Here is a 70553-nt window from a genome sequence, read left to right as displayed (position 1 = left end):
GGGAACCCTGGCGAGGTTCTGTCGGAGTCACTCAGTCTGTGCTGGGGCTGGGCCCAAGGCTCCCTACTGCCTGGGAGAGAAGACGCATCCTCTGCCATTGAGCATGGAGTGTCACTTTTCCTACTGCGACAGCAGGAAATGTCCCAGTTGCTGCAACCCTGCTCTTAACCCCCACGGATGGCCAGGAATAGGCGTTCTTGGAACGATCATGGTGAGACCAGGGTGAGAAAGTGCTCTGTGACCAACAAAACTCTGTGTGAGCAATTACTGAATCCAAAAGGTCCCCTGGGCACCCCTGGTCCTCCCCCAGGGGCAGGCCCTCCCCTGGACTTGGTCTCTCCTTAGTAACATCTGCACAGGTGCGTCATGTCAGCAAGTGTATTGTACCTGGGGTCAGAAGTGTTGAGTTCAGGTGCTCCCTGGAGAGACACAGAGAGAGAGAGACAGAGACAGAGACAGAGACAGAGAGAAAGCTTGTGGACTCCTGACTTGGCTGTGCCCCTCACTGTATGACCCTGGGCAAGTTCTCCTCCCCTCTGGACTCAGTTTCCTGTAAGTCGAGAAGTTTCCTTTCGATGCCATAGACACCCACACATCCTTAGTGTGGGTGAGATTCTGTGAACTCAAGGATCTTCTCTGCCTACCTGGGACTCCTGGTCCACACTGCCCTGGAGTTGTGGCTGAGGCTGAGGCAGCAGGGAGACTAGGGTGGTCTGAGCAGTGAGTGGATGAGCGGCCAGAAGGGCCATGGACACCCCTGCTTGAGCTGCCCCCGAGCCTCCCTTCCCGAGGTGCCTGTGAGGAAAGTGGGGCTGTTCCACATGCCCGTGAAATGTCACATCTTCCCGAGAATGTCATCCTCCTGACAGGCTTGCAATGCTGGACTCTTTTTATTTTTTTAATTTTTAAAATGTTTTTATTTATTTTTGAAAGAGAGAGACACACAAGCAGAACACAAGCAGGGGAGGGGCAAAGAGAGAAGAAGACACAGAATCCGAAGCAGAACCCAGGCTCTGAGCTGTCAGCACAGAGCCCGATGCGGGGCTCGAACTCACGAACCGTGAGATCATGACCTGAGTTGAAGTCGCTTAACTGAGCCACCCAGGTGCCCTGGCAGTGTCAGCCTCTTAAACTGCCCAGCCCTTTGGACTTGGTTTATAGGTTGAGTTTTGGGATATCACTGAAATGCCCAGTTGAAAACCAATTCCTGCATCTTCCTTTCTTTTGGAGGAATTCTTGTTTTTGCTCAGGTTAACCAGATGGTTTCTTTGTTGGGCACTTCTTTTTAGGCAACTTGATTTCATAAAAGGTCAACTCCAGTAAGGGTGGGTCTGTATTTTCTGGAGAGAAGCCCCGCACCTCGATAGTGGCCATCCGATGAGGGGAACGATACTTAGGGAGAGTTGGTGGAAGGAGACATGTGCTGTGGCTCACCGCTCCTCCTGACAGCCTAAACTCTGTCCCCCAAACACACCAGAGTTGCAGAGGGCTGGGGTCTGGACCGCACATACCGGGCCCTCTGTAGAATTTGCTTCCTATTTTACGGCAATTCCCATTGGCTCATGGAGGAATGTGCTGAGAAACAACGGGCTGAATCTGAAGCGAGCTCCAGGCTCTGAGCTGTCAGCACAGACCCCGACGCGATGCTCGAGTCCACAAGCAGTGAGATCATGACCTGAACCAAAGTCAGATGCTTAACTGAGCCACCCAGGCGCCCCTTTTTTGCTATGTTTTATTTGAGTTATCTCAAATCTTTTTTGGAGCCAGGCAGGATAAGAAAGAATACGCAAATAGATGGATGGGTGGGTGGGTGGACATACAGTTCTCTGGCATGACCAGGCAATGGATCTACCCAGAGTCACCAGTCTGAGAACCATGATTCTGCCCTAAATGTGAGGAAATGCCCCCCCCCCGGGAAAGAGGGGGTGGGTGGATCAGAGCAGGGGGAGAGCCCAGGGCACATCCTTATTCAGCCCAGATGCCAGCTCTCTCCTTCTTGTCACTTGTCATCTGGACCTCCCCTCCATCCTGTTAACCATTCTCTGCCTCATTGTAGGTTCCCAGCTATAATAAGCACCATCATGGCACTCCTGTCTTCACACTCCTCTCCTGTCAGAAACGAAGCCCAATCATTTCCCTTAATTTGCCAGCATGGAAATGGCCAATGCCAGAGAAGACAGTCTGTCATTCCAAGGATCTAGGTTGTAGCTCTCACATGGGACCTAGACTCATTACAATCAAGTGGCAGTGTTTTCCCCTTTGGAGCAATAACATAGCTTCATTTATTAGGAGCAACAGCTATTTTATCTGTCTTATTTCTTATGCTAAGGTTGACCAGAAGGCAGTCTTAAAAAGTAACATGTTGTTCTTCTGAAGAACAGAGAGTAATAGTAAGAAAGTGTGGGGTAAGACAGGGAATACTGGATTCTAATCCCAACCACTGTCTGACACTTTTCTGGAATCAGTTGCCTTTTCTAGAAAAGTACATAGTTAAACTAGATGACATCTAGGGTCCTTTCAATCCCCATCCTCTTTCTCCCCTCTCAAAAAAAACCTGTGGTTTGGGGTCAGTAATGGTGTGAGAATCTTGACCACTCTAAGGTGGCAAAAATGTTTCTGGATGACACAGTTTTAAGCAATTGTTTGAACCAAGGAAGAACTCTGTTCCTCTGATACCAATTTTATTTGGAAAACTCTACTGGATTTATTCCTTTTCTTGACAAGCCCTTCAGAAAAGGGGATGTTGAGGGGTGGGGAGAGGCAAAGGCCTGAGACGAAAATGTCTATGAGGGAGTCTGACTTTCTGAACTGTAGCTACTGTGACCTTTCAAAGTATGGGATCGGATAAATGGCCTGGAATCCAACCCAGGTTGGACTTAGAGATTTTCAAAGCAAGAGAGGAGACAGAATTATATAGATGCCTCAGCTTGCGCAAGCCATCCAAAGGGGCTCCAGTTTAAAAGGCTGTCTTCAGGACTTACTATGGAACTGAGTTCCAGAAGGCTGTGAGGCTCGGAACAAGAGCCAGCGATTGGCCATAGCCTTACCTGGATCCAGGCAAACCACCTCCTACTCTGCAAGAACTTCTGGCTCCCACCCAGCTTGAGGAGACCAAGGCCAACCCCAGGACTCTGTGCAAACATTCTCCAGGCCCCTGGAGACTATTTCCATCCCCAGGACTCAGACCTCACTGGAAATTCTTGTCCACAGTCCCCTAAACCTCCTAAGGGAAACCTCTCCCTTGCTCAAGACCTGCTTTCACCTTCTTCAACTCCAGATCCACCATCTTGGTTCTCTCTCTGTACCGGCGCCATGGGAGAAGGATGGAAAGAGGGTCTCAATGAGCATTTATTAAACAGCTGTTTGGTCTGGGCACCGTGTGTGGTAGGCAGTGCAAGGAGTTAGGAAAGCTTGCGGTTAGTCAAGGTGGATGCAAATAGGAACTCTGGACAATTTCTGCCTCCCTCCCTCCCTTCCCTTCTCCTTTATCAGATGAGATGAGCCGAAAAGATAGGATTTTTTTTTCCATAGAATAACAGGCTGCCATAAGTGATTATCTAGTGTAATGCCCGGTCCCACTTTACGGATGTGAAAACTGGCACCCAAAGGGGGAAAGGACTTGCTGAAGTCCGTGTTCTGAGCTCCTAGCCTTCCATGTCTTTCTTGAACCTTGAATCTGGCCAAGTGACCTTCTCCTGTTCCTTTTTGGATTGTACACTGAGAAGAATTTGTAGGGAGATGAGCAAGGCAGGTTTCTCAAAGTGGGGGAGCAGGGGGAGGCTAGGGCTCCCTGGATTGAGCCCACGTGCCCCTGTGTTTCTGTGCAAACTTCAGTCATGTATGTCCTTCAAAACAGACCTGTTCGTTCATGTAATAATTAAGGAAAACACAACAGCTCCTCCAGCACCCGTCTCTGACCTTTAATTAGGTGTGGTGACGCTCCAGCCGTGAGGACTACGAAGTTGCTAGTTTAATCATTTCAAAGGCTGCTCTGTTTTACTGTGGCATAAAATTTGGAAGTCTCATATTAAAATGTGCCAGTAAATGTAACTGGAATTGCTTTAGGCCAAAGAGAACTTTTCCCTTCCTCCTGCAGCCAGCCCCGACTCTTTCCTACCCCCATCTGTCAGCTGTCTGGCCTCAAACTCTCTGAATCCCTTTGAAGGAAAGGGATGGATGGGCTCTTTGAAAAACAGTGTTTAAGAAGACACTTGGCAAACTTAACCTGAGTCCATCTGTTCGTTCCGGGACGTGGCTGGGCTCAGGCTGTTCTGGAGGCTGATGGGATGAGAAGGCAGACCCTGGGGCTTCTTGGACCGGGCAGGCTGGGTCTTGATAAAACAAATGAAACAATAATGACCGCCACCCTTCCCGGTTCGCTGTCACCTATGGAGAAAAGTTCAAGTTTCTCAGCCCAGCTTAGAAGGGCTTCATAATCCAGCTCTCTGTCAAAACTCACTCCCCACAAACACAGCATCTATTCTTTGGGCCCTCGCCTAAAATGCCCACCTACCCCCTTCCAACACTTTCATTCACCCTCAAAGGCCTGTGTCCACCCCGCCATGCCTTCCTTGCCCTATCCTGGCTGAGCAAACCTTTCCGTCCTCTGTCCTTCGTGACTCACCTGGGAGAAGAGAGCATTGCACGCCGGGGGCTAATGCTGGGCAGCGGAGGTCCCTTCTGAGAAACACTGCGCCCTTGCTCACAAGGGCTGGCATGGAGGGCGGGGTCTTTAAAATATGGAGCATTTAAGGAATGTTCACTTCATTATAAAAACTGTCAAGTCATATACGGAAAATGTGGAAAAAAATATAAAAGACAAAATTATAGGGGAGGGAATGATGGCTCACATGCACATCATCCAAAGGCAGGCCAGCCTTCCTCAAAGGCTGGGGACACAGCCGCTGGGCCAGGGGAGCTGAGTTCAGGCCGGAGCAGAGGGGTGCGTTCGGCGACCTGTCCACATGCAGGTCAACCAGGAACCAGCTTAGATTGGCTTTGCGTGTTCTCTATTTTTGATAACGTTTGCACGAAGGCCTAATTTTTCATTTCCCAGAAAAACGTTTCACGAGTTCAACAATGGTCTTCGACTCTGTCCAGCATAATTCAATCTGAGGATCGTTTCGTGTGTGTGCACGCGCGCGTGTGTGATAAAATCTACGGAACATAAAATTTACCACTGTGACCATTTTTTTGCGTGGTTTGGTGGCACGCTGGAGTGCCACCACCCGCTTTTCAGTCTTTTGGGTGCACCCCTAGAAGAATCGCCGGGCCTAGGGTAGTTCTGTGTTTCAACTCTTGAGGAACAGCCATCCCATTTCCCATAGCAGCGACATCGTTTACATTCCCAGCAGTGATGTACCAGGGCTCCAGTTCCTCCACATCCTTTCCAACCCTTTATTATTTTCCATTTTTTGGATAGCAGCCATCCTTGTGGGTGTGAGGTGGTACCTCACTGTGGTTTTGGGTTTGCGTTTCCCTGATGACTAGTGATGCTGAGCATCTCCTCATGTGCTTGTTGGCCATCGGTGTATCTTCCTTGTTGAAATGTCTGCTCAGGTCCTTTGCCGGTGTTTTAATTGAGTTGTTTGTTTGAAGGTTGCTCTTTCACGTGTGAAATCCTCTCTCCTCCACCCACTGCTTCCAGGCCTGACAGCCTCCGACCAAATAGCCTCCTTGGAACACTCATGACTCTGAACACATCATCATCATCATCATCGGGAACAGAATGCGGGGGACCGAGGACAATCTCATGACACTTGTCTTTGCAGAAACATCACTAATAACCAGCTATGGATGGAGATGAGTCTGGCAGCTGTCACTGGGGATTTTAAGAAGGTGACTGTCTGCTTGTTGGCCCCGTTGGTATTATTCTATATATGGTCAGTGTTTCTAGCTTCATTCTTCCACAAGAGGATGGCGTGCAGTACTTGAAATAGACTGAATTCTGCCCCTTTGGGACAAGTAGGAAGATTATAAGGTCCTTTCCTCAAAGACTGCCCTTTTGATGTGAGCTAAAAAGCAACGATCCTATCAGAAGGGAAGGACTGGGAAGGGAGAAAGGCCCTCCCACTTACTGGGCATCTGCTGCGACCAGGACCTGAGTTGGACATTTCCACACATGATTTTTCTTCTAGTCCTTTCATTATTCACATCAGGCAGGTGGTTATCTGAGTTCACACACGGGGACAAAGAGGCTCAGAGAGGTGGATTAAGTCGCCAAGGTCCCCGATCAGTGCCAGGCAGAGGTGGAAAGCACCCTACAAGTCTGAACCCTTTCTGTGACAGCGAGCACTTCTGTTTCTGCTGCTGGGACCACACCCGAGTGCTAAAGTTGGTGCTAGGAGCCTGTTTCCAGAAGATATCGTTTGCTCTACCTCTGCACTTCTCATTACCTCCTTCTCTGCTGGACATTTCCATTCAACCTCTGCCATGTTTAATCTGCTGCCATCGTAAAAGCCGGGCCTGGCCTTCCCACCAATCTTTCCCTCTGGGATGTGTCTCCTCCACCTGCTCCTTCCGCTCCCTCGAAACCACTGACTGTCCTTGTCACAGGCTTCCCAACATCCATGGGCCTCACTGATTTACCACCCATTCTTCTTAAACCCTGCTCCATGTTGCCCATCCAAACCCTCTGTCTTGCTGCTCCTAAGACCACCTTCATTGCTCTTTCCTGGTCCCTTTGGTTCGCTCTTCTTCCTCTACCTGCCTCAGTAATAAGACGGGGGAAATACCCAGGCTGCCATTCTGAACCCTCTTCTTCTGCATCCAGATCCTTGAGAATCTGATGAAAGTCATGAGCTGCCTTCCTGGAAAAGCGTACAGCACATTTCCACGTAACCTACAGACAATTTCAGGGAATTCATAGGCTGCAACTTCCTGTCAGTACTTTAGGTGTAGGGAGGCTGCTTTAATGGCTGGGGCTTATGGACTCCAGATTAAGTACCATTGCTAGACTATCTCCCCTTTATGGTTCTGTGGTTTCTTAGAGTTCTGTTCCCACCCAGACCCTTGCCCTGAGCTCAGACCCTGATTTCAGGCTCCGTGGGACAGTCCACATTGTGGTCCCGCAGGGCTCAAAGGCAGCCTGTTCAAAATGAGTCTGCCCCCTTGCTTCTTACCACTTCCATGTTCACGAGTCCTCTTAATGTTACCCACCATCTACTGGGTCTCTCAGGCCAAAAACCTGGCTGTTCCTTTCATGGCTTTTTCTTTTATCACCCATGGCATGGACTGCTAATAGCCTACCAAAGGCTGCTTCCCTCCTCTTCTACTGTTATAAAAGTTTTAATTAATTAATTAAGTTTTATTTTATTTTGAGAGAGAGATAGAGAGAGCAGGGGAGGGTCAGAGAGAGAGGCTAAGAGAGACTCTTAAGCAGCCCACACTCAGTGTGGAGCCTGATATGGGACTCCATCCCACAACCCTGGGATCATGACCTGTGCTGAAATCAAGAGTCAGATGCTCAATCGACTGAGCCACCAGGCGCCCCTAAAAGTGTTCATTTCTATATGGTGCCCAACTCAAGACTACTTTTCCCTTGCAGATAGGGGCAGCCACATGACTAGGTTCTGGCCAATGGAATATGAGTGGAAGTGATGTGTGTAGCTTTTAGGTCATGCCTTTAAAGAGAAGGACTGAGATGCTTCCTCTCTCCTGCCTGGCTAGAATATGAACATGAAAGCAGGAGCTAGAGCAACCATGGTGGGCATGGGTTGAAGATGGCTGAGCAATTGGATGGATGGGGTCTTGGTCCCTGATATAGTCAAGCCACCATTCCAGGCTTGATGGGAAATAAACATCCGTCTTGCTTAAGCTCTTGCTATGTTTGGCTCACTTTGTTATGGTGGCCTAACCTGTATTGTAACAGCCCCACTGTATCACCTCACTTCCCACTATAACCAATCCATCACCGTGTTGTACCAGTTCACTCCTTATTATCACCTCCTGATTCAGTTTCTTCTCCATTCTCACTGCCCTGTCTTCATTCAGGTTTTCATTGCCTCGCATCCGAGCTGTTGCTATAATTTTTTATCAGGTCTTCTTACCCTCTCCAACCCACACCCCCTCAGTGATCCATCCTCTATGCTGCTGCTAAAACTATCCACCTTCCATATCTGTGTTTCTCAACCTCAGCACCATTGACATCTCAGTCCAAATAATACTTGGCTGCAGGAGACTGTCCTGTCCACTGGAGGATGTCTAGCCTCATCTCTTGGCTGTACTCACTAGACGCCACTTGCATTCTCAAGTTGTGACAAACCCAAATGTCTCCAGATACTGCCAAATGTTCTGCGGGATGGGGAAGAATCACCCCTGTTGCAACCACTGCCCTACACCCATCTGACTACATCTGTCCCTGGCCAAACCCTTCTGTGGCCCTCCATGGCCACCTACAGACTGAGTCCCATTTGGTGAGGCCCCTCATACGTTGGGTCTTGCCTTCTTCCCAGGATGGTGTTTCTCCTAAGCCCTCACGTGCACCCTGCTCTCCACTTACCCTGAACTGTTTGCCACATGCTGGATGTGCCATGGTCTTCAGCGCCTTTGAGACTTTGCAAATGCTATTTGTTCTCAGAGGCCCAAATGCCCACTCATCCTACTGGGTTTAGTCCAAGGGCCTCCTCCTTGGGGAAGCCTTCCTCCCATGGTCCAGGAAGGCTCAGCGGCTCCCTTGTTGGCCCCAACCCATGTATACCTTCCATCTGAATAGGACTGTTCCTGTATTTGAGTGCCTCCCAGAACAAATTCACCCCGTATACTGGCACTCAGCCAGGGCCTGCCACTTACTGAATGCTCCGTTTGCTGAGTGAATGCAAAGCCCCGTGGTGAGCAACCAGGACAGTTGAGGGAAGGGACTACGTGTGTTGTGTCCAAAGGGGCAGATGGCACGGAGGCTTTGGAAGGGGATGAGCCTGTTCATGGGTCTCAAACATCTGAGGTGATGGCCCCCAGGCCAGGGCAGGCACTATGGGGCCTGAAGAGGGGAAGGGAATCCACCGGTGGAGGTTCCAGGAGGTGGGTTTCGGTGTAATAAAATGTTTAAAAGCATAGAACTTTAGGGGCGCCTCGGTGGCGCAGTCGGTTCAGCGTCAACTCTTGATTTTGGCTCAGGCATGACCTCACAGTTTGTGAGTTCAAGCCCTGCGTTGGGCTCTGTGCTGACAGAGTGGGATTCTCTCTCTCCCTTTCTCTGTTCCTCCCCTGCTTGTGCTGTCTCTTTCTTTCTCTCTCTCTTTCAAAATAAATAACTAAACTTCAGAAAAACAAAAGAATAAAATTTTTAATTGTCATTTCAAATAGTTGTTCTAATTGTCCATGAGATGCAATTCAGGAATGTGTTTCTATTTAAATGTAACATAAGACAACACACAGTTATAAAAAAATCCTTATCCATCACTCCCTCTGCTACTGCAGCAGTTCTGTGTGTCCTTCCACGTCCTTGTCCTTTCCTAAGCATTTATACATAGCTATAGACAGAGATCACACATGTGCACACGTGTGCACACATATATGTGCACACACACATGCACGTGTGCACACACATGCACACACGTGTGCATACACAGATGTGCGCGTTTACATGCACTGAACACACGCACGCACACGCATACATGTGTGTGCACGCACATGTGTGTACATGTGCACATGTGTACATACGTGTGTGTATGTGTGCACGCACATGTGCGAATACACACACACACATACATATAGATATAAAACTGGCTGAAACTTTATCTCACCTGCACTGTTCTTTCTGGTTCCTCCTCATCTGTGTTATGAAAGCTGTTTTATAAAACTGAGAAAATCGACAGAGACTTGGCTGGTAACGTAGTTTTTCAGTCCTGTTGTGAGAAGCTGTCCACACGAGCGAGAGAGATGGCTGTTGGTCTTTGAGAGTCACTGCTCTGAGAAGCGACCTAAAATTCTTCCTTCAAAGGTCAGGGCTTTGGGAATGAGCTGGAAACCAGGTGGCGCCCCGTGGCCTTCTCTGATTCCAGCATGGCTGGGCGCCACCCCCTGCCCCTGGGGACCAGCAGGTGGGAGCAGAGCAGAGTGACCTGGGGAAGAAGAGGGGTGGGGGACAGGCAAAGACAAGAGCCTTGGGTGCTCATTTGAGGCCGATTCCATGAGCCATTCGGTAGGAAAACTGATTTCTGTACCATCTTCTGGCATCTTGTGTGATCATGATGGGCAAATAGTGACATTGTTTTCCTCACTATGTTTCCCATATATTGAAATATAACTGAGGAGTTATACATGTATGTGTTTCCCCCTAAAACCAGTAAGTGCAATATATAAAAATATATATATAATATTAACTATAATATATGAGTAATATAATGTATATTAATTATAATAATTTTAATAATGTATATATATTAATCTCTTTTTTTAATGCTTTTTTAACTTATTTTTGAGACAGGGAGAGACAGAGCATGAACAGGGGAGGGTCAGAGAGAGGGAGACACAGAATCCGAAATGGGCTCCAGGCTCTGAGCTGTCAGCACAGAGCCCGACACGGAGCTCGAACTCACGGACCGAGAGATCATGACCTGAGCCGAAGTCGGCCGCTCAACCAACTGAGCCACCCAGGCGCCCCTATATATTAATCTCTTAATACATGAAGTATATTTTTCTTCTTTGGCAAATGAAGATGTATGCAATCTTTTTAAATTGGGTACTTGGTATGGGTTTTTATGATACACGGAATCATTGTCTTGTGGAAGGACATTCACATTGTTAACACAACCTATTGTTGCAAACAATTCTGCGCTGAGTGTTCTTGGGCATGTAGCTCTGTGCACACATACGATCGTGTGTGGTGTTGCACTGACCGTGGTGAATGGGTTTACACATTTTGAATTTTGATAGCTGCTGCTCTACCAATTTATATTCCCATCAACAGTACCCACATCCTTAGGAGCCCTGAGCGTTCTCCACCTTTTTTATCTTGCCAATTCCCCCCCCCCCCACCCCAGGGACTTCATTGTGCAGTCCTGACTCCCCTCTCCCGGAGGTGGACCAAGCAGAGCTATAACTCTGTCTCTTGAGGTTGCTGTGAAGGGCTTTCATGACCTCAGCTCCCTGGGTTCTATGCATATTAACTAGACTTGGGAAACATGCATGGGTGGGAGGGATAGACTTCTTTGAAGCCCTAAGGCAACCCCGGCCCTTCTGGTTCTAGGGGAGGGGAGGGGGGCCTGGAAAGTGAACCCTGAGGTTTATAGGGCCTGTGGGTGGTGAATCAGGCTCTTACTTTCACCAGGAGATCTCACTTCTGGGGGCTGACTGGGGCCATTTTGCTTTCTCAGTAGCAAAGAACGTGCTGCTCCATGAAAGAGGGGTTCTCGGTGAGCTAAAGCTCACAGGTCCCGTAGCTGGATCCCCAGTCTGGAAAACTGGTCCTTCCTGCATGGGCTGCTTACTGTCTTGAAATCCATGTCCTGTCATGAAGACCAGAGAGGATGGTAGGAGTGCTTTGGAAACTGGATGCCCTGTGGACAGCCAAGGGTCCTCCATTAAACCTGAAACTCCTGCCATACTATGCTTCCTGCAGTGTGGCTCTGACTGTGCCTCTACTCTCCTCCCAAACCCTCGGTGTCTCCCTACTGCCTGTAAGGGACCTCATGTTCCTCAGGGAGGAGTCCCAGCCCTCTCCAGGAAGACCTGCCACAAAGCCTAGGCTCAGAGTTTTTGGAAAGCCCCCTCTCCTTGCTCTGATTCAATGGTTTTCCTTAACTCGCTGCTCTCATATTTCCAGATCCTGCTCATCTTTGAAGGCCACCTTCTTCACGAAACTCAAATGCATCCACATTTATCCAACTTATGCTGAGGACTTCACGTCCCTCGACTTCTTGAAATCCTTACTCTAATTTAAACATGGCCACACTCCTATCTGCAAGAGTTAAGTGAGTGTAAGCACACAGTGGGAGGGAAAGCATACAACGCACGTCCAGGGTTTGAATTTTGGTTCTGTCACTTAGAGTGTGATCTCAGGGAAATTAGTTAACTGCCCTGAGCCTTAGTTTTCTTATTTGTAAAACAGGAACAGTTACTCCCACTCACAGGATTATTGGTAGATCAGTGGCTCTCAGCTCTGTGCGTGTGTGGGTGGGTGGGTGGGTGTGCATGCTCTGGCAACAAGCATTTTTGGTTGTCTCAACTTGGGAGGGACACTAATGGTATCTAGTGGGTTGAGCCCAGGGATACTTTAAGCATCCTATGATACAGGCATATCTCACCTTTTTGCATTTTTTTTTTTTTTTTACAAATTCAAGATTTGTGGCAACCCTGCATCAAACAAGTCTATGGGTGCCATTTTTCCAATAACATTTGCTCACTTCATGTCTCTGTGTCATGTTTTGGTAATTTTTGCAATATTATAACTTTTTCATCATTATTATATTTGTTGTGGTGATCTCTGATCCATCATCTTTAATCTACTATAGTAATTGTTTTGGGGATCCACAAACCACACCCACATAGCATGGTGGACTTAATCCATAAATGTATGTGTTCTGACTGCTTCACTGACTAGCTGCTCCCCCCATCTGTCTTCCTCCTTTTGAGCCTCCTAATTCCCTGACCCATAGCAATATTGAAATTAGGACAATTAATTGCCCTCACATTGGCCTCTAGGTGTTCAAGTGAAAGGAAGAACCACACGTCTCTTGCTTTAAATCAAAAGCTAGAAATGATTAAGCTTCATGAGGAAGGCAGGCCGAAAGCTGAGACAGGCTGAAAGCTTGGCCTCTAGTGCCAAAGAGTTAGCCAAGTTGTGAATGCAAAGGAAAGTTCTTGAAGGAAAATTAAAAGTGCTACTCCAGTGAGCACATGAATGATAAACAAACAAACAAACAAACAAAAACAAAACAAAACAAAACAACCTTATTGCTGATATGGCGAATGTCTGAGTGGTCTGGAGAGAAGATCAAACCAGCCACAATATTCCCTTAAGCCAAAGCCTAATCCAGAGCACGGCCCTAACTCTCTTCAATCCTATGAAGCTGAGAGGAGAGAGGAAGCTGCACAATTAAAGATTGAAGCTAGCAGAGGTTGGCTCATGAGGTTTAAAGAAAGAAGCCGTCTCCATGATATAAACGTGCAAGGTGAAGCAGGAAGTTTTCCCGAAGATCTAGCTTGGATAATTAATGAAAGTGGCTGCACTAAGCAACAGATGCTCAATGTAGACGAAATAACCGTCTCTTGAAAGAAGATGCCATCTAGGACTTTCACAGCTAGAGAGGAGAAGTCAATGCCTGGCCTCAGAACTTGAAAGCACAAGCTGACTCTTTGGTGACTTGAAGTTGAAGCCAGTGCTCAGTTACCATGCTGAAAATCCTAAGGCCTTTAAGAATTATGCTAAATCTGCTCTCCCTGAGCTCTGTAAAGGTAATAACAGCACCTGGATGACAGCACATCTGTTTACAACGTGTTTACTGAATAATTTAAGCCCACTGTTGAGACCTACTGCTCAGGAAAAAAAAGATTCTTTTAAGAATATGACTGCTCATGGACAAAGCACCTGGTCACCCAAGAGCTCTGTTGGAGAGGGGAAATGAGGTTTTCACGTTTGCTAGCCCGACATCCATTCTGCAGCTCACGGGTCAAGGAGTCATTTCTACTTTGAGGTCTTAGTCCTAAAGAAATACATCTCAGAAAGCTCTAGCCGTCATAGATAGTGATTCCTCTGATGGATCTGGGCAAAGTACACTGAAAACCTTCTGGCAAGGCTTCACCGTTCTAGATGCCATGAAGAACATTCATGATTCATAGGAGGAAGTCAAAATATCAACATAAACGGGAGTTTGGAAGAAGTTGATTCCAACCCTCATGGATGACTTTGAGGGCTCAAGACTCCCGTGCAGGAAGGAACTGCCGATGTGGTAGAAATAGCCAGAGAACCAGAATCAGAAGTGGAGCCTGAATATGGGACTGATTGCTGCAACCTCTTGATAAAATTTGAATGGATGAGAAGTGGCTTCTTAGGGATGAGCAAAGAGGGTGGTTCCTTGAGATGGAAGAGACTTCTGGTGAAGATGCTGTGAAGATGGTTGAAATGATAACAGAGGATTGAGAATATTACATAAACTTAGTTGATAAAGCAGTGGCAGGGTTTGAGAGGTCTGACTCCGATTTTAAAGGAAGTTCTGTGGGTAAACTGCTATCAAACAGCACCACGTGTTCCAGAGAAATTTTTCGTGATAGGAAGTGGCAAACTCCGTTGTTGCTTTGTCTTAAGAAGTCACCAGTGGCCACAGTTTTCAGCAGCCACCACCCTGACAAATCAGCAGCCTCCCACACTGAGGCATAAGTTCCTATCAGCAAAAACATTATGACTTGCTGAAAGCTCGGATGATAGTTAGCATTTTGAAAAAAAATCTTTTCTACATTTATTTATTTTTGAGAGACAGAGCACAGTGGGGGAGGGGCAGAGAGAGAATGAGACACAGAATCCGAAGCAGGCTCCAGGCGCTGAGCTGTCAGCACAGAGCCTGACGCGGGGCTTGAACTCACAGACCGCAAGATCATGACCTGAGCTGAAGTTAACCGACTGAGCCACCCAGACGCCCCGATGGTTAGCATTTTTTAGCAATGAAGTATTTTGAAATTAAGGTATGTACTTTGTTTTAGACATGATGCTATTCTTTACTTAATAGACTACAGTAGAGTGTAAAGGCAACTTTATACGTTCTAGGAAACTAAAAAATTCATTTGACTCGCTTTACTGTGATACTGGCTTTATTGTGGTGGTCTGAAACTGAACCCACAATATCTTTGAGGAATGCATGTACCTGGGACAGCTCCCCACAGTAAAGAATCCTCTGGCCCCAAATCTCAGTAGTGGCAACATTTAGAAACCCGGTATAGATAAAATACTGTAGAGATGTAATAAGGTGCCTGTGGGCTCTATGGTTCACAGTAGGTGCTTCATAAATGTCCGTCCTTCTCTCAGCTCTTCACGGGCAAGAAAAGTATCTGATTCATTCCTGTGCGGACCTCGGCAGCCAGTGCAGAGTGGCTGAATGTTAGAATCAGGAAGGAAAGAAAGAAGGTAAAGAGGGGATATTTTTATTCTTCCAGGTTCTACAAAAAGGCGGTTGACGGCTTCAGTTTGGGGAGGTGAAGGTGCCTGGTTAGTAAGAGGGAGGGGGTTCTCCACACAGAATGTTATTTGGAAGGGAGGTTGGTCATTGAAGAACCAGGGCTTGGTGATCCCTCCAAGTGGTGCCTGCCCCTCTTGGGCTCATGTCACTTAATGGACAGGGTGCTTTTTGTTTCTGGCTCTGAATCATGGTGCCACCAGTGAGGAGGAATGTGACATGATTCAGGCTGTAGGGCTTGACCATCGCAAGCCACCCAAGTGACTATTTCGGTAATAACACTATGCAGTTTTATATCTTCCTTTCATCACCCATCTCAAAGCACAGTGCAAACATTAATTAAGGCTCCTGGCATTCCATGAGGCATTGTATGTAAATATCACTCTCCCCACTGGGCTGAAAAGGTAAACTGAGCCAGGGAAGGGCACGTGGCTCAGCCCAGCGCAGTTCCTGCCTTATTGAGGCTGCATCTTGGAGAAGATGCTAGGGTTTGGCTGCCTCCTCACCCCATAAACTATGACTTCTTTCTCTTCTTCCCCAGGTCCTCTTGGTGATACCAAGAACAGAAATGGTTTCTTGTCCCCCACTAGGGCAGCCGGGAGTGGGCTCCAATGCAGAGGTGAAGGTCACAGGGAGCCTCTCATTCTTAAATATGCCCCTTGACTGCAAGCCCCTATCTCTGCTGGGCGGCAGCCAGGGAGCAGAGGATGATATCAGAAGGGAAACGAAACTTTGTTTTTAGGGGGGGGCACGGTTGGGGGGTACTTTATCTCTCTTTGGAACTTAAATGCTTTTCCCACCATGTTAACAAATAAGCAAATTGGATTAGGCACAGAAGAGTGTTCCTTGTATTATTCTTGCAAATTATCCGTAAATTTGAAATTACTTCTGAATTTCAAAGAAAAAGGGAAAAAAAAATCAATGCTTTTCTACAGCCACGGAGCTTTCCCAGAGCCGAAATGGCCAAGGCAGTGACTCCCAATGGAGCATTGGAGGCAGGAGGAGAACGTGTTCTGTAAAAAAAAAAAAAAAGAAAAGAAAAAAAAAAAAAAAAAACACAACTAAATCATGCAGGAGAAGCCCCCGCACCCTGCATCTCCGAGGAGGCTGTGCCCACGGCTGGGCCGCCCGCCGGCCCCGGCCCCTCCCCGCCACCGCGCCGACACTGCCCCCGGCGGTGACTCACGCCAGGACCGTTTAAATACGGGGAGTGCCGGGCTCGCCGCACTCATGCTGCCGCCTTGAGCCGGCCGCGTCCTGCTCTCGGGCTCCCTCTGGTCGACGGCGGGCAGGCGCCGAGCTGCTGGTAAGTGGGCAGGCCGGCCGCCGCGCCCTCCCTCCCTCCCTCCCTCCCTCCCTCCCTCCCTCCTGCCGGCCAGCGACCCGGCTCTGTCCCCCACCTCGCGTCTGGCAGGCCGGCGTCCCGGGGAGAGGCTGGCGGGGTGCCTGGGGATGCTCTCCGGAGGGGGCCAACCGCCCCCCCCCCAGCCTGGGGCCACCCGCCCCCTGCCCCACTTACCCTTACCGCCCCATGAGGTCAGTCTGCGGTGCTGCCCAGGTAGTTTTCAGATGCCCCGAAAGTTAACTAAATTATCACTGGGACTGTGCTATTAGGGGAAGAAGTTCCCTTTTTCCAAGGTTCGGGTTATTTCGAACCCACGTCCTTTCCCCCAGCACTTACTGTGGTGGCCGCCAGTGGCCTGCCCAGCATGTGGGTCTGTCCAGGACCAGTGGAGGGTTTCCCAGAAGACAGATCTGTCCTCTTTTCCGGGCCTTATCATTGCTACAAAAGTGGCTTCAGCAGAAGTGCCCGCCCAGTTCGGATCTCCAATTTGGATTTCGGCTGTGGACTGAGCATCGTTTCGGGGTCTAAGTTTGTGTGTGGCTTAGGCGGCCGGCAGCCTTGCCCTCTCGCCAGCCAGATGTGTCTGGGGGTGGCTGGGGCTGCTGGCTCTGAGCTGGGAGTCGGGGCTGGGTGTGCATGTAAAATCCTGTGACTGAGGCACCCTTACCCGCATCTCTGCTCAAATGTAGAGGCAGGAGTGGGGCCACGGGACCAACTGTGGAAAAGCAGAACTTTTCTAGAGCTTCCCCCCTGTGCTGAAGTGTGAGAGAGCCAGTCTACCTCCAGGGCCAGATGTATTACCTCAGGGCAGGCCTCGATGCTCTTGGATTAAGGTGTCACTCAGACTGAAGGTGCCAGCACCTTCTGGGATTATAGCACTGGATCTCCAGCGACTCCCAGATATGCTGGTGCCACCGTCTCCATAATTTAGAAATTCTCTAACGGCTGTCACTTCTTTCACTGCACTGATGGGACATCGGGGGTACAGTCAGGACCGGACAGTCCCATTTGCCTGTGGTCTTGAGTCAGTGGGTGGGCTCGGCAGTGATGAGACAGGCCTGGGAGAGAGGTCAGGTTGTAAACAGACCCTGCAGAAAGTCAGGGCACTGGAGGCTACCTGGGCTTGCTCCGTAAATGCCGGGCGTGGTGGGCTGCGGATGGGAGTAGTTCCAGATGCCGAGACATAAGGAGAGATGGGGGAGAAGCTGTCCCCACTCGGTCCTGCCAGCACATGCTCCCGAGGCTGTGATTACACATGGCAAATTGCTTCCCTAAATCCCGACCACGAACGAATGACTATAACTTCTGGTTTCACTGCCTCTCTGGGGCTTTTGGGACATAGGATTTAGAAACTTTTTCCAAGATGCTTTGTTGAGAGGTTCATCCATTTCTGTCTGTTTTGGGTCCCCTGGGGGTCACCCCGAGCAGGGGGCTGTAGCCGGTGGCTTCTTTCATAAAAGCGTCGGTCGAGTGGGAGCTTCTCCCCTGCTCCGCTGGCAACTTTGTTAGTATCTCCTGCCCCTTCCTGCGAGCTAATTACAGGCCTGCTTTGGCCTCTGCAGGAAGCCCTACCTCCCCTAACCCTGGGGCTGGAAAGGACTTGCTTTTTCTTACTCATGTTCATTTTTAAACAAGTGAAGAATGTTTTGGCTTTGAAGGACCAGGAGAGATGGGGTCAACAATCGAGTCAGGTGGGGGATGAGCCTTGGGGCTCCAGCATGCTTTGTGTTTGGGGTAGAGCATTCCTAATTTGGGTAAAACCCTGAGGGGGCTGTGTGTTCAGATTATGGGATTAATCCCTTCTGGCAACCCCTTCTGTCCCTGCCCTCTGCTCTTCCAGGCCACTCAGGTGAACTTGAGCCAACATAGCATCAGAGCAGCCTTAAGGAAGGACATCCCTCAAACAATGCAGGCTGGGAGTAGGGAGGGGTACTTGATCTTGGTTAATAATGCTGGGCAGCTGGAGGGTGGATTGCATGTGAGCCTGAGATCATTTTAGGACAGAGGGAGTAAAGCCACCTCTTCCCCCCTTTCAGGCGCTGCCAGACACGTGGCGGATAAGGTCCTGAAGCCTCGTGATAAGGTTCAGGGGCTCACCAAGCTCTACAGTTAGGCAGAGTCCTGATCTGGATGTCAGGAATCTTCAACTGACTGTGACCTTGAACGAGTCCGTTCCTCCTCTGGGCCCCTTAGTTTTCCCTTCTACAAAATGACCAGATGGTTTGACAGGATAGTCAAAAGGTCCTTGCACCTCCGATGCCCTGGGCTCTAAGTGCTGCTTTTGGAAATAGCCTCTACTGCTACGTTCAAATTAGCACAAATCTCAGATTTCTGACAGTGGTGACGAAAGGGCGAGGGAAGGGAATATTGGTAGAGGTCTCTGGGCGAGGTCTGTGATTTGGCCTTCAGCCTCCTTGATCCTGAGATCAGTCTCTCTGTTCTTGGCAGGAAATGACACAGGTCAGGAGTATGTATCTGAGCTGGGCTAGACCCCAATGAGTGCTTCTGAGTATAGACCATGGACACCTACATCAGTGTCCCTTGGGGAATTTGTTAAACGCTGCAGAGTCTGGGGCCCACCCAGGCCTAGGAATCAGGATCTCTGTGGGTGGAGTCTCAAGAGATCCTGGTTTTACTCAACAGAACGAACAGTAACTATCAGTGACATTTATTGGGTACTCATTCTGTGCCAAGAACGACTCTCAGTGCTTTGTGGGTAGGATTCATTTAATCCCCACAGCTGCAATGCTACTTCTATTCAACAAGCATCCCAGGATCTTCCAGGTGATTTTTATCTACTGATTTGGGGTGTAGGGTGGTTACCCCCCGTTTAGTGCGATGGGGACGTCTGGATGCACTGAGCCTCTCAATCAGTGGCTTTAAGCCCGTTGACCAAGCACTGATGAGCAACTTGATAGAGGCTGATACTGGCTGAAGGGGGTGGCAGAGTTGCTGGGGGTGGGGGAAGACAACCCCTCAACAGCTCCAAGCCTGACATCTCCCTCGGCTGGATGGGGCAACATGTCACTGCAGGTGAGGCCATGCTTAGGGGAAGACCTCTGTGGGGAGAGGGCACAGGCCAGGGAAGGAGATCTTCTCTCGGGTCCTCAGTTTCCCCGGGTGCACCGGAGGGGGTCAGGACCAGAGGCTCCCCAATCCCATGAAATGGCTCTTGGCTATTTGAAGATGCACTGATTAAGAAGCGGGGTTGCCCTGCCTGGGAAACTTCTGCAACAAGGTAGACCTGAAAAGATGGGAATGAGTTCCTCAGTCTTGGCATGAAGGGGCCAGGCCAGGTAGCGTTGCCGGCCGTTCAGGGTAACCTGCGTGGTCTATGGGAGGGAGGGTAGGTGAATGGTGGGGCTTCAGGCCAGATTTCCCTGCTGTCTCCAGTCAAGGGCCCTTGGAAGTCTTTACAGGAGGCCTGGAGAATGTACCCAAACTCACACTCCAGTTTAACATCAAGACCGGCGTCGTACATCTGTCTCCCAGGCTTTTTCCAGAAGTTTGCTCCGTGGCATTGCAATAAGAAGGCATCTCCTCCCAGGGAACCTCATGTTTAGGGGATGTGAATGATGGTAATAAACCAAAAAAGTGCCAACCCACCAACCAACAAAGCCCAGGGCTTCAACGCTAATTATGTGTTCACTCATGAGTCACAGGCAGTTCTTGCTGAAGAGACTCACAAAGTGCCTGGGCCAAGCGCTTCTACTCCTGGGGAGGGACCGCGTCGGGGTGTCCGGGTGAGCTGCCTGTCCGTCTGCTTGGCTTACTGAATTCCTGGGCCGGCGACAGACCCCGGGCTGTCCCTCCTCCTAGGACAGGGGCTGGGCTGGGTCGCTGCGGTGACTGAGGACGCCTTTGGCCGCCTGGAGGAGGAGGGTATAATTAGGGTAGCTTTGTGGGTCTTTAACTGGCATTTGTCACGGCTGCCAAGCGGCACCGGGCAGCGTGTGCTATTAGGCTGCTGTGTGCCGGGCTCCTGAGCACGCCCGCAGCACTCGCTGGCTGGCCAGCCCCGCGCCTGTGGCCCCTCCGTCCCTTGAGGGCTCTGTAGCTGGGTTGGAGGTGGGCCCTCTGGAGGTCCTCTGGAGCAGTCGGTGCCTTGTGGCGGGAACAAGTGCTGGAAAACAGGAAGCTGCTGCGTGTGGCGCTGGGGCGGACTCCGCAGACATAAGGATTTATAAGAAGGAAAATCTGCAAATTCTTGCAATGTTTGTCAAGCTGAGTGTGGTCCATTTTGAACAACAGTGGCTCTGTTCCCATAAGGGAATTATCTTTTCTCTCTTCTTCTCAAGCCATGAGGCACCCTCCCCTGGCCCTGGGCCCTCCCTGAGACTGGCATGACGCCCTCCCCACCTCCCCCCGCCCCAGCTGGGGAATGCAGACTCAGGGAAGGTCTGAGATGGCTTCCTCAGAGGGCATCTCATCCCGCACCCTCACTTACAGATGGGGAAATCTGACAGGGACTGCCTTGGACTTGCCAGGTTGTGGGCACTTAAGTTAGTCCCCGACATTGGGACCACGGCACCATTTTGAAGCATGGTGAGCATAGAAGTAGACATTAAAAATAAATGAAGCACATCGCATTACCAGGAACATTTAGAGCTTCTCCTTTTTTTTTTTTTAATTTTTTAATGTTTATTTATTTTTGAGAGAGAGACAGAGGCAGAGCATGAGGGGGGGGAGGGGCAGAAAGAGAGGAAGACACAGAATCCGTAGCAGGCTCCAGGCCCTGAGCTGTTGGCACAGAGGCCGACGTGGGGCTCGAACCCACAGACTATGAGTACCTGACCTGAGCTGAAGTCGGACGCTTAACCAACTGAGCCACCCAGGCGCCCCATTTTGTTAAGCCAGTCCAGGGGGTAAGTCTTTCACACACACATGTACCAAGGAGATGGGCAAACACCCACACCTGTCCACACAGACCCTTGGGAGCACAGGCACAACCAGCTGGGTATATGGATCTCACATCCTTGCTCTGGACTCAGCCTTAGAATCCCAAAATCTTGGGGGATAGACAGGACATCAGCTGTCATCCAGTTCAATACCCTCCCAGCTGTAGGAATCTCCCCTCCAGCCTCCTTTCCAGAGAGTTGGTCTGCCTCTGCTTGAACACTTCCAGTGATGGGGAGCTTACTAACTCCATGGGTTGTCCATTCTGATTCAGACAGTGGTGAGCTGAAATGTGCTCCCCTAAAGTTTCTGCACACCACTTTTGACCTCTGGAGCCACAGTAAGGCTGCCTTCTGTATCCCAGGGTAGTCCTTCATGTATTCTTGGCAAGTGCTTATAGCCTCCTCCTATCTTCTTCCAGTTTCCTTCAACGGGTGCTCGGAGGTTCTCATTTCTAGGTCCCCTCACCGTCCTCTTACCCCTCTCTTCAGGGCCTTCCAGGGACCAGTTTGTTATTGGCCTTCTTGAAGCTGGGGCACAGAAGCACAGGTGTGGCCTGATGAGGGCCATGTAGAAGAAGACCATCACTTTCTTTGTGCCACACTTAATACTTCTGTTAATGCAGGCTAAGATCAACATTAGTTTTTCTGGTCAGTCTTCTTTCTCTGCTACTATCAATAAAAAGTCTTAAGTCTTTCCCCTGGGGTGGATGTTGAGTCACTTTTTCTGTGCCCCCTGTTTAGGCTGTTCATTTTCTACTCTTAAGTTCTGGACCTCTTTTGTCTATACAAATTTGTGCTTCTGGATGTGTCTATAGCTTCATCGGACCCCATTCCTCTGCATCTAGACTCTGGTGGCCAAGTTTTTCTTTCTTTCTTTCTTTTCTCCAACACGTTACATAGTTACTCAAGTCCTTAATGCAAAAATACAACAGGTCGGGGCTTGGATGGGCTGTGAATAAATGAAAAATCAAGGTCTGGGTGGGTAGAGATAAACTTGGGTTCTGTCCTCAGAGTAGGCTTGTTGAGAGGGCAGGAAAAGGTGCACTGAGTTAAGGCCAGGTTGGGAAGCCTGGATTATTCTGAGTTATGGGCCAGACTTTGGACTCCATGAGTTCAGGAAGAGAGGCTAGAGAAATACCTTCCCCACCCAGCCAGTTTATGCCTCACATGCCATCATTTCAGATTCCTTGCTCTGACCTGTACTGCATTGCAATAACACTCAGAGCACTCACCCAAGAATCTGGAGGTCCCGGATTTAAGCTCTGAGCCTCAGTTTCCCTGCTTCCTTCATCCCCAGAAAATAGTGGGGATGTATGATCAGCCGTTCTTCACCCTTTGGAAGTTAGAGACCCCTTTGAACCTCAGTTGGAAGTTACAGATACTGCTTTACACATACTCAGGAATCTCTAATCCCCTTAGGTAAGATTTCCAAGATTAAAAACACTTTGAGGCCTTCTTGCCTCCATGAGTCTATAGAGTCCAAGTCGTGGATGACCTTGAACAACTGCACACATTTGCACAACACTGTGCAGGACACCCCCACATCCATTCTTCTGTTTGCTCCTCCCAGCGGCCTCAAGAAGGGGCAGAGGCTATCCTCCCAATTTAACACACGAGAAAGCTGAGCTTGAAGGTTTCAAGTTTCCTTTCAGGTCAAACAGCTAGTTAGTGGTTCTTAACTCTACGTAGGGCTCAGTGCCCACAGCTCATGGCTCCACCACATTGTATACGTTATATATCTATATCTATATCTATATCTATCTATATATATATATATGTACACATATCTGTATATGTATCACTTCTGACCTCTGATCTTAAATATCACCTCTGACCTCAAATATCGAACCTTTCATGGGTTTGGGCTCCATTCCCAGATCAGCACCATGCCCTGTGGGAGCATATGGCCCTACCACCTTTTAGCTCAAAGTGCATCCCAAGTTTTCTGGGACTTACTCAAGGCCACTCAATGTTTCTTTGTGGAAACTGGAACTATACCCAGAAGGTAGACCTCAGGCATTGGCTCCTTCCAGAGAGACAGGAAGTGGCATAGATAATTTCCTTTCACTGGGAAGGGTTTGAATTAAAGCCGGGAAGGGGTACCGAAGGGCCAGGTTGTCAGTGGTGGTGATGGGGCAGGGCAGTGCCGAGAAGTGCCAGGCAGAGGAAAAGCTGAACTTGCCCTCTCGTCCTTTCTGCCAGATCAGCAGCGCATCCCACCTTTGTTGGCTGCTGCTGCTTTCCCAGAAGAGGTCCATGTTTGTGGTCTTAGCATCTTCTGCCAGGTCTCATTTCCTATCTGCTCCTCCCCAGGAGGTCATGTTCAACCAGCAAGTTAGTTGCGCTGTGAGGGATACAAGGATGCGTCTGATCCAAGGGGCTGGATCCAGGGTACAACCCAGACAAGATACTGTTCCTGCCTTAAGGAATCTCTGGGGATGAATGATGAACATCCCTGCCCTTGAAAAACTTATTGACTAGAGAAGGACAGAGACGGGGACGCAACGAATTCCAAACGAGGCCAGCTGTGGCATGGCCATAATGGACACTGGGAAGACCACCTGCATGGGAGGGTAACTAATGCTGACTCACAGAATCTGGGGAAAGCTTCCTAGAGGCTACTGCATTTGAGCTAGACTTGGAAGTATAGGGAAGATTTAGATGAGGACAAAGAGCACTCCGGGTGGGGGAATTGCTTGGCATGTGGGAAAGGTGAAGGGGCTTGCTGACCGGACCGTAAGTAGCATATGGCAGGGCATGTGGTTGTGGGGTTCAAAGGCAAGCTGGTGTTTGGCACCAAAGGTTGACGTGGGCTTAAAAATAACAGCAGTGTTGGTGAGATGACCCTGACTCACGTGTGCTCTCTCCCCTTGCAGAGGCCATGTCGCTGAAACATTACCTTCTTTTGCTGGTGGGCTGCCAAGCCTGGAGTGCAGGGCTGGCCTACTATGGCTGCCCAACTGAGTGTACCTGCTCCAGGGCCTCCCAGGTGGAGTGCACTGGGGCACGCATCGTGGCAGTGCCCACTCCCCTGCCCTGGAACGCCATGAGCCTGCAGATCCTCAACACGCACATCACTGAACTCAACGAGTCCCCATTCCTCAACATCTCAGCCCTCATTGCCCTGAGGATTGAGAAGAACGAGCTGTCCCACATCGTGCCTGGTGCCTTCCGTAGCCTGGGCTCGCTGCGTTACCTCAGCCTTGCCAACAACAAGCTTCAGGTGCTGCCTATCGGCCTCTTCCAGGGCCTGGACAACCTCGAGTCGCTCCTCCTGTCCAGCAACCAGCTGGTGCAGATCCAGCCGGCACACTTCTCCCAGTTCAGCAACCTCAAGGAGCTGCAGTTGCACGGCAACCACCTGGAATATATCCCTGATGGTGTCTTCGACCACCTGGTGGGCCTCACCAAGCTCAATCTCGGCAAGAATAGCCTCACCCATCTCTCGCCCAGGGTCTTCCAGCGCCTGGGCAACCTACAGGTCCTCCGGCTGTATGAGAACAGGCTCTCAGAAATCCCCATGGGCACTTTTGATGGGTGTGGAAACCTCCAGGAGCTGGCCCTGCAGCAGAACCAGATTGGTATGCTCTCCCCTGGCCTCTTCCACAACAACCGTAACCTCCAGAAGCTCTATCTGTCCAACAACCACATCTCCCAGTTGCCCCCTGGCATCTTCATGCAGCTGCCCCAGCTCAACCGTCTCACGCTTTTTGGGAATTCCCTGAAGGAGCTCTCTCCGGGGATCTTTGGGCCCATGCACAACCTGCGTGAGCTTTGGCTCTACGACAACCACATCACTTCTCTGCCTGACAATGTCTTCAGCAACCTCCGCCAGCTGCAGGTCCTGATTCTCAGCCGTAACCAGATCAACTACATCTCCCCAGATGCCTTCAATGGGCTGGTGGAGCTGCGGGAGCTGTCCCTCCACACCAATGCGCTTCAAGAGCTGGATGGGAATGTCTTCCGCATGTTGGTCAATCTACAGAACATCTCCTTGCAGAACAACCGCCTCAGACAGCTCCCAGGGAATATCTTTGCCAATGTCAATGGCCTCATGACCATCCAGCTGCAGAACAACCAGCTGGAGAACCTGCCCATGGGCATCTTCGATCACCTGGGGCACCTGTGTGAGCTGAGGCTCTATGACAACCCCTGGAGATGCGACTCAGACATCCTACCACTCCGCAGTTGGCTTCTGCTCAACAAGCCCAGGTTGGGGACAGATACTCTCCCGGTATGTTTCAGCCCACCCAGTGTCCGAGGCCAGTCCCTCATCATCGTCAGCGTCAGCGCCGCTGTCCCCAGTGTCCAGGTCCCAGTGATCCCCGAGGTGCCCAGCTACCCGGAAACACCACAGTACCCGGACACACCCAGCTACCCCGACACCACCCCCATCTCCTCCACTACTGAGTTCACCAGCTCCGTGGAGGACTACACCGACCTGACCACCGTTGAGGTCACCGATGACCGTGGCACGTGGGGCATGACCCAGGCCCAGAGCGGGCTGGCCATTGCCGCCATTGTCATTGGCATCATTGCCCTGGCCTGTTCCCTGGCTGCCTGCATCTGCTGTTGCTGCTGCAGGAAGAGGAGCCATGCGGTCCTGATGCAGATGAAGGCACCCAACGAGTGTTGAAGAGGCGGGCTGGAGGCGGAGCTGGGGGACAGTGGGACCACTGGAAGATCTGGGAATTTCATTGTTCCACCTCCACCCCTGGGTCCACAGAGCCATCCCCTGCTTCCTCTCTGCTCCCCAAGAGAAAGGCTCCCCCCCCCCCACTTTTTCCTGACCTGCCTGGTTCTCCTATAGAGAACTACAGGAGAATCAGCTCTTTCAGGGCCTTCGTAACCACCAGGGAGATCGAACTGGCCATGGCAAAACCCCCCTGGGGTTTCTAATTCATGTCTAATTCACTCGAGAAGGCCCCTCTCCACAGCCTCACCAGCTCTCCTCCAAGAACAAGCTTCCCTGTGTCCACGGCCCTGCTGGCCTCTGTAGACTCCGTTCCCATGTCTGCTCACTTTGTGGGAATGGTTCTCCCCGGGGGGGGGGGGGAGCTCCTCTCCCAAGTATGATGTAAGTTGATTCCCCTTCCTTCGCTTCCCCCCCCCCCCCCCTGTGGCATGGCTGTCCCCTGTCCCCTGAAATGAAAGTTTTCCCTCAATGTTCTGCTCCTGAAGGCAGGGTGAGTTCTGTCCTCAAAGAAGGCTTCCACCCACTCAACTGGCTTCCTGAGAGTGGCCAAGCACCCTGGCTTTCGGATGCTGTGAAAAAGACAAGGAGGGACCATGTCGCTCAGTTCCTGTGGAGAGGGCCGCTGTCAACATCTCTCACGGGATCGTTATCTGGAAAAGGAAGAAGGGCACCAGTGCAATAAGTCAGCCTCGTGGAGAATATTTCTGAACTGCAGACTTTGCTTTGAAAATTTTGGTCCCTTGGGGAATAAGATCATGTAGAATGTCTGCCCCCTAAAAACATTTAAAATCAGCTTATTGGTACTGGATGGAGAAAGCACCCAGGTACCAGGGGGCCCTTATGTTCACCCCTAGGGTTTTTCTCTTTTAACTTTTTACTGAAGTGTAGCATACGTACAGAAACGTGGGAGTGTGATCATGTAGAGTTGGATGGATCCTCACAAACAGTTCATACCCATGTAATCAGCATCCACATCAAGAAACAGAGTATCACTGTATCGATCCTGGGCTTTAACTAGAGAATACAGGCTTTTGGAGATGGGTCTCCATGAGCCAAGCCAGCCCCTCACTGTCCCTGCCAGCCAGCCCTTGCAAAGGCCCAGCTGCCAGGGGTGGCGGAGAGGATGTGGGTACATTCCGGCCTAGACAGCAGATGTTATTAGATCCCCACGCCCCAAGGCACCCAGGATGGCCAGGTTAGAGGCATCTCGACTGCAGAAGACCTTTCTCTGCCCGCAAGCTGTCTGCTGCTGATCGGAGGCCCCTCTGCCTGGTCCTTTTATGGGCATGCTATGCCTTATATCTGTTTTTAATTTTCACTCCCCATTTGAGGGAAGTGAAATAGTTCAGAGATGAGATCCTTTAATTGAAAAGCCAAGTGTAATGGAACCCGGTAATCCTGTTAGTGTGGTAAAATCCCCCATCAGTCAGCCAGACACAGACATTCATCACATACAGCAGGCAACATCAGGGCATACAGAGAGGTCACGCTGGGTCAGGGGGCTCTCTGGGACTCCTTGTGCCTGTGGCCTGGTTATGAGAGTGGAGTTGTTTGGTCCGGGGTTATAATAGTCACATAAATGCCTGCCTTTGTCACCCTTCCTGCTCCACACACATTCACACTGGTAAAGAAATTTTGCTCAGGGCAACTCACATCTTCGTCTGGACAACTGGTCTATCAGTTGAGAGGTAAAAACAGTGAAATGGAGAATTTCGGGTGCCTATGTCTGCCCAGGAAAGAGCTGCAGCCAATGCTATCACGATTGGGAAACCCTGACTGGCTCTTACTAGTTTCCTCTGTAGCACAAGACGAATGGGAAATCCCGCGAGGTCTTAGCAGCACGGTGCTACGAGGTTCCCAACACAAAGGGTCCATGAAGGGATGTGCTAACTAGTACACTTAGTAGCGTTATACTCTCTGTCCCAGAGAATCTGGGAGAGACAGGGCTTGTCAAAGGCAAAAGACATCTTCTCTCCAAGGTAAATCTGGGCCTCCAAAATGTTTTCAAAATATTTATAGCAACTAGTGGACAGGTACTGACACTTGCCAGAGCATGAAAGGAAGTGAGCCCAGAGCTTGGGGCATGGGCATCATTCCACTGATGGTGCTGCCCTATTCGATCCTGGGGCCATCAGGGGAAGCGGCCTGCTTTCCTCCAGACAGGAAGCATGGTGTGGCACCGCCTCTGGTGTCTCGTTGTACAAGGGTGCAAGTGGGCCCGAGATGGCAGGGAGGTGAGGAAGGAGTCATCTTCACCCAGTGTGTCCCCTTTACCTGACCCTCTGGCTTGCCTGTCCCTTTCTTTCATCAGAGTGGCTTGGATGGAGCCACTGGGCCTCCAATTCTTCGGCAGGCGTCTTGGCCTCTCTGCACCATGGTGTCTGGTCAGGAAGCTACCAGAAAAGCTGGGTGGAGTTTCCTTTCCCACAAGACATTGCATTTGCTCACTTCTCAGCGCTGGAGCGAGCTGCTTTGTCCCCCAAGGCTGAGGTAGGGCACAGAGTTCACTTTAATTTTTCACCTTGCCGGTACTAGCAGCTTCCATTAATGTTAATGTTGCAGGAAAGATAATAAAAGCCAGTTAGAACCACTGTTTAGCGACGATGCTTACTTAAGTGCGTAGATACCCTTTAAAGCACTTAATGAGCATTTTCTTTTTAAACTTCACAACACCCTTGTGCATAGGTACTACCTTTATCCCTTTGAAATGGGTCTAAAATCACTTTCTTCCGCAACGTTATTCAGTGGGCTGTGGGTTTCCTTTCTGTCTTCAAACTTTGTACGAGACCTTGTGGCCTGTCCTGCACTTTCATCAGTCGAGAAAATGGGAGTCACTTTCCTGTTGCTTCTTATAGTCCCAGGCATGGGAACCTCATGTGGTAGTGTGTGGACCAGAAGCCTGGTCAATACAGGAAAACATGAAGTTCACCCGTCCCTTACAGAAAAAAGGCCCCTCTCATGGAAACTGTTGGGGCTGTGTGTGTGTGTGCTCTCTTCCTCTTTAGGAGTTAAGGGCGCAGCTCAGCTCTCAGGACTCTTCATGGGCAACAACACAAGTTCACGACCCTTCAGATGTCAGTGCAGAGCAGTTTCAGGAATCTGTTTTGCAAACTCAGGAAGCTTCCGGAGAGCAGACAGCTAGAGATAACTAGGTAACTAGAGCCGGTAACCAGATGTCGGCTGTATCCCAGCCTTTAGCTACAAACCACTCCGAGCTCAGCCCACAGATCCTACAGTCAGAACCGAATCCAGGGTGCTGGGGAGGTGGTGGAGGGCTCGAGGAAGAAGCCATCACTGGGGTTCGGAGAGGGGGGCCGGGCGGGTGCTTCTCCAGGCCAGACTCCTCCCAGCCTGGATCTCTCCTTCACCTACGGAGAGCTCCTTCTCACCAACCTGTTGCCTTCATGCTGCATTCAAAAGTAGATCATATTCGCCTCGCTTAGAGATTCACTGCAAATAATCCCAGGTGCTTGGTGATGCGTTTAGAGATTTCCAGGCCCCCAGGGTTTTATAGAGTGTGAGCCCTGGTGGGCAGGGTTGGGGGTCCAACTTCGCTGGACGCTGCCCGTAACAACCGTGGTGTACAGAATCAACAATAAATGGTATACACAGGACGCCTGTGCTCTCTATGGACGTCTTGGCTAAGGAATCTCACACCTGTTGATTCTACTCCTGTCACATGCGTGCAAGGCTGACCCAGACAGCCCCTGACAGAGAGTAGATTCCGAGCAGGGAAAAGGCCTTTCGAAAGTGAGGGGGAGCAAAAATGGAGTAACAAATGCTATCTATAGGCCACTGTGGCTGGAAGGAGTCTTAAGAATAGGTTCAACCTGAAGAAAGTGAGATCCAAGGGGGAAATGAGTTTCCCATAGTCACCTAGTGAACTCAGCTGAGCTTGGACTGCCGCGGGTCCCCAGACCCCCAGACTGGAGGTTCTTCTATGTCACCAGAAAGGCCACGAAGTCCACTCAGCCTTCATTGACCGTGCACGTGCACACACACACACGCACACGCACACACTCAGACTCAGGCGGACAGGGCTCTCCTGCACACCTCAGGACTCCTATCAGTGCTGAGCACCAGGCTCGGTGACAGCCTGTGAGCTGTCAGAAGACACTAGCTCCCTCCATCGTGTCCAGGTGTCCCCAGGACTCGTTCAGGTCTCCAGATTACAGGGGCTGCCATAGTGGCTGGCATAGTGCTTCAGAGAGGAATGACTCTGCTGTTCCTTTATCCCACTGCTATGCCCAATAAAGGAGCTTGAAACTGTATTTTCCCGGGCCCTTTTTAGCTCTTAGATCCCTTCTGCCAGGTGTAAGCTTGTCCCAGGAAGCTGGACCTGAATGGGGGTCAATAGTGTGCTTGTTGTGCTTCAATGACTTGGGGCAACGTTTGTTGTCCTTCCTTCACCACTGGACCTGGCCTCTTAGACAAGTTTCTGGAGTTCTGGGTAATGGAAAAAGGGGTTAGAGTCTTTATCCCATTTCCCAGAAGGTCCCTAGAGTTCCTAATGCAAATCTCCCCTTCACACACACACATCAGCCCTCTATCACACCCATTCCACAGATGGGAACGCAAAGACTTGTAGAGATAAAATAACTTGTGTGAAGTCTGGTTAATTAGGTGAAGAGCCAGGATTCCAACCCGGATCCACTGATACCCAATTTCTCTTGTTCACCATGATATTGACAGACAAACTCTCTTTCTGCAGATGAGTGTCAACGTGATAAGAACCTATTCAGAGCACAGGGCAGATTGGACTGTTCCCCTAGCCTGGCTGTGAGTCTTCTCCAGCGGTGTGCCCCCTTCATTCACCCCTTGGCCTCTGGCCATTCTTCCAATGTGCCATCTTGCCTCTGTCAGCCTGGGTGCTATGAAGGTGGGTGCTATGAAGGGCGGGTGCTTTGGAGGGTGGGAGCTATGGAGAGCGGGTGCTTTGGAGGGCAGGTGCTATGAAGGGTAGGAGCTATGGAGGTCCACAGGTTTTCTCCCCTCTGACATGCTCCCATTTTCCTCCGCCAAAGTGTGGATTTGTAATATGTCTCTATTGAAAAATGTTTTCTTGCTACATTTTATCAGACCTTTGTGGTTTGGCTGATGAAATATTAGTTAATATTTGAAAAGGAGTGAGATAAATATTAATACCATGCAACGAATTTTAAAGTCAACAGTCTGCTTTGAATGGTAGACTGGACATTGAAAATCATCTGAGATTGCTTATCTGGGTCATGCCTTCACCCTGCATCCCTTAAAACATATACATGCTTGGGGCGCCTGGGTGGCTCAGTCGGTTAAGCGTCCGACTTCGGCTCAGGTCGTGATCTCACAGTTCATGAGTTCGAGCCCCGCATCGGGCTCTGTGCTGACAGCTCAGAGCCTGGAGTCTGTTTTGGATTCTGTGTCTCCCTCTCTCTCTGCCCCTCCCCTGCTCATGTTCCATCTCTCTCCTTTAAAAATAAATAAACATTAAAAAAATAAAAAAACAGATATATGCTCATATACACCCCTCCCCCCCTCCTCCCCTCCCCCCCTCCCCCCCTCCTCCCCCTCCTCCCACACACAGTTTGCCTCATTCTGTAGCCCCTGGATGAACCTTTCCAAACAGGAAAACCACTGCCTCCCAAGGCAATGTCTTTCATCCTTGGCTAGCCCTGTGGTGAAAGCATGCCTCTCCATATTGGGCCCAAATCCACCGCCTTCTATCTTCTCCCTTTTTAACCCAGAAAGGCTTTAGAAAGTTGGTTTATGAAACAGACAGACAAACCAAGGAACCAGCCCACAGCCCTCTTAGAATGTCTCCTGTCATTGATAGCGCAGCAGATGTCTGTGGCTGGCTGTTTGGCCGAGGTCAGGCTCCCAGCACTGGCCTGGCCCTTCACCAGGAGAGGATGTAGGCGTGGCCCCCCGGTCCTAGTCCTCACCTCGGGATAGGCCTATTGGAAACTTTCTAGGGCCTAGTGGATGCCCCGGGGTCCTCCTGCAGGTGCCAGGCCTGGGATCTTAGCCAGATTTTGGCCTCAGTGTGGATCTGTCCATGGAAACAGTTCAGGGTTATTTTGTAATCTTTAGAGGCCTTGTGCCAGATTCTGTTCTCCTGTCCTGTGACCCTGGTGACATTCCGGGAACACTTAGGCCACGTGAGGGGAGGAACCACTGCCTGGAACTTTGTTCCGTGCTGGCACTGTTGGGTTCATACTGATCACAGACCACACCAGACCCTTCCACTCCACTGGAAGAGCCAGGGCGGCCGGTGTGCACCTGCTCAGCCCCTCACGGTAGGTCTCCTGGGGTCTGTGGGGACGTGGGAGGAATCTGGCCTCAGTCCCGGCTGTGGGGCACGAGAGGGGAAGGCCACTCTCCCAGGTTTCAGAGCCTGTCCCCAACTCCAGGCAGGCTGCACTATCCGCGTCCTCTGCCATGGGAGGAGAAGCCCCTGAAGTGCTCAGCCGGGTGCTCAGGTGCTGGCCTGAGGCAAGGCTTTCCTGAGATCAAGGTGACCCGGTCCCTGTGCTCTGGGGGCACATAGTGAACCGTGGGGATAAGCAGACAACCACATGCCCAGGTTTGTCTGGTTCCAGCCTCGCTTATGCCTTGTTAATGTCACCCTGGCATAATTATCCATAGCTCCTGTTTTAGTCCTGGCTTAGTTGATAAAGTCTACAGTCCCTCTAGGAATAAAATACGTATGTAGCTACCTTTTACTGAACATTTACTGTTGCCCAGGTACTGTGTTAAATGCTTTATATTTACTATCTGACTTACGCATTGAATACTAATTTTAACCCCGAGGGACGGGGTTATAATCATGCAGGGGAAAACGGAGGCTGGATGACCTGGCCAAGCCCACACAGCTTGTAGATAGCAGTGTCAGAATTTGAACCCAGGTCACAGCCCCGGCAGAGCTCAGGTGCCCCCCGGCTCCACTAAGCAGAAGGAACATAAGGCGTGATGTACAGGGTGCCACGAGCCACAGACACTTGTGGTTCAATTCAGCACACAGCACCTCGCCCGGGCTCAGCTCGGTGCTGGGGGCGCTCCGTCAGGTTGGACCCGCTGCAGAGGACAGAAGCCCAGCCCCCTGAGGCTCACAGTCAGATGGCTGCAAGTGATCAGAATTTAGAGCAGAGGAACCCAAGCGTTCCACTGAGGACGGGAATGGCCTGTGGGATCCCCAGGAGATGCAGTCAAGGAGGGCTTCCTGGAGGAGGTGTGACTTGCACGGGCTGGGGGTGCAGGCAGGATGGGGAGTCATGGGGGCATTCTAAAATGAAAAGGGCTGTAGAAGCAGGAGTTAGAGGTGGCACCCTGTGGAAAGCGTTCGAGGAAACACCGTGCTCAGTTCACAACTTGTCTGATTTCACAAGGCTGGCTATCTTTAAGAACACCATGGCAGCTGGGAGACGGGCTCTTCCAGGCTTTTGCAGTGTAATTGCAAGGAGGGAGAGAAATCAAGGGAGCCCATTATGTGTTTGGAACTGTGCTGTGTGTTTTACAGGATGACCTGAATTTTTATAACTTTTGACCTTATTACAAAAGCCACTGGTTTGTTATATTTTTAGAATGTAAAACATATATGATAAAAGCAAAAGGAAAAAAGTAAAATCCCACAGTTCTATTTTTCAAAGATTACCCCAGGAAATACTTGGTGTACAATCTGAACTTTATCTAGGGGCCCACGGAGAGTCACTTCATTGACATAAAGATGTGGGTTGAAAGGCGCTGATTCTGAATAACAAAAGAAGCCCCCTATTATCTCTCAGGAAGCTTCAAGGGTTTTTGGAGCTGTGTCAAGAACCAGGATAAAGAGAGCAAATGTATATTTCTTTTTTGTTTTTTAATTTTTATTTATTTTTGAGAGAGAGAGAGAGAGAGAGACAGAGTGAGAGTAGGGCAGGGGCAGAGAGAGAGAGAGAGGGAGACACGGAATCCAAAGCAGGCTCCCGGCTCTGAGTTGTTAGCACAGAGCCTGACACAGGGCTTGAACTCACAAACCCATGAGATCATGACCTGAGCTGAAGTCAGACAGACGCTCAACTGACTGAGCCACCCAGGTGCCCCCAATTTTTTTAAGTGTATTTTTTTTTTTTTTTTGAGAGAGAGAAAGAGAAAGAAACACAAGTGGGGAAGGGGCAGAGAGAGACAGAGACACGGCATCTGAAGCAGGCTCCAGGTTCAGAGCTGTCAGCACAGAGGCCGACCCAGGGCTCGAACCACAAATGTATATTTCTTATATCACCATGTCACTTATCTTACGTCATTACCAGTTCTCTTACGTGATTACCGCACTAACTGTAACAAAGCCTTAATTTAGGGAGTAGTGTTACTATCGTGACTGTTCTCAATTTACGAGTGCAGAAACTGTCCCCGAGGGGCCACTCCCCTGCCTGGGACACAGTGGGCAGCAGGGTGGGGAGGGCCGGCTGGCTGGGGTGGAGGCAGGAGCCCAGGAAAGGAGGCTGGGATCCAGGCAGTGGCAGGCGTTCCCCGGGGACCGGGATGAAGCAGTCGGTGGCTCCAACCTCTGAAGCCCCTCTTGCTGCTCTCGGATGCCCTGGGGTCCAAGAGGCAGAAGGCAGCCCTGTTGGCCGTGCAGACGCCAGTGTCGACATCTCTGAGTATAGCAGCAGTCCGCTGGGGGTTTAGGGCTGGGGCTCTGGGCTCCCGTCGCCCTCTGGAAGGAGTGAGCGTTGGCTTTGTGGTGGATGAGAGACTGGCTTGTGGCACACACAGAAATGTATCAACCCAAAAGCAACTTGAGAAGAGGAAAAAGTTCATCTGCAAGCAGTGAACCGCCCTCCCTGCCCCCGCCAAAGCCAGACTTCCTTGGCTTGCTAAAGGCATGGAACAGTTTTTGCGGGCATTGGCTGGTCTCTGCATCAATGCAGAGGTGGTTTCTCGGATGAGAAGCAGGAATCTTCTGGCTGCCGCCCCACAGTCCCTTCTGGTACCAGGCTCCATGGTGCCTAGGCAGGGGCACTTCCCATCTCCAGAGCCCCCGGTGACCTGCTCTTAAGGGCGGTTGAGGAAGGGGCCCAAGTCCAGGGCATCCTAGCCAGAGCCATCAAAATCTGTGCTCTTCTAAACCAAGGGCAAAGCAATGACATGTTTCCCTTGGCTGGGAGGAAAGAGCCAGAAAAAGTGCTACAGAGAGGTATCTCGCTGGTCCATAAATGGGGTGGTTGGACGATCTCATCAGGTTTTCCATAGCTAACTTCTGTGATGACTTCAGAACAAAGCTGGGACTGGCCTGAACTCAGAATAATCAGGGTCATTAACCCTCTGTTGCTGAACACTCACTGTGGGCAGGGCTCTGGGTTTGTGGCTTTCAACACATTTTCTCATTCAATCCTCAGAACAACTCCATGAGGAAGGTAGTATTGAAGCTTGCTGTTTTGAAGATTAGGACCTTGAAGCACAGAGAGGTTAAGTAATTCAGCCAAGGCCACACAGCTAATGAGGGATGGAGACAGGATTTGAACCCATACTGTCTGACTCCAGAGCACAAACTCTTAGCCATTCTAGAGTGGTGACAATGAGTCTCGGGCTGAGAGTAGATCGTTTGGAAGTGGTCAGTGTTCCACACCTTCACTGTGAGTGCTGTCCCCTGCTTCCTCCAACCCCCCCAGACCGGGGCTCTTTCTTTCCTGAACTTCAGAGGCCCTGTTCTGGCCCTCTTCCTACCACGACACCTCCAAGGGGTGAGAAGTTTGCAAAACCATAGGGACATAGCCATCCGGAGGCTATGCCCCTATTTTATTTTATTTTATTTTATTTTATATTTTATTATTATTTTTTATTTTTTAGAAAGGGAGGGGAGAGAGTGTGCGTGAAAGCAGATGAAGGGCAGAGGGAGAGAGAATCTCAGACAGGCTCCATGCCCAGCATAGAGCCTGATGCTGGGCTCGATCTCATGACCACGAGATCGTGACCTGAGCCAAAATCAACAGTTGGATACGTAACTGACTGAGCCCCCCAGGCCCCCCAGTGCCCACATTTGAAATCATGCTTCAGGTACCCAGGGGCCACGGCTCATGTGGGCTGCCTTCCCAGGTCCATTTTCACTACGCTGATTATGTCACGGAAGTGCATGCCCTTAGGGATCTGGGGACAGACAGCACGTGAAGTCCCTTGTATATATTCACTCCAGGGCCTTCATGTCCATACTAGTGGAAGTCTTTCTGGAAACTGCCTTTGAGAACCAAAGACTAAAGGGGTTTGCAAGGAAGGATACTGGCGCAGTATGCGTTTTTATGCATTATGGCACGTTTAACATAAAAATTGTTCTCCTCTCCTACTCTGGAGGAGAAGCATTCGAGTCTGCTCTCACGGCCTGGCTGATGGTCATTCACTTGGGCTCGAACCATGCTAGGGAAGGGCAAATCTACCTCCCACGCTGCTCATACCAGCGATGAAGTGTTTGGGGCCACAAACCCTAACCAAGTCCACGGTAAGTCAGCACCGTGCTGGACGCTGAGCACAGAGATGAGCAGCCTCATCTCACAAAAAAGGACAGCCATGAAAGGCCACCGTTCTGGAGGGCCCAGCTAGCTGTCAAGGTGGAGAAGCAACCACCAGGCACCTCATTTCTGGGCTCAAGGAAGTCTTCTGTCAGGATCCCTAGGGGCAGCCTGGGTGGGGGTGGGGCAGTGGCTGCCTCATCCTTCTCCAGAACCTCTGCTTCTTATCTGTATCCTATACGTACGACCTCAAGAGAATAAAGTCTTGTGCTCAAGCTGAACTCTGTAACCGCTGGTCTAAGCCTTGTAGCACCAGGGGGCACACGCTTGTCTGACGCTTGTTACTTTCCCGCCTGTGCCTGAGTGGCAGGCAGGCTCAGTTACTATGTGTCCTTCCCGGCCACCTCCTGTGGCTGACTCAGTGTCTCTGCAAGCATCAAGGGAGGTATGCACTTTCTGTGGGACAAACGGTCCCTTCTCTATTGATTCGGCAGAAAAGTTCCTGGAAAAACTGAGTTATTGAGTGTCTGAATGGGGGGAGGGTACAGGGGGCTTTTGTAAGCACTGTGTTTGCAAACGGAGCCCTTTGGCCAGAAGTGGAATCTTGGGATGGAAGAGGCAGCCAGCAGAGGGCAGCAGAGAAGCAGCCAGCAAAGAGGCCGCTGGGGTCCAGATTCTCCAAAACCAAGCCAATTGTGAGTGCTTACTGGGGACAGGTTGTTTCTGTATTTCTTCCTTTTCCCTTGTCTCTTTTCTTCCTTCCGCTCTCCCTTCCTAACTTCTTTTCTGTCTTTTTTGGTAAAGTCAAATGTATTCTGTCTAAAGGACATTCTGCTCTTCCCACTCTTTCGGTGTTTAAAAGAGTAACGATGTAATGATGAGTAATGATGCAAGGTGGCTTGCAACCTTGAACCATAATTAACACACTTTATTAATTTCTCATTCCATGTTAGACACTGGCCTAAAACTTTTGCTTATTTGTTGTCATTGAGTCCTCGCAATTCCCCTGACATGGTAGGCACTACAGATGAAGTAAGACGCCCACGGTCCCACAGCTAGAATGTGATGGAGCTTGTATTCAAACTCACGGAGCTTGGGCCACTACAAGCCATGGAAACGATGGGTGGGGGGGAGGGGGGTGGGTTGCACACCCCCTAATGGGGCAGCAAAGCCCCAGTCGGTCTTGTCATCTGGCAATGTGAGCCCACAGCCCCTAAATCATCCTGAAATCTGGACTTTAAAAAAAAAATCTTTTTTAATGTTTATTTATTTTTGAAGGAGAGAAAGAGCGTGAGCAGGGGAGGGGCAGAGAGAGAGAGGGAGACACAGAACCTGAAGCAGGCTCCAGGCTCTGAGCTGTCAGCACAGAGCCTGACGCGGGGCTCGAACCCACGAACTGTGAGATCACGACCCGGCTGAAGTCAGATGCTTAACCGACTGAGCCACCCAGGGGCCCCCTGAAATCTGGACTTTTAATGTGAGATTCCTCCATGTTTACATGTTGGCTGATAGTTCACATACAAAACAGACTGAGCCCTAAAACACACTTATGACCCGCAGCGCCAATCCAATCCTGTGGTTGGATGCTGGCATTAAAAATTTTTTTTTTAGTTAACTAAAAACTCAGTCCTTTTCCCTTGAAAACAGAAACCTACTGGTCTGTGGAATCCCTGCAGCTGGGACCCTCTTTGTCCACACAATGTTGGAGAGTTCTAGGGGCTCCGAGGTGGGGGGCACAGGCAGGTGGGCAGGAGAGCACTGGGCAGCCGTAGTGAGGAGCAGGGATCATTCGAGGTAAGAACCTGTCTTGTCCCTTCTGCTGCTCTCACCCTCAGCGGATACACAGGAACAGACGCTGAAATCTCCTCATAATTAGGGTCCGAAATGTGCTGAGGTCTGAAAGCTCAGGAAGAATTACAGTTTAAAGATTTCCAACTCACTAATAATCTGCCCATATTTGACCCATGACCTTAAAAAATTCCATGGGCAAAAATACCCATGCTCTCCTTACACCCTGTCTTTCATGCCTTTTTATCCCATTTCCGCCCTTTCTCTCATCTGGAAAGAGCATGGGAAGTCCCAGAGGCCTGGGTCGCTGTCCTGCCACTAACCTGCAGGGTGACTGGGCACAGGCCACATGACACCCACAGTGTCAGGAGCTCAGAATGCTGGTCCTGCTGACCTCACGAGGCTGCCGGAGGCAGTATGGGAACAACCACTGAAAACACAAACGGCTGCCCCAACGGGTGGCCTCCCTGACAGCTGATCCCCGTCCCTGTCCCCCCACCCCGGGTCTTCTGGCTGACCCAGCGGTGCGCTGGCCACCGTGCTGCACTACCCTTAAGGCGTCACTTCTGTTTTCTCTTCCCACTGGGGTCAGGAGATGCTGCCCAGAGCCTGGCTACCCTGGGCCTGCCTCCTGCTCCTGGCCAGGCACGCCCAGCCCTGCCCGGAGGGGTGTGACTGCTTCATCGGAGAGGTGTTCTGCTCCGATGAGGGGCTGGCTGCCATCCCGCCAGACCTCCCACCACACGCCACAGACGTCATCTTCGTAGAGACCTCGTTCGCCACAGTGGGAGCTGGGGCCTTCAGCGGCAGCCCCAACCTGACCAAGGTGGTCTTCCTCAACACGCAGCTCCGCCACTTGGGGCCGGACGCCTTCGGGGGGCTGCCCAGGCTCCAGGACCTGGAGATCACTGGCAGCGCCTTCTCCAACCTCAGCACCGACACCTTCTCCAACCTGACCTCGCTGGGCAAGTTCACCCTCAACTTCAACATGCTGGAGGCCCTGCCCGATGGCCTCTTCCACCAAATGGGCACCCTGGAGTCTCTCCAGCTGCAAGGCAACCGGCTCCAGAGCCTGCCCGGGAGGCTCTTCCGGCCCCTGGCCCGTCTGAAGACCCTCAACCTTGCTCAGAACCTGCTGGCCCAGCTGCCCGAGGAGCTGTTCGACCCCCTCGGCAGCCTGCAGACCCTGAGGCTCAGCAGCAACGCGCTCTCCAGCCTGCCCCATGGCGTGTTTGACAAACTGGGCTGCCTCCGGGAGCTCTTCCTGGATGGCAACTCCATCTCCGAGCTGCCACCCACGGTGTTTTCGGGGCTCTTCCGTCTGGAGAAGCTGTGGCTGCAGCACAACACCATCAGGCACCTGCCCGGCTCCGTCTTCTCCTCCCTGGGCCGCCTGACCTTCCTGAACTTGCAGGGGAACGCGCTGCGGACGCTGCCCGCCGGCCTCTTCGCTCACACCCCCGCCCTGGTCAGCCTGTCTCTGTCCTACAACCAGCTGGAGGCTGTCGGCGAGGGCACCTTTGCTAACCTGTCCAGCCTCGGTTCCCTCACGCTCTCGCACAACGCCATCGCCTGTCTCCCCGCCGGCGTCTTCAGAGACCTGGAGGGGCTGGTCAAGCTCTACCTGGGCAGCAACAACCTGACAGCCTTGCACCCAGCCGTCTTCCAGAACCTGTCCAAGCTTGAGCTGCTCAGTCTCTCCAGGAACCTGCTGACCACGCTTCCCGAGGGCATCTTTGACACCAACTACAACCTGTTCAACCTGGCCCTGCACGGCAACCCCTGGCAGTGCGACTGCCACCTGGCTTACCTCTTCAGCTGGCTGAACCAGTACAGCGACCGGCTCTTCAACATCCAGACCTACTGTGCAGGCCCCGCCTACCTGAAGGGCCAGGTGTTGCCCGCCCTAAAGGAGGAACAGCTGGTGTGTCCCGTCACCCGGGACCGCTTGGGCATCCAGGCCCCGAGGATGGAGGACAGGGAGCCCGGGGAAAGCTGGGATCTGGTAGCGGAGGAGAGGGCAGCCGGGAGCCGGTGCACCTACAGCAACCCCGAGGGCACCGTGGTGCTCGCTTGCGACGAGACCTGGTGTCGCTGGCTGAACATCCAGCTGTCCCCGAGGCAGGGGTCGGGCTCCCCGGGACTGACCCACAATGCCAGTCAGGAGTGGGACCTGAGGTCGAGCTGCGGCTCCGTGAGGCTCACTGTGTCTATCGAGGCTCGGCCCGGGGGAGACTAAGTATAGGGTCACCGAGCCGGGAGCCTGCATGGATGACCCCCGGGGCCTGACCAGGCGGGAGGTGGGGGCGGAGGGGGAGCTGGTGCTTTGCTTTTTCAGAGGGACAGAGCTACATCTCCAAGGGAGAGGAGGCCGCGCGGCCAGCTCCACCAGCCAGGGTCCCCCCGTCCTCCTCCTCTTCCATGATTACCACCCCAGCTCAGAGGCTGAGCGACCTGGCCGAGACCTGCCTCGGCCTTCCTCAAGCTTTGCAAAGCAGCCGTTAAAGCTGCACCAAGGTCTGGAGAATAAAAGAACATTCTCCCTGGTGTTTCTTGATCCTCTAATACCCATCTCACTCTCATCCTGCCCTGAGGTTCCGGAACCTCCAGTCCACGTCCACAGCACAGAAGCTACCAGATGTCCAAAGGCCAGATGTCCCTTTCCATCTCTCTCCCTGGAAATTTGTTTTTCATTGACACTGAGGAAAACAAAGGAGGTGATAGAAGCGGGAGTGACCGGAAGGTTTAGGGGCAGAGGTGTGACTGCTGTGCGGGGCACTTGTGTCATTAGGGGCCACCTCTGGCAGCATGGCCGGGAGAAACCAGGATGAATGGTGCCTCAGGAGAGCAGACACGAGCTGTCTGGCTCTCCCCACACCAAGCCCGCTGCCCCTCACGTCCAGCAGACGACCGGGCTGCTCCTTGAGGAGGAAGGGAGGAGGGGGCATGAACTGGGTGGCCTGGCACGGAGGTGCTTCGGTTCTTAGCTTTCTGATGGCATCTGACGCTGTGGGCCACTCGCTCACCGCAGTGCTTCTCTGGTTTGCTTATAGCCCTGGCCACTCTTCAGCCCCCCGGCCACCTCTTCCATGCTGCTGCCCTGATGGTCAACCTCCCTGAGGAATCTCACGCATGTCCCTGGGGTCCGATGCATGATGACCCAAATCTTCATCCCGGGCTCCCGTCCTTCTGGCCCCCTGACGAGATATCATACTTCCCATGTACAATCATGCAGCCACAAACACGTGTAGACCAAACCCCTGTCCCCAGTTCCTCCCGGATTCCCATGGAGCAGATTGCCAAGGCCAGGGGCCGAGCGTGTTCTCCAGTCTCTGCTCGGCCTTGATCCCCACGGCCTACCAGTTGGTGGATGCCCATGAGTACCCCTCTCGCCTCCCCCATTCCCAGCCCAGGGAACCACAGTGCAGCGTCTTACCTGGTTCTCTGTGTGTAGTGCGGATGGGTCTGAGAGAACCGCTCGGTGGGGGAGGGAGAAATGAATCTGACTTATGGCAGGCCCTCCAGGAACTCACTTGAGGTCTGGTGGGAGAGATCAGATGAGGGGGCATGTGAGTGGAGTGACTCCCAGCTTTCTCTCCTGGGTGGCGGGGAGGACAGCGAAACCATTAACCAAGGACAGGAACAGATTTGGGGGACGGGAGGAGCAAGAGGTTAGTTTCAGACAAGGAAGTGGAATTCCTCCTTCATGTCCGGGGATGCCCTTTTAAAAAAACGTGCTTCCAGGGCGCCTGGGTGGCTCAGTTGGTTGAGCGGCCGACTTCAGCTCAGGTCACGATCTCATGGTCCGTGAGTTCGAGCCCTGCGTCAGGCTCTGGGCCCGCTTCCGATTCTGTGTCTCCCTCTCTCTCTGCCCCTCCCCCCGTTCATGCTCTCTCTCTGTCTCAAAAATAAATAAATGTTAAAAAAAAATTAAAAAAAAAAAACATGCTTCCTGGGGCACCTGGGTGTCTCAGTCGGTTAAGCGTCCAACTCTGGATTTCGACTCCGGTCATGATCTCGCGGTTTGTGGGATCGAGTCCTGCATCGGGCTCTGTGCTGACAGTGCAGAGCCTGCTTGGGATTCTTTCTCTCTCCCTCTCTCTCTGCCCCTTCTCAGGGGCTTCTCATGCCTTCTCTCTTTCAACACAAATAAATAAACTTAAAAAAATTAAATTAAAAAAACCCCACACTTCCTGAGGCTCCGATCAAAATCACAATAGATTCTAAGGTGATGGAAGATAGAGTTCAGCAGATTTGCCAGAGGAACAGACTCTCTCCCAAATTTACTGGGTTCAGTTCCCAGAAGCATTTGGTTTCATAATCTCAATCGGTCCTCCAAGGCTGGGAACCCTGCCATCCCAGAAAAGCTGAAGCCCTGGGTGTCTGAGAGCCGGGTAACACCAGCCCCAGGCTGCTGGCACAGCCCAGGCTGGAGGCCTGGCTGCGTTAGGCTGCTGGCGGCCATCAGGGGGTGACACTATTTGGGTAAAGCATCGTCACACCTAGCATATCTGGTGCTTCACGAACCTCCATCCAATGAATGAGCTACAGCCCAGGGTCCAAACTGTCATGCGTCGATGGCCAGGGATAAAGGAACAAAATAATCAAGCGGACATTTCTCTTAATTATATTTTCCCCCAAACTAGAACTCTTTATTCAATTAAAGTATAATCACTTCTGTCTGTGCTGAATGATGCTGGGGAAAGAGCACTGGCTGGCGGCCAGGGGCTGTGCGGTCTGGGCAAGCTGCTTGCTCCCCCTCCTGGCTATGTGACTGACCCCAGATGCACTGTGTTCTTTCGGGTAGGACTGCTGGATTCTGCAAATAAACAAATAAACCTAAACATGTTGCGTGGGACATACTTATACTACAGAACAACTGGTAGTTTATCTGGAATCCAAATTTAACTGGGTATCCAGTGTTTTATCTGGCGACCCAACCACATGATGAATGTCGGGAAAACAGTGGGGCAGAGGTGGTGGGGAGCGGATGGTTCTCCTCAGGGCCAGAGGGAGGCCGGGGCTGAGTCTGCAGTGGTAGGAGTCCTGACCACTGACCACAGGACCTTGCCGGGAAGCAGGAGGTGTGAGCTTCCCTCCAGCTCAGACAGGGGGAAGCAGAGAAGAGGCTCCCAGTGTGCCGCACCCCCCAAGCGTCCTCATGCCCTGCTGTCTGTCCCCTTGTGGAGCCGTCCCAGTCTGGGGCAGCAGTAAAGCTTTTGATGGGTTCTGGAATAGAAATCAGGATACTTGACTCCCCCCACTTCCTGAACCTTCAGCCTCTGGCACATCATGGAGCCTCTCCGGGCCTTTCCTCAGCTATACAAAAAGGAGTTTGGTTCTCAATGTGGATTGAACCTCAGAATCACCTGGGGAGGTTAAGCAAACCCCCAACAGCGGGTACCTGGGCCCCACTTCCAGAGATTCTGATTCAGGTGGCCTGGGGCCGACCCAGGTACCTGTTTCATTTTTAGTTCCTGCAGGGACCCTAATACTCAGCCAAGGGTTGAAAACTCGGGCTCGATTTTGTCCTGTCCTGGGTCTCACAGCCATTTGTAGCTACACTCGAGGCAGTCAGACCCACCTCCTGTGATGCTCCGGATGAACTCAGGAATGAAACAAGCCCCAAAGCTGCATGTAAAAATATTTCATAGGGTTTCTTTTTTCTCGTTGGTGTTTTTTTTTATTTCACCATCCTCCTGCCCCCCGTAGATTTTGAACAAACAAGCTGGATGCATGCTGCCTTGTTTTCCTGAAGTACAGGAATGGCTAAGTCGTCCCAAAGCACCTCCTTCCAACAGGCGGGGCCCCTCGCCCTGCTGTCTTGAACCTTCCACAGTTCGGTGGTTGCCTGCCATTTGCTCGCAGTGTACTCTTGGGCAAGTTACCATAGCTCTCTGTGCCTCAGTTTCCTCATCCATCCTGTTTATCACCGGCACAGTGCTATTATTGGTGAAGAGAAAATAAATGCATTCATGTAAGGTGGCCAGAGCAATGACACGTGGGCTCCCAGGAATGCTATCTGTTATTATTATTTCTAGAGAAGTGTGGTGGCTGTGGCAGGAGGCAAGAACTGGCCAACCTGTTTCCACTGGTGTTTCTGGGAGGCCATTAAAATTGCTGTCTGCATGTGGAAATTGTATTGTTTGGGAGGACCGGAGAAGCCATTGACAAACTGTGCAGTACTTGCCGGGGATACTGGAAAGCTGGACAGCAATGCCAAAAATCAGTTTAGCACAGTGTAAGCCCAACAAGTTCTTTCCCACCCTGTGTTTTCAACCTGCCTCCGCGTCCCCATCTGCAGACTTTTCCACAGTTCACCAACGGCACACGGGCCGATTCGGCGTCCCAGGGCTCCCCCTTGTGGCACACTGGAGGAACGGCTCTCCTCGCGGGGCCTAACGAAGCGGCGCGGGCGCTGCCCGGTCCGCTGCGAGAGACAGAGGGGCACTTTGACTCGGTGGCGCAGGGGCCGTTCCCGGGCAGGCGGACGGAGCTGTCGAGGCGTCTGTCTCCTGCAACTCTGGGCAAGGGCCAGGCCGCTCGGTGCCCGCGCCCGAGGGGCGTCCGGTGGCGTCCGGACACGCTGGGGCGTTCTCGTTTGCCCCAGTGAGGCTGCGTGTCCCGCACCGTGGGACAGCCCCGCGCGACAGGGAGTGGTCACGCGTCGCCCACGACTTGCCAGCGGGCTGCGAGGCACTGCTGTGGGTGAAATCCTGTAGGGGTCTCCGCCCGTCATTGACCCTGTCACAGGTGGACACAAAGTTGTCCTCCCTGATGGGACACTTCTGGTTTCCCAGGACGGCACCTTAGCATATACGTGCTGGGAAGACGGCTTTTTCTTTGCAATTTTACCAGAGGTGTTCAGCATTTTGGAAAATCTTACACCCTTGACGAGGCTTACCCCGTATTTTCAAGAAGACCAATACAAACAGAAAGCAGGTTCTCTTAAATTGATCCTTTGCTCAGTATCTAGTAGGCAAAAGCTGCTGACTGCTTCATCAGATCTCTAGTGAGGTCTTACTGAGGCATTTGCATATGGAAATGAATATTCTTTTATCCTAAACTACCTTTTATTTCTAATTGGTTGCTGTTAGGACACTTAATTTTTAAATTCTCTACCTGATCTGATTATAATTGTCCCTTCCTCCACCCTTTTGTTCTATTCCGGCCCCTCTTCTGGAAACACCCTCACGAGATACACCCAGAAGGAATGTTTTACCAGCTCTCTGGATGTTCTCAAGCCCAGTCAAGGTGACCCATGAAATGAACCGTCACAGTCTTTACTGATTTGGATTATTTCCCAGCACTTTTCCTCTTATGAGGTGGAGGTCCCGGGTCCCTGCCTGTGGCTCCCCCTTCCCTCGCTATGGGAGAGCACCGCTCATTTCCACTTTACCAGAGAGGCTTTGTAAATGGGAATAGAGATTGAAGTCGGGTGTGGAGGGAGAGAAAAGATTAGGGACAGTAACCAGGGGCTTTGTGCACACATGTTCTCTTCAGATGGGTGTGTGGAGGGTCCAACCTTCTGCCCCTGCCCTCCCGGGTCTGCCCACCTGGCCTGGGGGGTGATGGGTCCCCCGGGAACAGGGCCCGGGCCAGAGTGGAAACTCTCAGCCTTGCGGGGGGGGGCAGCTAGACTCCTGGGCCACAGCTGACGTGCACATCTCTTTTCCCACCCACGAGAGCAGGCATGTGACTTCTCGGGAGAGGAGAAGGGGCCTCTGGCTTAGAGTTGGAGACCAGACGGGGAGATCTGTATTCAATCTCTGGACTCAATTCATTTTTGTTCTCAAATCTGTGTGTCAGCCACTATTCTTTGTGTACGATATTGTTTTGACATCTGTGAAGCTGGCGAACTGGCGAAGTCTGCTAGAGTTTTGAAAATTGGATCTATGAGATGAGCATATCCTAATAAATGGCAAGCCAAAAGCCGTAGGGCCTTTGCGATAAGTATTATTAGACCCACTGCGTTTGCCCACAAACACATCCCGTGTTTAGATTGAAATAGGAGAAGTCATTCATGCAAAATTTCACTACCCAACTACTACACTCTCCAAGTTAGAGCTCCAAACCAGGAAAAAAATAAAAACATCTCCCAAGCAGCGAAAAGAAGTTTCCAATGCCTTAGATGAAAGCTTGTGCGTTGCTCAAAGGAACATTCCTCCGCTCAGAGTCCGTTCACTTTTATGTCAGACACAAATCTATCAAGTTTGGTCATATGGCTTCCAGACTGTGGTAGATTAAAGGCAAAAATCACAAACTGGGAGGAGGGTGGAGGTCCTGCTGGAGACTTGCAACAAAGAAAGAGATGGAAACATGGCAAAAATCAGACACAAACTCCCAAAGAGCACCAGCCCGGGCTGTTTAGCGGAGGGCACCTCCCGAGCTCCCGAGGCAACACATCACTCCAGCACAAAGCTGGGGGTAAATAATGAGCTGAGGCGGGTGGCCATGACCCTGAGCTGCCCAGGAAAAGTGGACATTAGGAAGAATATGGTTTTGGTTTGCGTGCTCATGAAAGCAGAACTTGGGGCAAGAACTTGGATGTAGTTTGATGGGGAGGGAATCCCAGGAAGCAGCACCATTACAGAAGGACAAACCACACAAGGATGTTCTGTGGATGCTGCTGTTGCCCACGGGGCTCAAGTCCCTAAGGACCTGCCTGAGAAGCACCCAGAAGGTCCCGGAGCTGCCCTTACTCGCCCCGCACCTACCCCCAGCTTCCCTTCATCCCCACTTCTGGAAGTGGCCCTGGGGAAGGCCAAGGGGCAGAGAGACAGCGACAGCCAGTTTTGAGGCGGGCAGCTCCCACGTGCCCAAGCTGTCGCTGAGAATGGGCGGGCCGGAGGCACCTGCCACAAGCACCCTCTGTCTACAGCAGCAGCTGTGAACTCCAAGCGGTGTAAACGTTGGATGCGGTATCCATCAACAGCGCGGGTACTCAGTTATCCAGATGAGCCAACCCAGAGTGGCAATGCAAGCGGGCTGTGGGCTCACGGGGCGTCCCTAGGAGTGTTGAAGAACCCGTGCTCGTGGGTATGGTCACGGGGGTGCTGTGGGTGCAGTACCTACGTGAGCTTCTGTAAGTGCAGGCACCTGGGCACTTATCATTAATCCTGGCTTCAGCCCTCCGCACACCGTCTTTGGGCCAGGGCTGCTTCCCTAGTGTGACAAATTCCCCTAGTCACCTATTATGTTTCATTTGCCCCTCTCCTGGGCTGATATTAGGGTCCATCCCTTCATTCATTCCACAAATGTTTCCCGATGTCTTGGGTCAGGCTCCCCGGAAATAGACGTTGAGATGAGGGTCCAGATGAAGGTGATTTCTTTTTTTTTTTTTTTTTTAAGTTTATTTTACTTATTTTAAGAGAGAGAGTGTGTGAGCAAGAGTGCGAGCTGGGGAGGGGCAGAGAGAGAGGGAGAGAGAGAGAATCTGAAGCAGGCTCTACCTTGAGCCTGACATGGGGCTCGATCCCACAAACTGTGAGACCGTGGCCTGAGCCATGATCAAGAGTTGGATGCTTTTTTTTTAAAAACATTTTTTTAATGTTTATTTTTGAGAGAGAGACGGAGACAGAGCATGAGCGGGGGAGGGGCAGAGAGAGAGGGAGACACAGAATCCGAAGCAGGCTCCAGGCTCTGAGCTATTAGCACAGAGCCCAACGTGGGGCTCGAACTCACGAACTGCGAGATCGTGACCTGAGCCGAAGTTGGATGCTTATCTGACTGAGCCACCCAGGCACCCCAAGAGTTGGATGCTTAACCAACTGAGCCCCTCAGGTGCCCCAGTGATTTCTTGAAAGGAAATGATCCCAGTGAGAGAAGCAGGACAAGGACAGGAAGCCATGCAGCATGTGATTTCAGGTGGAGAGTCAGCCTCCCGCCCAATCCAGCAGGAAAGCTCTGGAGTGCAAATTGTTTCTCAGTTTGCCCCAACCCAAGGCAAGGAGCTGGGCTTTCTACCCCTCATCAGTCAGCCACTGCCAAGGACAAGTCCCCCGCATCCCAGCTGCTCCCCAGGATGCGAAGCAGCCCCAGCAGCCTGGGGACAGCTCTCCAAAGAGGCACAGGAGCTCAGGTGAGGAGTGAAAATACCCAGAGGCCGAGGAAGAGCACACAAAACAAGATAAAGGGGCCCCGGGGATCTGGAGGAGCTTTGCCGGTGCCCAATACAGTTAGGCTTTACTCTGAGCCCGGTGCAGGGTGGGGCTTTACCAAGAACTCTGGGAAGAACTGATTTTGGCTATTCCTGTCCCCAAGTGCACTAGACCCTAGGAGACGCGAGGTCCTCTACCCAACCCTGTAACTTAAGAGCTTGGTTTCCCGTATATAAGTGAGGGGGTTAGACTCTGTAAGACCTCTCCCCTTCTACACTGACAAGTGGCGTGGTTGGTCACTGAGGCTTAACGTTATGGCACATATGCACTGAAGAACAGTACACATTTTAGCAATCGCGTCATCTTGTTTTTTTTCTAGAAGCATACGATTAAAACTCTGCTATAAGGCTGCTGATGAGACAGTCAGATTGTTTTCTTCGGTGGTAGGGTAGAATCACACGACCATTTTACTTATGTAAATTCCATCACAAGAGTTCCGCAGAGGGAGAGAGAGAGAGAGAGAGAGGCAGAGAGGAAATAGGGTGAGGTATGTGATTTTAGGTGGATATCTCCAGGGTGTTGAGATAGTCGAGACAAACCAAGTTTAAGAACAAAAGGTACGAATGAAAGAATAAAAGGTAATTGCCACTTGAGACCAGGGCCAAAGGAGAGTAAACAGTGGAGCTCCACTGTCATCTGGCTTTTGCCCACCCACGTAGCGGAGAACACAAAGGCCAGATTTCTGCCTGGAGTAGTAGCTGTTATACGGAGTGGGGTGGCTGTGGTTGCCGTGTGGGGTCATCTGTGGTGTAGGATTCACCGTGACCAGATCCACCTCGTGGATGCGGCCGTGGGTCTGCTTTCTGGAGCCCATCCAGGAAGGGGTGGCGTTTTGAGCGATGAGGGTTTTCCTGCCTGTCTCCGGCACCCATAAAGTATACTGGCAGGGCACGGGGACGGCTCAAAGCAGTGTGCTCCTGGCTGACCCAGTCTGTGCCTGGGAAGGGCCGCTGCACCCCCAAAGAATGCCTGGGGCCGGGGTCGGGTCGAGGAGGAAGCCTGAATGCCAAGCAGTCATTAGGGGAGATTGATGGACGGCCGTGCTTTGCAGGGGAGGCCCCGGCAGCCCGCTGCAGTTCCACTGTGGTTATTTATGGCCCTGCTAGGGTGTCAGAAACCAGGTTGACAGCTCCCCGTAACCTGACCCGGTTGGTGCATGGCCTGCGGCCTTCTGCCTGCTCATCCCTCAACGTGAGGAATGTCGGCCTCAAAGACAGTGACCAGACCCGGTAGGTGTGGGAGGAAAGATTCCAGAACGCACAGACCTCTTTATCCAGAGGGAGGTGTGTGTGCGTGTGCATGTGGGACACACGCTGGGACCCCCTAAATATTTATAGAAGCAGACATTGGTGAAATAGAGCACAGCTAAATGGACTGGTACTCTTGGTCCTGGGCAAGGGAGCTCCAACAGCCCCGAATAGTAAGTCACCCAAAACCAGTTCTTTGTCATTGGCTTGGGGAATGTACGCTGAAGGTTTTTGTGTGTTTGTCTTCTCGGTTTGTTTGGTTTTGCTCTGCGCGCGCGTGTATCTTTTGGTAGCCATGGTGCCGGTTCTCATCCTATTTGATTTACCCGCGCCTTTTTTTTTTTTTTTTTTTTTTTTTCCCTGTGCTTAACTGACGCTGCAAGTCAAGAGGCCTAGAAATGTTCCGGGTGCTGAGGGCTGAGCCAAGCCGGTCAGGTGTGTGTGGCTGATTCAGCCACCCAGGCCCATGCAGCCGGGCTCAGCACGGTGGTTTAGCAGCAGCCCGGCTGATGGTGGCCAGCATGGGGCGAGGTGTGCAGGCACAAGTCTGGGCTGGAGTGCCAGTGGGACCCGTTCCCTTTACAACACGGGCCTTGTCATTCCTGCGGATCTGCCCCCATGGCCGTGTGGCAATCAGGTGGAATGAGGCAGGAGAAAAGCCTCCCCACGCCAAGGTCCGTGTCCTCATGAGACGGCTCTGAGTGGGGGGCCTTTCTGGGAAGGAAGTGTGGGTCCAGCCGTGGAGAATGGTTTGGTCTGTGACTGCAGAGCGGTGTTCTGTGTTCGGGGTGGCTCCCTGTGGGGTACAGCCTCGGGGAGTGGGGGGTTCTCTCTGGGGGTCTCATAGAGTCCCCGGGGCAGCAGCGGGGAGGGAGAAAGTGAGGCTCCATGAGAAGAAGGACACTCTGGAATCCAGTGAGCTGTAAATACAACTTGGTGGTTCCCTGAGGTCATTTAGGCTGGAGGGACATGGCGGCCATCGGTCCCTCTATGTCCTTCATCTGTTTACTCCACAGATGAATGTCTGCAAGCTGTAGGAGACCAAGGCTAGTGTGACCATTTCGTGAGGCGTTCAAGGTTTAAATGAATATATTCTCTCTGATACTTAATTCATCTAAAAAACACATATCTCCCGGGGCACCTGGATGGCTCAGTCGGTTAAGCATCCGACTCTTGATCTCAGCTCGGGTCATAATCTCATGGTTTACGAATTTGAGCCCCGCGTCGGGCTCTGCACTGTCAGTGGGATTCTGGGATTCTGTCTCCCCCTCTTTCTCTGCCCCTTCCCTGCTCCCTGTCTCTCTCAAAGTAAATAAGTAAAAACTTTTAAAAAAAGTGAATAAAAATCACGCATCTGCCATCTTTAGAGGAGTAACTCAGCTAGGAGTTCATTTTTTTTTTAACGTTTATTTATTTTTGAGACAGAGAGAGACAGAGGATGAATGGGGGAGGGTCAGAGAGAGAGGGAGACACAGAATCGGAAACAGGCTCCAGGCTCTGAGCCGTCAGCCCAGAGCCCGACGTGGGGCTCGAACTCACGGACCACGAGATCATGACCTGAGCCGAAGTCAGACGCTTAACCGACTGAGCCACCCAGGCGCCCCTAGGAGTTCATTTTTGATACAACGAATCATCTTCCTGCTAGTTCCTGGGTTTCGTTGGGTACAGGTTTGCTGAGTGCCCTTGGGGCCCCAGAAGGGAGGCTGGCCCGGCCTTGTGGGGATGGCAGGTGGTCTGGGCCCTGGGTCCTCAGGGTCTAGCGAGGAGCCAGAGCTGTCTGCCAACAGTTACGGCTCATGGATAAAATGTGCTGGCAGAGAGAAGCCCAGGCGTCCTGGGCCTCCAGAGAAGTACTTTTATCAATTGCTGCACAGCAAATTACCCTAAAACAGAGTGGTTTCAAGCAACAGCAATTATTTATTACCTCTCTGGGTTTCCGCGGGTCAGCACGCAGACAGGCATGGCGGGAACACTTTGTCTCGGCGCCATCATGGGATTACCTGAAGGCACACCTGTTGTGACCTGTTGGCCCGGGGGCCTCCTGAGCATGGTGGCTGGGGTCCAAGAGCAGGTGTGAGAGAGAGAGAGAGAGACAGAGACAGAGAATAAACACAAATACGAATAAGAACCAAGTGGAAATGCTGACCTCTTCTGACCTAGCCTTGGAAGTCACAAGGCCTCACTTCCCCTCCACTCGACGGGTCAGAGCTCTCACCAGACAGACCCAGACCCAAGGGGAGGGCCTGAGACCCACCTCTCCACAGGACCAATGTCAGTCACACTGCCAGGAGGTCCCGTGGGATGGGACAAGTGCATGGGAGTGGCCATCTTCGGAAAATACCATGTGCCGTGCTGTATGGGAGAGGGGGGAGGGGCAGACGCTCACACCGAGTCTTAACGACTGGTAAAGCTAAGATGTGTGGCGAGGGGGGCGGAGAGGGGCTCCAGGTAGCGAGGCAGCACCACTAGGCACCAGGATGTTGACGAAGCATGGAGACTTTGGTAACTGCAAGCAGTTCCGTGGTGCTGAAGCCACTTGTGTGAGGCGGAGACGGCAGGGGACGAGGCTGTGGAGTGGGGGGGGGCTCAACCTGGAGGTCGTGACCCCCCCGGGGTCTGCCAACTCTTCTCAGAACCTGACAGAAGCTATGGCCCCTCTCTCAGGAAATGGTGCACAGGATATTATACACCATTTCAGGGACCGGGGCAAGGCCTCCAACCCAAGAGGACCTCAAAGACCCCTTCCCGCCCTGCATTCTCTGGAGCCAGAGTGGGCCCCACGCTTGCCAGTGGCTGTGAGCGGGGCGCTAAGGGCAGGGGGTGAGGAATTCACCCCCCGCTGTATCAGGAAAAGGAGAGTTTGAACTTCATGTGGGGGACGTGTCCGTGGGTCAATGCCTGCTGCTGAAAGGCCGTGTCCTCTGCTCTGCCCCCAATCCCCAGCCATCCCAGGTGAGTGGCTTGGCTGTGGGGACACGACGCATTGCGCTGCGCTGGGATAACGTGAGTGCTTGGGCGGAGCTCTCGGGGCCGGGCCTTCGGGAAGGACCGGGCCTCCCTGTGAGCAGGGCTCAATCATCCCCATCTGTGTGAGGGGTGTGAAGGTGAGTGAACATTACATTTTTTAGGTCAGCGTTTCAACACTTCGATTCGTTGTCTAGCAAAACAAAACAAAACAAAACAAAACAAGTGCAGGTTTACCTTGTCAAGTGAGAACACTGACAGTCGCCGTCTCTCTGCCCTTGTGATACAGCCAGCCATGGTGCAGACACACAGATGCGCCCGTATGCCGCGCTGTTCCTGTGCCCCGTCTCTCACGCCCTTCCCTGGCCCTCCGGTGGCCCGGCTCCTGCCTGCACGCCCACCGGCATCCGTGGTGTCAAGGGTACTTACTCTTAGCTTGCTTGCCTCCCTGCTACCAGGGATGGGGTCACAGGCCTCATAAGGACCAGACAGTCTGTCTCTCCTTGGGGCCTCACCTGCCACTCTGCCTTCTCACTCATTTAGAATAGGGTGGCTCATCATAACAGAAAGGACAGAGGCGTGGCCGGGCGGTTGAAACTCACCAGAAACTAGCCTTCGAGTCCAGCAGTCGGCAGCAGGCCGATGGCACCAGCCTCTCTGCGGGTGTAGGTAGTCCCAGGAGGCCCCAGGAGTGCGTCAGATTCAACCCAGCCCTCGTCCCCAGCGCCTCAGTGGCATCACTGAGCCCTGGCCAGGTCTGGCATCTGCTTGGCACCCCGGGTCTTCCTGCAGTAGCTAGAGCCTCACTGTTCACAGAGTGCCTCTGTATGGTTTCCAGTCTCCCACTGGGGGGAGAGGCGGGAGGGTACGCTCTTCACAGATGGGAAACCGAGGCCCAGAAGGCACTGTTCACTTGCCCAAAGTTACACGGCTAGTTGCTGTCAGGACTGGCCGCTGCCGTGAGCCTAGCAGCCTCTCCAGGACAGCCCCGTCTCCACAGCACCGTCCGGTGTCCCTGATATCATTGAGGCACCAGACAGCACCTTGCCCGGCCCCACCCGTGAGGCTCGGCTCTGGGACAGTGTGGCCTAGCTGTGAGTCAGCTGTTGCCTCAGCCAGGGAAACCTCCAACAGAGCCATGCTGACCCGTCCACATCTGCCAGCCCTCCCAGTCCACATCTTCAGTGTGGACTAGCTGTCCTTTCGGGGAGGCGCCTCACGCTCTCTGTGTTCCCGCTGTCCTCCCCTCAGCTGCCTACTCTGTTCTGCCCGTGCTACGCACCAGCCTGCCGCTTTCACGCAGAGTCCTGGCCTTCTCTGCTTGCTTTCTGTGCTGGGGACACATTTCCCAGGCGTCCTGATCTCTGGGCTTTCAAGTAGGCTTGGCCAATAGCAGGCGCGAGGTGGGAGGGTGGGCGAGGAGAGAAGCCAGGCCATTCTGTCCCTTGTCCCTGCGCTAGGCTTCCTCCACGCGGCCTCAGCCCGCACTGCACTGCACAGGCCTGCTTTGGTTTGTGCAGGGCCCGGTGGTTCCCGGCTCCTGGCTCCCGGTGCAAGCCTCCCTTTTTTGTCCTTCTTGCCCTAGATGATGCTGGTGGCTTCTCACCATGGCTAACCTCTGTGCTGCCTCCACAGCCTGTTGGGCTTCTTAGCTTTTACATTGCTGTGTGACTGGTCCTCTGTATTAGATTCCCTCTGTCTGAAGGGTTAGTGTGCTTCCTGCCCCCCTGCACCCTGCAGATGGGGCCTGCCCCCAGGTCCCTTTCCTGTTGGGACGACAGCCACCAGAGAGTCAGGTGTTCTTCTCCTAACCCCAGGGCTTACCATTCCCTGACATTCTCAATGATCCTGGTTAATGTTTAATTTCAGTCTCTTTGTTTTCTGTGAAGCTGAGAACAGCGTGCTGTAGCCGGGAATGTAAAAGACCACCAGAGGACAACAAGTACCCACCAGTTTTACTTAACAGTTGCAATTGATTGTTTGCACTCCCCCAGATTCTGGGGAATGAAATTTTATAATCTCGTAAAGCCCCTAAAGCTGGAGCTGTAGGCATCAGCAATATGCTGGGCTCTGAAGAGCCTCAGCCTTCCCGGAACTTTTACCAAGGTCGCTTTCCTGCATCACAGGCAAGATTCCAGTGGGATCCTGGATAAAGTTCAAACTCATCAACTTTATATCCAAGCCCCACCTCCCGCTCCTCCCTCTCTGTTCGGCCTGGACCTTTTCCAGCCAGACATCGCGTGTACGGGTTCCAGACAGGCCACGAGGTGGGTCTCGTCTCTGCACCTTTGGAGGACAGAGTAGAGGAGCGATTAGAAGTGCGAGGTCCAAATTTGGACAGGCTAGAGATCACGTCCAAGCTCCATCACGCCCCAATTGTGAGGGCCACACAGCCTCCAGGAAGCCCTCTCTGATTTCTCTGACCCACGTTGTGCATACTCCCAGTGTCCACCTGTTCCAAATACCATCCTTCCCAGCACTCCCATGGACATCAAAACCTCCAGTCTTGTGATGTCTATTTCATTGTCATTTATTTGTGTGTTTGTCTAGTCTCCACCCAGGCTCTGTGTGCCCCTCAGACTGCCTGCATGAGTTATATCTAAAGATGGAAACCCACTGTGCACTTTGGCCAGAGCTGGCCGTTCAGCCCGCTCTGGGGACAGGCTGCTCAGCGTGTGCACATTTGTCTACAAGATAGGTACGTGTAAGATCGGCCTCTGATGTCTCTTCCTTGACAATTCAGAAGGAGAATCCGTGAACAAAAAATCGGGCTGACACTCAAATCTCTACCCTGTCCTCTCCTGGGTCACCTTGTACAGGCCACCTCCACTGTGCTCTGTTGCAGTTTTCCTGTGTCTCTACTCGCTGCCTCAGTGCACCCCAAGCAGACAGGACAAGAAGGCCGTGGACCTCCACAGGCCTCCTCAAGTTCATGAGGTGCCTGACTTGTGGATAAAGATCAGAACTCACAAGTGCGACCTCTTGGGGAGAAGGAGGGGATGTTTATGCATGTATGAAATTTGAGGTGCCCAGGATGATTGACCCTGGACGAGTTCTTTCCCTTCTTTGGGTCTCAGTTTTCCCCCATCCGTCATGCAAGAGAATTGGATCAGATAATCTGGAACATTCCTTCCAGCTCTCTGACCCAGAGATTTTGGGGAGGATTTTGCTAGCAGGCTCCACACTAACAGTGCCGGGACGAGGGCTTGACCTAACGAAACGGGAGAGCCCGACCTGAGCTGAGATCAAGTGCGGGACGCTTAACTGACTGAGCCACCCAGGGACCCCTTAAATTTTTTTATGTAGTGATTTTTGTCCATATAGATTTATAGAGTTCCTGTGTCAAAAACTGAGAGTGGTTGCCTTTAGCCTCTGACCCACCCCCTTAGAGTTTTTACAAATACTGGCGCCTAGGTCCCGCTTCCAGGGGTTCTAATTTAATTGGGATGTGGTGCCTTTTGGGCACTAAGATTTTTGAAAGCTTTCCAAGCGACTCTAATGCGAGGCCGATGAACGTTAGAAGGTATGAGAGGTGTCAGGCTCCACGCCTAGGCCTGCGGGGCTCCTAGACACGCTCCCTGAGCCGTGGCCACTAGAGTGCGCTGTCGCACCGCCTGGGAGGCGGCGGGAGGCTCAGACTCCTCCCCGCCCGCGGCAGGGGCAGAGCCAGGGCTGGGGGGTCGGCGCCCACGGGAGCGGCTCCTCGCCCAGGCCGTCCTCTCCCGGGCATCTGTACCTCGTTAGTGCAGGCCGTGGCCCCGCTGCGCTTGGCGTCAGTGAAGTGCTCCGTGCAGCGGAGATGCGGCCTTTGCGGCCCCACGAGACAAGTTGCTTGACGCAGCCACACGTACTGCGCGCCTCCTCCAAGCAGGATGCCGGGCTCACTCTGGGTACTGAGCCTTTGTTCACGCCCCTCCGACGATGACTCGGACTGAGACCCAGTGCCCTTCCCCATCTTCCCCGGCAGCTCTGTGCCTTGTCAGGGATCCGAAGGTCCCGGGAAATCCCCCAGGCCCAAGTCCTTGGATTTGCCAGGTCAGCGACAGGAACCAACTCAAACCTTTCTTAGGAGTTTTTCTTTTCCTTGACTCTCCTCTGCTCAGTTCCTTCCTTGCTGCCTGCCCTTCCCTCTTCTGTCTTATCTGAGCTGTGTGGATCAGATATTCCAAGCTACTGTGTTTTCGTACGCAGGAGTGGCATAGATGGGGCCAGATTGCCACGGTTTCGTATGACAGATAAGGCAGTGCCATTTGTAAGCAACATCGGCTCTCTTGGTGGGTGGGAACTGGGTGAGTTCTGGATGTTGATGTAATTAAAAAGAAAAAAAAAAAGTACCCCTTCAAGCAGAGGTGGGAATGAGAGGTGGAGATGAGAGCCCAGGCAGGTACAGTGATGCTGTCCTAACTTCCCTCACTGGCTGAAGACTCTTCCTTTCCCTGGAGTTGCTTTTCCCAGCGTCCACGCCAGTGTTGCTTTTTATCATAAACGTTCCATTTCATCCCTGCTTCTGCATGTCCCCCCACCCCCTCAAATCTGTTTGGTGTCTGGGCTCCCTGGTGTGAGATTTCATCTGGAGAAAGACTGTGGGTAAAAACAGCTTGACTACCTCTGGTCTGGATGATGCCTCATGACCGGTATGGCTTCAACAGCTCCTTCTCAGAGGGGAAGAGGTAATTCTGGGAAGCAGGAAGCAGGCTTCATTTCTCCCTCTGGCCTTGCCTTCAAGTACCTGTTCCTAGTTTCTCTCATTTGAGTCCCACAGCATCCACCCCCGGCCATGACCAGCCAGTGAGGTGGATGTCCCTGCAGCCCCACAGGAGGGTGGCTGCTTGGACGTTGGTGAGGGACGTTGGCGGAGGGTGTCAACACTGGGCCGATGGCGGAGAGCCAGCCAGCTCAGAGGGGAACAGAGGCCCAGAGAGGGGAAGGGAGTTGCTCAAGGTCACACAACTGGTTCTTGGCAGATCCCTTTTCAAGCTGATTCCTCAGAAGCCCCTGCCAAGGCCCCTCCGAGCTCCTACTAGGTCCCGGGTATGACATTTTAAGGCAGTGTTGAGGGAGTGGTGGCTGGGATCCAAAGGGAACCAATTGGGTTTAATTTGAAGAAATCTAGTTTCTCCTTGAATCCAGATGAGTGACCTCTTGTCAAAGCAGATGTCACTCCCGGGCTTAGCCTGAAGTTAGGGCAACACTGAGTCACCGATCCAGCAGGGGTGTGGGTGGAAACAGCCTCCCCGGGACTCGGGGAATTTAGCCTGCCCCGCAATGGCCTTCAAGAGGGACGGAAGGCCAGGGGAGTACACATCCTGCTCCTTCCGGGGTAGCCTCTGATAGCGAGGGCCTGAGCCTTGAATTGGATCTCAGATGGGTCTGGGGTGGGGGGGGGGGCAAGGATATCGAGACACTGGTGCATTTGGACTTGTGTCCCTGCTGCCCCAGCAGCCCATCCGGCATCAGGGACTCCTGTGCCATCAGCATGGAAAGGATCACGGAGATCCGTGTTCATGGCATATGGGTGAGAAATTTGGGTGTGGCAGGAGGGGACTGGCCCAGGTCCCTGAGCAGTTAGAGCCAGCGCTTAGACACAGGCTCTGGACTCTGAGTCGTGTGTCCCACCACTGTCCTGTTTCCCATGTGGAAAGAGGCCCTGACCCCACCCTATGCGGGCTGCCTCTTTTCCTCCCTTTGGGATGCGTAATGAATGTATCTGTGTGCATGTGCATGTGCACGTGCACAGACATTTCCTGTTTCCGGTATGCCTGCCTCCAAATCCTCTCTCTGCTTCACGAAAACCCAGAGAAAAGAGATTCTATAACCTTAGCCACCGATTCCAGGATCACTATCAGGAAACCCTTGTCCCCACCTCTCCTGAATCTGCCATGCTCTAGTTTAAGTCCTTCCAGGTGGGGCTGGCAGAGTCTGGGACATGTTCCAAGGGCCCCCAGGAAAATGGGCCGGGCTGTTTCCCGAGGAATGCCTGCTCAGGGTGTCCACACTGCTGTCTCCAGCACATGCTCTCTCTGCCTGGGATCTTGAATGGTGCTGCTTTTGGGGGCGCTGATCCCAGCTAGTGATTTATTGTCCGCTTCCCCCCAGACACTGCTTGTTCACTTCTGCCGGTGGGAAGGGATGGGGGACGGAGGGCGGTGAACACGTGTCCTCTGAGCTGCAGAGGAAGCCAGCAGGGATGACTTCTCACCTCCCTCCGACAGTGACCTCTACGAACTCTTCCTCCCTGCCTTTCTCCACCTGATGCGAAGCAGAATGCACTTCCCTCCCACCTGGGAGGCTTCAAGCACCTTTTCTGCTCAGAGGACATCGAATGCAAAATTCCACCCAGAAGAGGAGGATGAAGGAAGGAAGGAATGCACGGAGCACTGCTCTGAGCCCCGTTATCTCACTGGATCCTTGTGTTGTGACCCTAAGATTTGGGTATTGTCTCCGTTTACAGATGAGAGAACTCATGCTCCGGGGGCTTACACAGCCTGAAGTGATATGGAGGCGGATAGAGTTGGCATCTGAACTCTTGTCTGGCCAATACCATAGCATGCTCTTCCTTGACCAGGGTTCCTCAGGAGTGTGTTGCGGGCCCCCTGCGTTGGAATCCCTTCTTCATTCAGTCAGTTCCGTTAAACGGATAGGACCGACCCAGGCACTGATCCAGGCTCGTGAGATTCAGCAGGAAACAAGACCGGTCCTCCCTTTGTGGAACTTGCGTTACTGGGGAGACCAAAATAATTATAAGAAACAAATCCGTTATACAGTTGTCTTAGCTTGGGCTGCTGTAACAAAATACTGTACGCTGGGTCGCTTAACGAACCCTTATTTCTCACTGTTTTGGAGGCTGAGAGATCTAAGGTCAAGGTGCAAGCAGATTTGGGGTTCTGGTAAGGATTGTCTTCCTGATTTACAGATGTCTGCCTTCTTGCTGTGTCCTCACAGGGCGGGGAGAGAGCTCTGGTCTCCCTCCTTTTTATAAGGGCACTAATCCCATCATGGGGGCTCCACCCTCATAACCTCGCCTCAACTTAATCACCTCCCAGAGGCCCTCCCTCCAAATACCGGCGCATTTGGAGTTAGGACTTCAACATACGAATTTGTGGGGAGGACGCAAACATGCAGTCTCCAGCAATGGCGTGACAGAGGGTGTAGTGTTGTGAGGAGAAGGAGCAGGGGAGGGGATGGGGACCAGGGAGGTGGTGTATGGGTTGTGGTTTTAAATGTAACGGTCAGGATAGGCTTTACTGAGAAGGTGGCATTGAACCAAGACTTGAGAGGCCAGTGTTTAACTATTGACCCTGTGTTTCCTGTACCTACTTAGACCTACCGGCTCACTCAGAGCCTCCAGGAGTGGGGTCTGGGAATATGTATTTTTGACAAGCCACTTAGGCACACCAAAACTGGGAAATTCCTGCCTGGCACCCTGGTGCTTTTTCTCCATGCAAAAGACTCTGACCTAACAGTTCAGGAAATATTGGCCCAAATCTATGCGTGACTTTAGGAGTTTAAGGGTGCAGCTGGAGGGGCGCCTGGGTGGCTCAGTCGGTTGAGCGTCTGACTTCAGCCCAGGTCATGATCCCGCGCTTCGTGGGTTCGAGCCCCGCGTCGGGCTCTGTGCTGACAGCTCAGAGCCTGGAGCCTGCTTCGGATTCTGTGTCTCCCTCACTCTCTGCCCCTCCCCCACTCTGTCTCTCTGTCTCCAAAAATAAATAAACATTAAAAACAAACAAACAAAAAAGAGTGCTGCTAAAATCAAGGATCCTGACTTGATAATTGGCTAATATTTAGTAATTCAAGCAGTCAAAACACACCCCTGACCATGAGTGGGTCTGGAGAGCCCTTAGTGCAGGGCAAGATGTTGATTTTGTCAAGTTGAGGGGCAACCCAGCTTCTTGAAGCTACAGGCCGGTGTCATGAGAAGGGTGTGACTTGGAAGACTTGGGGTCTAGACTGGGCTTGACTGTGGTGAGCTTGGGCAGGTCATTCACTTTAAGGAGTTTCAACTTCCAGGTTTATGAAATGGAGCTGCTGAAGGTTCCCCTACTTATGTCACTATGCTGCTTCAACTTTGCCACCAGCCAGTCTGTGTATCCATCAGTCCATCCATCCGTCTGTCCATCCATCCATCCATCGATCCATCTATCCATCCACCAACCCATCAGTCCATCCATCCATCCACCCACCCTCAGTCCATCCATCCATCCATCCACCCACCCATCAGTCCATCCATCCATCCATCCATCCACCCATCCGTCCATCCATCCACCCACCCATCAGTCCATCCATCCATCCATCCACCCACCCATCAGTCCATCCATCCATCCGCTCTTGGCTGGAGCTCTGAGCGGCTCCTTCTGTGGGGTACTCCCCAGGGCTGTAATTGAACATCCATTAGTCCAACCATCCATCCATCCATCCACCCACCCATCAGTCCATCCATCCATCCATCCACCCATCCGTCCATCCATCCACCCACCCTCAGTCCATCCATCCATCCATCCATCCACCCACCCATCAGTCCATCCATCCATCCATCCATCCACCCATCCGTCCATCCATCCACCCACCCATCAGTCCATCCATCCATCCATCTACCCATCCATCAGTCCAACCATCCACCCATCCATCCATCCATCCATCCATCCACCCACCCATCAGTCCATCCATCCATCAGTCCAACCATCCACCCATCCATCCATCCATCCATCCACCCACCCATCAGTCCATCCATCCATCCATCTACCCATCCATTAGTCCAACCATCCATCCATCCATCCATCCACCCATCCGTCCATCCATCCACCCACCCATCAGTCCATCCATCCATCCATCTACCCATCCATCAGTCCAACCATCCACCCATCCATCCATCCACCCACCCAACAGTCCATCCATCCACCCATCCATCCATCCAACCACCCACCCCATCCATCCATCCATCCGCCCATCCATTCCCTCAGCAGTCATCTCCACTGCCATCAATTTCCTTATTGTATTATTATCTGCATTTCTAATGTGGCCCATTCCATGCCTAGAACTTATTATAAAAGAATGTGGCCTGAGAAAATAATGTAGAAAAATTGTATGGAGAGTAATTAACTGGGGTACTGAAATCTTTAATCTTGGAAGATCTGCTCAATGAGGTCCAAAGGTGGGGTTCGTGCTCTCGTCTGGGGGAAGCAGACAAGTGCCTTGTAACTTCAGTTGCAGCGAAAGCGGCGGTAAAGGCAACCTCAGATCTCCCCTGATGGCCGGGAGCCCGGCCTCAGTGCCCAGCCCCATTAACTGTTGGCTTCCCAGGTGCTGAATGCAGCCAAAAACCTCCTTCACTGTTTGAAGTGCTTATTGGAAAAGCAGATTTCATCTTGGCTGGAGCTCTGAGCGGCTCCTTCTGTGGGGTACTCCCCAGGGCTGTAATTGAACACAAGAAAGCATCGGCCTCCTTTGGCATTCTTGCTTTCATCTCAAAGTCACATTTTAAAATTTATATTTAAAAAAAAAAAAAGTCAGGGAAAGGGGCCAGCCAGCACAGCTCACACGGCCACTGGTGCCAGAACCCCCAACACGGCAGCTCCAGGAAGGAAGGCTGGGGAGGATTAGAGGAGAGAATCAGGACTGTACGGTATGGTGATGCTTCGCGCCAGCCTTCTGGGAATTCGCAGCATGCTTTTGAGGCCAGGCCATGGTGTGACCTGGGCCATGCAGAGCAGGAGTCCTGAGGGACCAGACCAGTCCAATCACATGACAATTTTCTAAAAGCCTGGGCAAACAGGAGAATCTAAAGCCTTCGGACACCCAACCAGGAGCTGATCAGCCCTCTCAGTAGGAAATGCTGCCGGCAAACCTGCTTCCAGAGGCGTTTATCACACTGGTGACCGCAAGTGGGAGAAAACCTGTACTGTTTTCTTTGTCCTCCTGATGCTCCCTTTTCTAGAACTTGGGCAGGATTCTGACAACAGTAGGTGTCTAATGGATGTTAAACCAGCTCTCGTATGCAGAAAGATTGCAGTTAAGCTTGATACAATCTTTTCGTACGAGTCTTAGTAAAACCATTATCTTCTTCTGAGGCCAGTGTGAGACTAAAACTCAAGCTTCATGGAAAATTGAAAGAAAATAGTGGTCTGGAGAAGGAATAGCCCCCTTGCACAAGATTATTGTTGTAGCATCGGCTTGTGCCCCACTCTGACCCCTTCATCGTTTTCAGGGATTTTTGTTTATGGAAAATCGTCATTTATGCAGCTGGTTTCTTCTCTGAGAGTAGGATCTTGCATTTATCTCTGCCTTACACTAAGATGACTGATACCTTGAATTTAGCCAAAAATAAAACATGAAAAAAATTGGGTGCTTTAGAACAAAGAACACACACTCAATAAGGTTATTAAAATTGTCCTATTTTCAGGACCACAGGGAAGAGGAGGGGAGTAAAAATACAAAACTTAAAACTATTATGAAAGTGAACTCCGAGGCTCCTAGTAGCCAATTTGAAAAAAAAAAAAAAAAAAAAAGGAAGTAGATTGATTCCTTAGGGGAAATATAGTTTATCTTGTCTTTGAGTTCTAATTTTTTGAGGGGCTCCTGGAGGGTGATACAGTGGACCAATGTGTCAGCAACAGTTTTATGCTAAACACATGCATATTTTCTATCATGATCTTGGCCAGCATTTAGGACACCACTAAGACTAGTCTGGGAAGTGGAAGGATCTTGGGGTACAATGGAATGTGGGAAATTCTTTTTTTTTTTTCATTTTTTTTAACACATTTCTTTTTAAGAGAGAGAGAGAGACAGAGTGCGAAGGGGGGCGCACAGAGAGAGGGGGAGACACAGAATCCAAACCAGGCTCCAGGCTCTGAGCTGTCAATGCAGAGCCTGACGCAGGGCTTGAACTCACGGAACGTGAGATCGTGACCTGAGCCGCAGTCGGACGCATAACCAACTGAGCCGCCCAGGCGCCCCTGGAATGTGGGAAATTCTAAGAGCACTGGTAAAATCATCTGGCACGTATATCATGCCTTCCTTACTGAAGGGCACTTCAAGTTAGATGCAAAAAAAAGACGAAAGGCAAGCTACTAAAGGCTTATCTCCAGAGAGTCACTAACTCCACATGTGGCCAACTTTCCTTCCTGTGCCCCGTTCCCCCGCCGCACTGAGCAGAAAATGAATCATCTGGTTGAACGGCTAATAACTAAGTTTTGTTTGCTGTTGGTATCCGTGGCATGCATGTATGGGAGTGGATGTGAATACAAGCCCTTCTTCCCTGCCTACTTCTCCCCCTCGCCCCCAACATACACACCGCCACGGAGAAGACTCAGTTTCTGGAATCAGTTCCTCTGTCGGTAATTTTGATAACCAGCCAAAGTAGAGGGTCTTTTCAAGGTCTGAAGGTCACTAACTCTTTGGAAGAATAACAGGACAGTTTCTGAAAGCTCAGGGTGACCGTCTGTGGGTGATAGCCTCAATTACTCCAATTACTGAATGTTTACAATGGAGTCAGGAGAGCCAACCAGAATCGGGAGAAGGAATCTTTGCCCATGACTGTGGGGTTCCTTGTTAGACTGAGCTGAGTCCCCCTGAGCTGAACACAGCTCACAGGCCCCACAGCTCTGCCCTGTGATGGTATTTTTGCCCCCTTTGGGGAGGCATTTGACTTGTAAACCAAATTTAAAGGATTTATTCGTTTATCTTTCACTGAGGACCCAGCGTATTCGAGGCGCTGCGCTAGGCCCCGGAGGCTCTGCCATGTGGTTCCCAGCCCTGGAGGAAGTGGAGAAATCCATTCCCCCTCCATGTTGTGATGAGGCAATACAACCCTCTTATGTGATGAGCCCATAAGAGGAGATGAAAGCAAGTTCTAAAAAATTCTTCTCCCAGATTGTGGTTTTCCTTCCATGGAACCCCAGGCCATCTTCCTTTCTCTATCATCGTGACTGCTACCCTTGGGGTCAAGGGCATGACTAGGCTTAAAAGCTGTAAGTTCGGTGGCCACGAAGTCCCCTCTGAATTCTGAGAATGTGGCGTTCGTCTCCAAGGGGCAAGTTATTGCCAGGGACCAGGGTAGCTCTGCAGGGGACTGGCTGTCTGCGAGGGGTGTCCACCTTGCTTTCCCCTACGGCCTGAGGACTGACCCTAAGAGGCCCCCGACCATGGCCACAGGACAGGCCAAGCTTCCTGGCCTCCTTCTGCCCTATTCTTACATCCAGGCTCCGGCTTAAAAAAAGCAGCTGGTGATTCCCAGCCTTGTTTCAGCCCCCTGACCAGCGGGAACTTTCCAGCCTGACCGTGGTCTGCAACCAAGAGAGCCACTGGCTCTGACAGAGCTAGTGTCTTGGTCATATGCTCATCTCAAAGCCATTGCCCCCCCAATATCTTTTGTGTGTGCGGATCTCTCAGCAGCAAGAGAAGTGATAGGGAAGTTTGATCTTGTTCCTTTGCAATAAACAGAAGCAGATGGTTTCTTTTTGACAACCGATGTTTCTTCACCGTTTTCTACATCGAAACACCTGGAGGAATTTTTAGTCATGGTCCTGGACCAGGGGATCGGTACCATAGGCATCCCCCCCGAGGACTTGTTAGAAATGGCACATTCTTGGGGCGCCCGGGTGGCTCAGTCGGTTAAGAGTCAGACTTGGGCTCAGGTCGTGATCTCACAGATCGTGAGTTCGAGCCCCGTGTCGGGCTCACTGCTGTCAGCCTGTCAGCGCACACAGCCCACTTCGGATCCTCTGTCCCCCTCTCTCTGCCCTCCCCCACTTGCGCTCTCTCAAAACTAAACATTAAAAAGAAAGAAAGAAGAAAGAAAGAAAGAAAAGAAAGAAAGAAAAGAATATGCGCATTCTTGACCCCGATCTCAGAATTACTAAATCAGAACTCTGGGGGTGGGTGGAGCGGTTTGTGTTTTACCAAACCCTCTGTGACTCCAATGCCACTCATGTTTGAGAGCCACTGAGGCATGTGCCAGAATCTCCGGAACTGGGCGTGTGGGTGGCCTGTGTGGTTTGAAAAACCCCCTAAAAAGATGATGATGTCTTTTCCCCGACCTACCCTACCCTATTTGAAAATCCTTCATCTAGAACTAATTATGCATTGGAAGGGCTCGGTCATGCCACACTCTTTGTATTTTGATGATTTTTTTTTTTTTTTTTTTTTTTTTTTTAAGCTTTGGAAATTTTATTCCGTCGCAGAGTGACCTGTTGCACGGCCTGGAGATGTCTCTGCAGAGTTGTGTCTAAGGACTGAACGTATACTCGCGGAGTCTGAAAGAAGGAGAAGAAGTTTCGTCAGAGTGGTTGGGAAAACCCGTCTGAGTAGCTTGCACAGGAGGGGTTGGGAGGTGACAGTCCCCCCAGGACACCCCCCTCCCGCCCCGGAAACTGCCCCTCCTCGCCAGCTTGGGAGGTTGCAGCACCAGGAACCGCGGGCGGTGGGCAGTTGCCTGCTGACCATGAGCCAGCATGCGGGCCTGCGTTATGTTTTTGACAGGCTCCTTAGAGGAAACAGATGTCAGGAGCCTCTTCTGATTGCCCTTGACACGGAGAAGATGTACCCTAAGTTGTCTAGCGTTTGCCAACAGTGGTAGATCTGAGTTTGTTTTCTTTTTCTCTAAAAATGTTGTATTCGGGCAGCGGCCTTGGATTTGAGGACACGGGGGTGTTTAAAAGCAAGGAGAGTTACCTTGAATCCACCCATCGCCCTGCGATCTGCAGGTGTTCGAGCTGCGTCGACTTGCCAGGAAAACAGCTAGGAGAGAGGCAGCTTCTCAGCAAGTGGGTTTTCCTGTTGCAGGGTTGGTACTGGCAGTGGTGGCTTATCTGGGTGACGGGCTCTACCTCCCCAGAAGGCGGTATTTCCCTTGTGGCTACTGAGGCAGGAAGCAGGTGGCAGGGAGCTGACCCCACAGATCCCCCAGAGCAGGCCGGGGTTTGCCACCAACTGTGGCCGGTGCTGATCTCACTGATTGCCAGAGACAGGGAGCCTCTCTGAGGAGATGAATTGGCTGATGTCCCCTGCAGATCCGGTGCTACAGGCCGGGGGTGGGAGGCATCTGGGGCTCTGTCAGGGAAAGGAGGTCTGCCGGGGTCCAGCGCTGCCGCTCTCTCGCTCTGAGTGCATGCGAGACGAACCCGGGCCCAGTCCGTTTTGTACTGATGCTCTCTGCCTGAGCCCTGGCCTCATTCACTGCACGCAAGCTCCCCAGACGTGGAATTTTACTGGTTTTATTCCCCACAGTGCCTGGCACACGGTAGGTTCTTAATAAATATTTGTTGACTGAATAATGAATTCCTGTCCCCCACCCCAAGCCTCCTCTCAAACCCGATGGGAAAGGAATTTCAGGCCTTGTCCCTGGCTGTCAGCCGCTCTTCTGGTGCCCTGGTGGCAAAGACTGTCACCTTTCTACAGGGGTTCCAAGAGATGGCTAGGGAGAGGAAGTGCGTCCCCAGTATGCAAACACCAGGCCAGGGTTGTCACATGTTTGTAAGATGATGGCTCAATTCTCTCCCTCCTCCACCCTCTCCTAAGGACTGTGGACTGAAATCCAGCATGCGAAGTGAGGATATCAAGGGACTGAAACACACAGCCATGAGGGGCAACTGCTTCTCCAACAGATTTCTTTTATTTAAAAAAAAAATTTTTTTAATGTTTATTTATTTTTGAGAGAGACAGAGACAGAATGCGAGTGGGTTAGGGGCAGAGAGAGAGGGAGACACAGAATCCGAAGCAGGCTCCAGGCTCTGAGCTGTCAGCACAGAGCCCGCGCGGGGCTTGAACTCATGAGCCATGAGATCATGACCTGAGCTGAAGTCGGATGTTCAACCGACTGAGCCACCCAGGCGCCCCCAGCAAATTGTTTTTAAACCCATAGTTCACCCAGAAGGTGGAGACCAGCTGACCACCTGACCACATAAGCAGTTCTGCATTGGAGGGGGTTGGGCAGAGTCCTGGGCACTCCCTTGAGTGATCCCAGGTGGCTTGCAGTGGGGCAGGGAGCTTTCCCACTGGTGGGCTCCAGGCCGTGTGGTCCCTGGCTGAGGACCCACGCCCACGCTTGAAGGGCCCTGTAGGATGGCCAGACAGGACTCTCTCCTCCATGGACTCAGAAATTCCAAGCGGTTCCAACTATTAGTAATATGAATAGAATATTAGTAATATTAATAGAAAACATTCCCTGGGGCTTGACGAAGCCACTGAGTTGTAATGCGCCTATAAAGCAAATGGGTCACGTGTTGTGGTTTTCGAACTTTCCCTTGTGCAATCAGGTGGTACACGGGTCCCGTGGTGGCCTCCTTGAGGCTTGGCAATAACGTGGCAGCATGAGAGTGATCAGGAAAGAGAAAAAGAGTGAGGCATGGAGACAAGCATGATATGCCACATTAATCTTAAATGAGATAAGCTGGTTGTTTTACCAGGCGGCTAGGCCAACCCCTTCCAGCCTCAGCAGCGAGACAGGGAGGAGCAGGGACTCGCCTGTGTCCCACGCTGGCCCAGACAGCCCTGGGTTTGATGGCTATGAATGCAAGTGCAACTGGCAGGGCACTGGGCAGTGGGCTGGAGACCACTTAGGAAAGAGTTCCAGGTCCTGTGAGAATCGGCCTGTTAAACATTCATTTAAGTAGTCAATCATTCATCTTCCAGGAAGTGCCTTTGGAACACTGTGCTGCACCAGTACCGGAGAAACTCTGGTGACAAGAGACACCCACACCCCCCGCCCACGCCTGCCTCGGTGCCCTTGTCCCACCTCTGCCCTGTTACTATGGATGAAGGATGAACGTTCCATGCTGGCCAAGGTCGGCCCCCCACCTGCACGAGCCCTCCCGTGCCCTCCTGGCTGCTCAGGGATGCTGCTTCACTTAGTCTCTCCCTCTTTACTGGGTCTCTCCTGACAGTGGGGGACTGCGCTGTCATTCTTCCACCCAATATACCCTCTCTGGACCCCGCTTCCTCCCTGAGAAAAATGGCCTCAGTGCTCTTCTCCTTAAAGCTAAACTCTGACCACAGCAGCCTTGTACCTGTGGCTCCAAACCCTCTCCTGCATTCTGCTTTGGGTCCACCCCTGTCATACTGTCACTCACAAACCATCTTGTCAATGTCATCAGTGTCCTCATTTTGCTAAATCCAGCGGACACTTCTTGGGCTCATCGGGGCCTGACCCGTCAGCAGCCATTAGACAGCAGTCGGCCCGTCCCCTCTGCTGCTCAAACAGCTTCTAGTGCCCACGCTCCTGGGGTTTCTTTTCTACTTCTGGCTCCACCATCTGTCTCCTCCCCATGCTTCTCCACAGCTTCCTGAAAAAGGAGGTACAAAGAAGGACATCAAGCCTCAGCCCTCAGAACTCTCCTCTATCTATCCCTCCCGAGTGACTTTAAATGACGCTTTCACGCTGACTCCCAGGGCTGTGTCTCCTTGGAAGCTCGCTGTGTATGAGGCATCTTGCTGGGCAGCTGAATGCTGGTCTCTTCCAGAACCCAGCTCTGCTCGCACCTACCCCTCCCCCACGCAAACCCTCTCTTGCCTGCAGTTTTTCCCGTCTCAGCTAATGGCAGTCTGAAAAAACCTCTGTATCCTCTTGAGGCTTCTTCTAGGCTCAGTTTGAGTGAATCATCAAATCTGAAGCTCTACCTCCAAGGTCTGATCGTCACCTTTTGCTGCTGTCCACCTTGGGCTCACCCATAATACGTCTTGGCTTGAGCATTACAAGACATAACTGGTTCTGCCTGCTTCCACCCTTCCCCACAACCCCCTCCCTGCCTTCAGTCTATTCTGCACACAGCTTCCAGGAATAACCCTTTCAAAAGTAAGTTAGATCATGTCTCTTCCTTCCCGTCTCACTCCGAGTGTCAACCACATTCATCCAAAGGCCTGTAGATGCCTATATGATGTTGTCCTCCTATTACCTCTCTGACTGCCTCCCCTCTGCTTTCTCCTTTGCTCACTCTCTCTTGCCTCAGGACCCTTGCACTTACAGTTTCTTTTGCTTAGAACTCTTTTCCTCCCAGATCTTCCTCAAACGTTGCTTTAGTTAGTCCTTCCTGATCTCCTTATTAAAATTGCTACCTATCCCACTCTCATTCCCCATCCCCATCCCTATTCTATTTTTTACATTGTACTTATCATTCTCTGATATTTTGCCATAGCAATTCAGTGGTGGGGTGGGGGTGGGGAAACTTCCCTGTGTTCAGGGCATAAGGAGATGCATCATCTGTAGAAGCTTTAGGAATAATCATGAAATGTACTAAAGGTCAGTCGGTTTTAGCCCCATGTACTGGCCGTTCTAAATAATGCCCCATCAGGGTGGCAGCTCCCACTAACTCTCCCGGGTTAATGCACTGCATTTCCCTTATTTATTTGCTTATTGTTCTTTTCCCTCCACTAGAATGTAGGATGTTTTGTCTGTCTTGTTCATTGTTGTTTCTCTAATGTTTGCTGCGTGGTAAATGCTCAGTGAGCTTCCGTAGAATGAATGAAGGAAGGAGAGGGTTCCATGAGTACCCAACAGCTGAGGGTTATCAGGACGGTTTCCTGGATAAATCCATGGCTAAGTGGTCTAGTTACAAAAGCCTAAGCAACTTCACTTTCAGGGTCACCAAGCCAAGCATAGGAGTCAGAATTCCTGAGTGTCATTATTAAAAGTGTTTCCTTCGTAATGTTAATGTTGAGTGAATAAATGTGTTCCTTTATTTGTAGATGGCCGAGGGTCCATGGGGATGTCTTGCAGAGACGGCTGGCTGTCACTGTTATTTTTTATTTTTTTAATGTTTATTTATTTTTGAGAGACAGAGAGAGAGCATGAGCTGGGGAGGGGCAGAGAGAGGGAGACAGAGAATCTGAAGCAGGCTCCAGGCTCCATGCTGTCAGCACAGAGACCTATGTGGGGCTCAAACTCATGAACTGTGAGATCA

At 51.7% G+C, this 70553-nt stretch overlaps 2 protein-coding genes across 3 annotated transcripts; both read left to right on the top strand.

The window, feature by feature from the left end:
* The first annotated feature begins 24222 nt into the window (after window positions 1-24222).
* On the top strand, window positions 24223-29660 carry LRRC15 (leucine rich repeat containing 15). Its single transcript, XM_032594733.1, has one exon. It carries the CDS (start codon window positions 24232-24234, stop codon window positions 25984-25986), a length of 1755 nt encoding a protein of 584 aa, XP_032450624.1. The 5' UTR covers window positions 24223-24231; the 3' UTR covers window positions 25987-29660.
* Window positions 29661-32215: 2555 nt separating this feature from the next.
* On the top strand, window positions 32216-40838 carry CPN2 (carboxypeptidase N subunit 2). 2 transcript variants are annotated; one of them, XM_030330233.1, is made up of 2 exons: window positions 32216-32321; window positions 38887-40838. In XM_030330233.1, exon 2 carries the CDS (start codon window positions 38887-38889, stop codon window positions 40528-40530), a length of 1644 nt encoding a protein of 547 aa, XP_030186093.1. In that variant the 5' UTR covers window positions 32216-32321; the 3' UTR covers window positions 40531-40838. The 2 variants fall into 2 exon arrangements, with proteins under 2 accessions (XP_030186093.1, XP_030186092.1); XM_030330232.1 differs by having other exon boundaries at window positions 38884-40838.
* Window positions 40839-70553: the final 29715 nt, after the last annotated feature.

The sequence above is a fragment of the Lynx canadensis genome, chromosome C2, assembly GCF_007474595.2.
Source record: "Lynx canadensis isolate LIC74 chromosome C2, mLynCan4.pri.v2, whole genome shotgun sequence".
Classification (NCBI taxonomy): Eukaryota; Metazoa; Chordata; class Mammalia; order Carnivora; family Felidae; genus Lynx; species Lynx canadensis.
Note: the sequence above shows the minus strand (reverse complement) of the source record. Positions and strands in the feature narration are given on the sequence as shown.

Coding starts and splice junctions, on each gene's coding strand:
- LRRC15 (XM_032594733.1), top strand. CDS start 24,232: ATGTCGCTGAAACATTACCTTCTTTTGCTGGTGGGCTGCCAAGCCTGG.
- CPN2 (XM_030330233.1), top strand. CDS start 38,887: ATGCTGCCCAGAGCCTGGCTACCCTGGGCCTGCCTCCTGCTCCTGGCC.